Source organism: Montipora capricornis, chromosome 9, assembly GCF_036669925.1.
Source record: "Montipora capricornis isolate CH-2021 chromosome 9, ASM3666992v2, whole genome shotgun sequence".
NCBI classification, from domain to species: Eukaryota; Metazoa; Cnidaria; class Anthozoa; order Scleractinia; family Acroporidae; genus Montipora; species Montipora capricornis.
In genome coordinates, this window is record NC_090891.1 from 24,971,868 (window position 1) to 25,041,162 (window position 69,295).

Here is a 69,295-nt window from a genome sequence, read left to right on the forward strand (position 1 = left end):
AGACATTGTGATGGTGCCATACGAAACAGCAGATGCACTCATTACTGTGACGTAACAGGTTACCACGGCAACAAAATAGCCATCTTTGTCTTTGAACGCTTATACCTCAAGAACGACCTCGGTTGGCCTCAATTTTTCTCTCTAGCTGGAAAGTGATAAGCAGGCTAAGATAAAGCTCTCTGCAAAATTAAAGTAACTCGAATTCAGATTGTTTTTCACTCCGTTATTTTCTTTTGTTCCTCAGCTTTATTTGTACGAGGCTGTTGCACGGCTCATGGCTGGAGCTAACCCCACGGAGACACACCACCTGCTTCAAAGAAGCACACTACGGCAACGAGTAGTGACGTCGTGCCACAACAAAGGACATCAACAAGAAGATGCAGGTACGCATTGAAGGGGAAAATATAGGCGTTAATCCGACCTCTTATTGGGCAGTCATGATTGATTCCCTTAGGTTCAAGGTGCCTTTTAAGTTAAAAGAAGGACTTTTGGCGATCATGTCGGAGTACTGGTTTCGTGATGAAGATAACAGGGTTAGCGTTTAAAATATTAAAGCGTTAGCATTGAATCGACTTCACTGTTTAGTTTCATGCCACCGAGTGTCCGGTCGTCATATTGTATTTCTGAAGGAGTGATTATAGTGGGAGAGAGGAAGAACGGAGAATCAAGGGAGTGGGGATAGTTGGCTAGGGAGATGAGTGGTGGGGTGGGGATCTTCCCCCCAGTTTTCGTCCTCCTCCTATATAACATGGCAGCTGTGTGAAATTTAGGGCTAGAAAGAACCCCGGGGTGGGGGGGAGGGGGGACTCCCATATGAAACAGACGGGATGCTCATCGTCTCGTGACCCGTAAATCTAAGTTAATGCTTCAGCTGCTGAACATGCAAGTTGTGTAACGCTTTCGAATGGTGTACCATGGAATATCCCTCGAGTTACTTTTAATTTCTTGGTCAGTGTGCACACGAGCCTTAGTGCGAGTCTGTATACCAGGAAACACAAATGACGCGTGGGATATTCCATGGTATACCCCGAGAAAGTGTGGCATGCATGTATTATTTTATACCATGCTATCGAAAAACAATGGCCAACACAATCAACGAGGCGCGTGATGGGAATTGCATTCTGAATACGCCATTTCCGAGTTCATACCTGCCTCCTCTTCAAAGCGAGTCTAAGTGCGAAGTTTTTGTGATGGTAATTGGTTCTAATTTACATATGAATGAAAACTAATTTTCATAAGAAAAACTTCGCACTTAGACTCGCTTTGAAGAGGAGGCAGGTATGAACTCGGAAATGGCCTATTGCATTCTTGCATTCTGATTGGCTGTATTTCCTTTGCTGGTAAGCGAGTGCGACTTCCTGTTTGCTTCAACCGAACTCAATCTCTGCTTTATCTTCGCAGGGGATGAGTCGGAGAGCAGTTGCGTGACAGGAGAGCGCGAAAAAGCTGCAGCTTTGATAATGGCGTGTCGCCATCTGCCGTTACCCTTCCTGTCTGGACCCTGCCAGCGAAAGAAAATGTTGGTCGAGGCTGCAACCTCGCTGGAGAAAATCGGAGATAAGCGAGCTCTGCAAGAATGTCAACAGCTTTTGCTTCAGTTGAATTCTGTGACTGCTGTTGAATAACACGTACAATGTTGTGGTGCGGTTTTCTTTTGTGTCATGCTTCGTTGGTCGATGGAAGGTTTTAATTTATTTATAACATTTTATTTGTGTACGCGATTGCCGTTAAGAAAACCCTGCGAGAAAGCACGTCCAAAGTGCATGCTGAAATCTGTCTCATTCTTCAAAAGCTTTTCAGCTATTTACACTTAACTGGCTTGTTTGCTCTGAGCTGACTTTGGACTGCAAAACAAATTAGCAATTTTCCATATTTTCTTTGTAAACTTTAAATCTTAGGGATTTTCTCGACTTGGCTAAATTAACAGTTTTTCCATCAGCACAAATTGAACTGTTACGTCACTCCTTGAACAAGCGTTATTGGATGAAAAGTTGCTAAGCAACACGATGTTTTTGTATATGCGTTCAAATTTGTGTGAGACCAGTTGAGGGAAATCTTAAATCATTACCAAAATTATTTGCAAGGAGTCTTTTTAACGATAGTATTTACGGAAGCAAATCAAGAAAAAGCTTTGAAAAAGCAGAAAGGAGTTAATTTAATTTGTAGTCTTAAGGCCTGGCCAAACGCTCGCAACATTTCAACGCAGCACCACAGTTTCTCTAGAAACTACTCCCTTCATTCACCTTGCAACATTGTTGGGCACAACATGTTGAGACGTTTAGCCACCCTATTGCGATATGTTGCAACATGTTGGATGATGTTGGATCAAAATTGAAAGCGGTCAAATTTTTCGTGCAACATTTTAGATGTTGCACGATGTTGTACTCGTTTGGCCGCGTTCACGCAACGTCGTTGCACTTGGGCATGGGCGCCAGGTCCACTTGTCGCGCGCCGGGGGCCTGGTGCACATAAACATGTTGCGTTGAAAATGTTGAGAATGTTGCGTGCGTTGAAATGTTGCGAGCGTTTGGCCAGGCCCTTAAGGAGGCTCGAAAGGGTTTCAACACTTAGAAGACACCATCTTTAGATCGAATGACGCTACAACACTTTATCACGTAACAGCAATGTTATGGTACCATATGAAACACCAATTATTTCCAAACAGGATGTGATCATTATTGTGATGTAATAAGTTACCTTGGCAACTGGAAGGCCCAGCAAAAACACCCTATATTTTGGATTGAGTTGCTCATATCCCAAAAACGAACTCGGTGATCCTCCTTTTTTATTGGTGAAAACTGATTAGAAGGCAACGATCAAACTTGAGGCAAAGTTTTAAAAAATTCTGTCCCGCAGATTCAGAGCCACCTTAAAAAAATCACAAAATTAAGGTGGCTCTAACTCCACGGGACAGAATTTTTTAAAACTTTGCAGAAAGTTTCATCTTACCCTTCTGATTACTTTTCAGAAATAAGAAATGGGAGTCACCGAGTTTGTTTTTAAGATATAAGCAACTAAAGACAAAGTGAAGGGTGTTTTTACAGGGCTTGCCCGTTGCCACGGTGACATATTACGTCACAATGATGACTTCATCTTGTTCAGCAAACATCCGTGTTTCATTTGGCACCACAATATTGTTAATAAATGATACATTGTTGTAATGCCGATCCTTCTAATAAGAGCGTTACCTGGAAGCGTTGAAACTGATTCGAACCACCTTAATTAAGAGGTAGTGGTGATCCCATGCCTTTTTATGTATGTTCTCTTCTTTGTGTCTGCACACAAACATCTTAAAGAGTGATTTTTTTTGTTTGATTTTCAACATAGGAAACGATTTAAGTCGTTGGTTTGTAATGTATTAAATAAACGATTAAAAAAAATAAACTGCTACATTCCTAGTGAGCAATCCCAATTTGTCGACGAGGACTACGACAAACACTGTCCACCACTATGGTACGTTTATAACTACTGTCACCTCCACAGTGGGACGTCTGTACGAGGGGCAACATTTTTCCAAATTATCCAAGAAATGATGTTGCATACGTCACCTAAGTCCAGAATTAGATGCACACCCAATTTTGCTTGAGCATTTCCTTCCAATTTCCAGCAATAAGGTTAGGGTAAGGGTTAGTGCTATTTGGAGGTCATATTAAACCTTACTTGGGGGACACTTTGTGAAGTTAAGGCCCAGTTCTAACGTCGAACGTTTCATGTACTCAAATGTAACGAACCTACTTCTTTCAATAAAGTACATGAAAAGATCGACGTTTGAAGTGGGCCTAATTGTCGGCATGTACTAAGACAAGGAACAACGGAACACCCTGGAAGTAACCAAAAACCCTCTATTTGGCTAACCCTAGGCCTAGCTAGGCCGCAAGTTGGTTTTTAGGCCTAGGGTTAGCCAAATTGAAGGTTTTGGGTTACTTCCAGGGTGTTCCGGTGTTCGTGATTTTTGTACATGCCCTAATTGTCCGTATTCCGAAACACGAGTGATGTTGAAGTTGGGGAAAAGAGCAAGGGGACACTTCGTGACGCTTATTGAAAGCAGCATGTAACTTGTAGGCAATCTCTGAGTTCATGTCCGCCTCCTCTTCAAAGCGAGTCAAAGTGCGAAGTTTTTGTGATGGTAATTAGTTCTACTTTACGTATGATTGAAAACTAGCATGAACTCAGTAATGGACTATCAAAAAATTACTTACTTTTCCCGCCAGATTTTAAAAGCGTACAAGCTTAACACCAGCGTTGCAAAATTTTGAGCTTTGATTTTTATTTTCACTTTAAGTTATGGATTTCACTGTTTCGCCATTACTCACGTTGAAAACTGACCGATTGGACCTCGGAGGGTTGGATCTAGCGAAAGTGACATCATTTTCTCAAAACACCAGTTTAGAAGTCTGAAAGCCCGAAACTCCCGTGCTGCAATCAACACGCATCACATTCTCAATCTTTTGAGTCTTTGACGTCATTTTCTTCTCGATCCAGCTCTCTCAAGATTTCAAAGTTCGTAATATTCCAGTTTGAATTAACAGGTGTCTTTATGAAATCAGAGCTTAAAACTTTGGTCACTTAGTGCTTACACTTTACATAGTTTTGAAATCCCAAGGAAAATAAGAAATGAATTTTTTTGGTCATACTAGCACGTCAAATTTCTACTGGCTCTTTTCGTGCTCGTTGCTGGCAGCTGTGGTCAATAATTCCTTTGTAATTACACATTTTGTCAACATGACTGCCATTTTAGTCATACAAAAACCCCTCTTGTACTTTCAACTAACACTGCAATACCACTTGCTATAATTGTACTGATGTGATGAAAACAAATTTGAATTCCCCTTTTTGGAAACTTTTTGTGTTTCGCTCAACTTGAATTTGCCAGGGGAGAGAAAAAATACGGAAACGGGACGTTTCCATGGCATCGGCCAGAGGAGAGGGGCGGAGAAAAGCCCTGGGAACGAGGTTGTGGACCGTACTGTAAAATTCCGACCGAAAACCAGCCAATTAGAGTGCTCCATTTATCCTGAGAATTGCTTGCCATAGTAATAAGGTCCTTACTGTTCCGCTCAAAAATAGCAGTGACATCTAATTAAGATCAAAGACTGGAGATCGTCTAGAACGCAACCAAACAATAATGTTTCTTGAATAGAGAACAGTGGTTTGGACGTTCGGTTTGTTGTCATACGTTTCTTTCCAATCCTCTCGTTAAGTTTGCAATAGTGCTTTTCGCGCATTCTGATTGGTTAGCTCGAAGGTACAAGTACTATTCACCTCTGAGCAAATGGAGAGAAACATAAAGGGCTTCCCGTTTCGCGTGGGTTATGGAGGAGCAAATTTTGTCGATAAACGAGGCGACTGATTATTTAAGTTGCGTGGTATGTTATTCTCTTCAGAGTCGGTGAAAGCGGTGGATATTTACCTCCACTTCGGTAAATAATTGGTAACTATGCGAACTATATTAATTGTTAATTCACGAATAGCAGTGGCAGGATTGGTGTAAAAAGTTTTAAATAATATTAAACTTATTTAAAACTTTTTTCATGTTACGTAGCAAATTTGCAGAGGATTGGAAAGAAACGTATGCCAACAAACCGCACGTCCAAACCACTGTTCTCTATTTCAAGAAATGTTACAGTTTGATTGCGTTCTAGACGATCTCCAGTCTTGGATCTTAAGGTCCATGGTGAGATCTATTTCTTTTATAATGCAAAAGTAAAACTCTAAAACCCTCTACGCACAACTGAGCCAGTAATGACTATCCGCAATTAATGTCAAAATTACCCGATTAGAAATTCAGTAAGTGTCTCCCTGAAAGACTCTTTTCAAAGTCATCACAATAAACCTTTTCAATATTATTATTGCTTATGCGACAAGTCCAATTTGATCGACTAATTACAATAAACATCTTCAAATCTTTCCTGTACAGTCGAGTGGGCCAGCCAGATGCTGGGATGTAATCACAAGCAGAGAAGTGTCCATTGATGAGTCGGGCGTGGGCTGGTACAGAGAAAGACAATCACGAATGAGCAGCTTTCAAAACACACTTCAAGCCTCGAGTGATAAGAGCGCATGGAGTGATACTTTGAATGAATTCTGGATCGAGACTTTCCTTTAAGCCTCTGACAGTTGACCCGTCAGTGGACAAAGAAAAATAACAGTGAATGCTTTTTGCTTAGAGCAAAAGTGCACTCAGCTATCATCACCCCACAGGCACCCCATTTAAATAATTATATTCTGAAAGTAACAAATCAAACGGTCGAATACATAAACGAATGAAGGGGGTAGTTTCTAAAGAAACTGTGGTCCTGCGTCGGTGGGGAAGTAGTATACAAAAATTTGGTTTTATCAACGGAGTTGATAATGTGAATTGGCCACCGTACAGAGATTCTAAAAGCTGACGTTTCGAGGGTTAGCCCTTCGTCAGAGCGAATCGAGGAATTGTGGATTACGTGTAGTTTTTATAGTAGAGTAGGAGCTACGCTATTGGTGGTAACACGGTAACGTGAAAAATAGGAAATATCAGTTAAATGAAAAGCGTTCGTTAATACCGTGAGGATTAAGGGTGCCGATTTGGAAGATGAATTTTTGTTCCAGATTCTTGCGACTTTCCGTCGTACCTAGATGTAGGGAAAGGCCACAGATAGCCAACGTGCTATGTACCAGTGTGCACTACAAACCTACAGATTCTCACAGTTATTTGTTGTATTCATCGTCACACCCATCACATGTGTAGAACTCCATTCCTTATTCTCAATTTCTTAGACTTCGACGTCTATGTAGTGGTGACTCCGATTATTCCAGCAAATCAGAGGGGATGTGCCAGTTCTTCGAAAAACGTGGCTATTCTGTCTCTGTGGTCAAAGCCCAACAATTTGATCCACAGTCAGCACTACAAACGTCACAAAAAGATAGGAATGACAGAATTCCATTCACCCTCACTTTCCATCCTCATAATCACGCAGTCAAAAGTATCATTCTTAATAATTTTAAAGGACTCCAAAATGATCCAGAGACTGGTAGAATCTTTTCGCAACCTCCACTTATTTCATTCAAACGCGACAAAAACGTAGGCAACTTTTTTAGTTAGTAGTGCGCTCAAAACTAACGAGCAACCCGGCACTTTCAAATGTGCGCGCTCACGATGCAAAACTTTTTTTTCATTGTTAACACTAGCAAGATATCGGAACCTAAGCGATCTGTTAAGATCACCGATTGTTTCACATGTACCTCCGCAAATGTCATTTATTGCATAACCTGTACGTTATGCAATAAATTATACATTGGCGAGACAGATAGACGACTAGGCGACCGATTCCGCAAACACCTTCGCGATGTTCAGAAGAATGACAAGGATGCATCTAAGCCAGTCGCTCGTCATTTTAATCTCCCTAACCACTCCATGGCTATCTGCGGTCTTTCCCTACATCTAGGTACGACGGAAAGCCGCAAGAATCTGGAACAAAAATTCATCTTCCAAACCGGCACCCTTAATCCTCACGGTATTAACGAACGCTGTTCATTTAACTAATATATTCCTATTTTTCACGTTGCCATGTTACCACTAATAGCGTAGCTCCTACTCCACTATAAAAACTACACGTAACCCACAATTCCTCGATTCGCTCTGACGAAGGGCTAACGCTCGAAACGTCAGCTCTTAGAATCTCTGTACGGTGGCCAATTCACATTATCAACTCCGTTGATAATGATACATTGTTGTAATGCCGATCCTTCTAATAAGAGCGTTACCTGGAAGCGTTGAAACTGATTCGAACCACCTTAATTAAGAGGTAGTGGTGATCCCATGCCTTTTTATGTATGTTCTCTTCTTTGTGTCTGCACACAAACATCTTAAAGAGTGATTTTTTTTGTTTGATTTTCAACATAGGAAACGATTTAAGTCGTTGGTTTGTAATGTATTAAATAAACGATTAAAAAAAATAAACTGCTACATTCCTATAGTAAGCAATCCCAATTTGTCGACGAGGACTACGACAAACACTGTCCACCACTATGGTACGTTTATAACTACTGTCACCTCCACAGTGGGACGTCTGTACGAGGGGCAACATTTTTCCAAATTATCCAAGAAATGATGTTGCATACGTCACCTATGTCCAGAATTAGATGCACACCCAATTTTGCTTGAGCATTTCCTTCCAATTTCCAGCAATAAGGTTAGGGTAAGGGTTAGTGCTATTTGGAGGTCATATTAAACCTTACTTGGGGGACACTTTGTGAAGTTAAGGCCCAGTTCTAACGTCGAACGTTTCATGTACTCAAATGTAACGAACCTACTTCTTTCAATAAAGTACATGAAAAGATCGACGTTTGAAGTGGGCCTAATTGTCGGCATGTACTAAGACAAGGAACAACGGAACACCCTGGAAGTAACCAAAAACCCTCTATTTGGCTAACCCTAGGCCTAGCTAGGCCGCAAGTTGGTTTTTAGGCCTAGGGTTAGCCAAATTGAAGGTTTTGGGTTACTTCCAGGGTGTTCCGGTGTTCGTGATTTTTGTACATGCCCTAATTGTCCGTATTCCGAAACACGAGTGATGTTGAAGTTGGGGAAAAGAGCAAGGGGACACTTCGTGACGCTTATTGAAAGCAGCATGTAACTTGTAGGCAATCTCTGAGTTCATGTCCGCCTCCTCTTCAAAGCGAGTCAAAGTGCGAAGTTTTTGTGATGGTAATTAGTTCTACTTTACGTATGATTGAAAACTAGCATGAACTCAGTAATGGACTATCAAAAAATTACTTACTTTTCCCGCCAGATTTTAAAAGCGTACAAGCTTAACACCAGCGTTGCAAAATTTTGAGCTTTGATTTTTATTTTCACTTTAAGTTATGGATTTCACTGTTTCGCCATTACTCACGTTGAAAACTGACCGATTGGACCTCGGAGGGTTGGATCTAGCGAAAGTGACATCATTTTCTCAAAACACCAGTTTAGAAGTCTGAAAGCCCGAAACTCCCGTGCTGCAATCAACACGCATCACATTCTCAATCTTTTGAGTCTTTGACGTCATTTTCTTCTCGATCCAGCTCTCTCAAGATTTCAAAGTTCGTAATATTCCAGTTTGAATTAACAGGTGTCTTTATGAAATCAGAGCTTAAAACTTTGGTCACTTAGTGCTTACACTTTACATAGTTTTGAAATCCCAAGGAAAATAAGAAATGAATTTTTTTGGTCATACTAGCACGTCAAATTTCTACTGGCTCTTTTCGTGCTCGTTGCTGGCAGCTGTGGTCAATAATTCCTTTGTAATTACACATTTTGTCAACATGACTGCCATTTTAGTCATACAAAAACCCCTCTTGTACTTTCAACTAACACTGCAATACCACTTGCTATAATTGTACTGATGTGATGAAAACAAATTTGAATTCCCCTTTTTGGAAACTTTTTGTGTTTCGCTCAACTTGAATTTGCCAGGGGAGAGAAAAAATACGGAAACGGGACGTTTCCATGGCATCGGCCAGAGGAGAGGGGCGGAGAAAAGCCCTGGGAACGAGGTTGTGGACCGTACTGTAAAATTCCGACCGAAAACCAGCCAATTAGAGTGCTCCATTTATCCTGAGAATTGCTTGCCATAGTAATAAGGTCCTTACTGTTCCGCTCAAAAATAGCAGTGACATCTAATTAAGATCAAAGACTGGAGATCGTCTAGAACGCAACCAAACAATAATGTTTCTTGAATAGAGAACAGTGGTTTGGACGTTCGGTTTGTTGTCATACGTTTCTTTCCAATCCTCTCGTTAAGTTTGCAATAGTGCTTTTCGCGCATTCTGATTGGTTAGCTCGAAGGTACAAGTACTATTCACCTCTGAGCAAATGGAGAGAAACATAAAGGGCTTCCCGTTTCGCGTGGGTTATGGAGGAGCAAATTTTGTCGATAAACGAGGCGACTGATTATTTAAGTTGCGTGGTATGTTATTCTCTTCAGAGTCGGTGAAAGCGGTGGATATTTACCTCCACTTCGGTAAATAATTGGTAACTATGCGAACTATATTAATTGTTAATTCACGAATAGCAGTGGCAGGATTGGTGTAAAAAGTTTTAAATAATATTAAACTTATTTAAAACTTTTTTCATGTTACGTAGCAAATTTGCAGAGGATTGGAAAGAAACGTATGCCAACAAACCGCACGTCCAAACCACTGTTCTCTATTTCAAGAAATGTTACAGTTTGATTGCGTTCTAGACGATCTCCAGTCTTGGATCTTAAGGTCCATGGTGAGATCTATTTCTTTTATAATGCAAAAGTAAAACTCTAAAACCCTCTACGCACAACTGAGCCAGTAATGACTATCCGCAATTAATGTCAAAATTACCCGATTAGAAATTCAGTAAGTGTCTCCCTGAAAGACTCTTTTCAAAGTCATCACAATAAACCTTTTCAATATTATTATTGCTTATGCGACAAGTCCAATTTGATCGACTAATTACAATAAACATCTTCAAATCTTTCCTGTACAGTCGAGTGGGCCAGCCAGATGCTGGGATGTAATCACAAGCAGAGAAGTGTCCATTGATGAGTCGGGCGTGGGCTGGTACAGAGAAAGACAATCACGAATGAGCAGCTTTCAAAACACACTTCAAGCCTCGAGTGATAAGAGCGCATGGAGTGATACTTTGAATGAATTCTGGATCGACACTTTCCTTTAAGCCTCTGACAGTTGACCCGTCAGTGGACAAAGAAAAATAACAGTGAATGCTTTTTGCTTAGAGCAAAAGTGCACTCAGCTATCATCACCCCACAGGCACCCCATTTAAATAATTATATTCTGAAAGTAACAAATCAAACGGTCGAATACATAAACGAATGAAGGGGGTAGTTTCTAAAGAAACTGTGGTCCTGCGTCGGTGGGGAAGTAGTATACAAAAATTTGGTTTTATCAACGGAGTTGATAATGTGAATTGGCCACCGTACAGAGATTCTAAAAGCTGACGTTTCGAGGGTTAGCCCTTCGTCAGAGCGAATCGAGGAATTGTGGATTACGTGTAGTTTTTATAGTAGAGTAGGAGCTACGCTATTGGTGGTAACACGGTAACGTGAAAAATAGGAAATATCAGTTAAATGAAAAGCGTTCGTTAATACCGTGAGGATTAAGGGTGCCGATTTGGAAGATGAATTTTTGTTCCAGATTCTTGCGACTTTCCGTCGTACCTAGATGTAGGGAAAGGCCACAGATAGCCAACGTGCTATGTACCAGTGTGCACTACAAACCTACAGATTCTCACAGTTATTTGTTGTATTCATCGTCACACCCATCACATGTGTAGAACTCCATTCCTTATTCTCAATTTCTTAGACTTCGACGTCTATGTAGTGGTGACTCCGATTATTCCAGCAAATCAGAGGGGATGTGCCAGTTCTTCGAAAAACGTGGCTATTCTGTCTCTGTGGTCAAAGCCCAACAATTTGATCCACAGTCAGCACTACAAACGTCACAAAAAGATAGGAATGACAGAATTCCATTCACCCTCACTTTCCATCCTCATAATCACGCAGTCAAAAGTATCATTCTTAATAATTTTAAAGGACTCCAAAATGATCCAGAGACTGGTAGAATCTTTTCGCAACCTCCACTTATTTCATTCAAACGCGACAAAAACGTAGGCAACTTTTTTAGTTAGTAGTGCGCTCAAAACTAACGAGCAACCCGGCACTTTCAAATGTGCGCGCTCACGATGCAAAACTTTTTTTTCATTGTTAACACTAGCAAGATATCGGAACCTAAGCGATCTGTTAAGATCACCGATTGTTTCACATGTACCTCCGCAAATGTCATTTATTGCATAACCTGTACGTTATGCAATAAATTATACATTGGCGAGACAGATAGACGACTAGGCGACCGATTCCGCGAACACCTTCGCGATGTTGAGAAGAATGACAAGGATGCATCTAGGACAGTCGCTCGTCATTTTAATCTCCCTAACCACTCCATGGCTATCTGCGGCCTTTCCCTACAACTAGGTATGACGGAAAGCCACAACAATCTGGAACAAAAATTCATCTTCCAAACCGGCACCCTTAATCCTCACGGTATTAACGAACGCTTTTCATGTAACTAATATATTCCTATTTTTCACGTTGCCATGTTACCACCAATAGCGTAGCTCCTACTCCACTATAAAAACTACACGTAACCCACAATTCCTCGATTCGCTCTGACGAAGGGCTAACGCTCGAAACGTCAGCTTTTAGAATCTCTGTACGGTGGCCAATTTACATTATCAACTCCGTTGATAATGATACATTGTTGTAATGCCGATCCTTCTAATAAGAGCGTTACCTGGAAGCGTTGAAACTGATTCGAACCACCTTAATTAAGAGGTAGTGGTGATCCCATGCCTTTTTATGTATGTTCTCTTCTTTGTGTCTGCACACAAACATCTTAAAGAGTGATTTTTTTTGTTTGATTTTCAACATAGGAAACGATTTAAGTCGTTGGTTTGTAATGTATTAAATAAACGATTAAAAAAAATAAACTGCTACATTCCTAGTGAGCAATCCCAATTTGTCGACGAGGACTACGACAAACACTGTCCACCACTATGGTACGTTTATAACTACTGTCACCTCCACAGTGGGACGTCTGTACGAGGGGCAACATTTTTCCAAATTATCCAAGAAATGATGTTGCATACGTCACCTATGTCCAGAATTAGATGCACACCCAATTTTGCTTGAGCATTTCCTTCCAATTTCCAGCAATAAGGTTAGGGTAAGGGTTAGTGCTATTTGGAGGTCATATTAAACCTTACTTGGGGGACACTTTGTGAAGTTAAGGCCCAGTTCTAACGTCGAACGTTTCATGTACTCAAATGTAACGAACCTACTTCTTTCAATAAAGTACATGAAAAGATCGACGTTTGAAGTGGGCCTAATTGTCGGCATGTACTAAGACAAGGAACAACGGAACACCCTGGAAGTAACCAAAAACCCTCTATTTGGCTAACCCTAGGCCTAGCTAGGCCGCAAGTTGGTTTTTAGGCCTAGGGTTAGCCAAATTGAAGGTTTTGGGTTACTTCCAGGGTGTTCCGGTGTTCGTGATTTTTGTACATGCCCTAATTGTCCGTATTCCGAAACACGAGTGATGTTGAAGTTGGGGAAAAGAGCAAGGGGACACTTCGTGACGCTTATTGAAAGCAGCATGTAACTTGTAGGCAATCTCTGAGTTCATGTCCGCCTCCTCTTCAAAGCGAGTCAAAGTGCGAAGTTTTTGTGATGGTAATTAGTTCTACTTTACGTATGATTGAAAACTAGCATGAACTCAGTAATGGACTATCAAAAAATTACTTACTTTTCCCGCCAGATTTTAAAAGCGTACAAGCTTAACACCAGCGTTGCAAAATTTTGAGCTTTGATTTTTATTTTCACTTTAAGTTATGGATTTCACTGTTTCGCCATTACTCACGTTGAAAACTGACCGATTGGACCTCGGAGGGTTGGATCTAGCGAAAGTGATATCATTTTCTCAAAACACCAGTTTAGAAGTCTGAAAGCCCGAAACTCCCGTGCTGCAATCAACACGCATCACATTCTCAATCTTTTGAGTCTTTGACGTCATTTTCTTCTCGATCCAGCTCTCTCAAGATTTCAAAGTTCGTAATATTCCAGTTTGAATTAACAGGTGTCTTTATGAAATCAGAGCTTAAAACTTTGGTCACTTAGTGCTTACACTTTACATAGTTTTGAAATCCCAAGGAAAATAAGAAATGAATTTTTTTGGTCATACTAGCACGTCAAATTTCTACTGGCTCTTTTCGTGCTCGTTGCTGGCAGCTGTGGTCAATAATTCCTTTGTAATTACACATTTTGTCAACATGACTGCCATTTTAGTCATACAAAAACCCCTCTTGTACTTTCAACTAACACTGCAATACCACTTGCTATAATTGTACTGATGTGATGAAAACAAATTTGAATTCCCCTTTTTGGAAACTTTTTGTGTTTCGCTCAACTTGAATTTGCCAGGGGAGAGAAAAAATACGGAAACGGGACGTTTCCATGGCATCGGCCAGAGGAGAGGGGCGGAGAAAAGCCCTGGGAACGAGGTTGTGGACCGTACTGTAAAATTCCGACCGAAAACCAGCCAATTAGAGTGCTCCATTTATCCTGAGAATTGCTTGCCATAGTAATAAGGTCCTTACTGTTCCGCTCAAAAATAGCAGTGACATCTAATTAAGATCAAAGACTGGAGATCGTCTAGAACGCAACCAAACAATAATGTTTCTTGAATAGAGAACAGTGGTTTGGACGTTCGGTTTGTTGTCATACGTTTCTTTCCAATCCTCTCGTTAAGTTTGCAATAGTGCTTTTCGCGCATTCTGATTGGTTAGCTCGAAGGTACAAGTACTATTCACCTCTGAGCAAATGGAGAGAAACATAAAGGGCTTCCCGTTTCGCGTGGGTTATGGAGGAGCAAATTTTGTCGATAAACGAGGCGACTGATTATTTAAGTTGCGTGGTATGTTATTCTCTTCAGAGTCGGTGAAAGCGGTGGATATTTACCTCCACTTCGGTAAATAATTGGTAACTATGCGAACTATATTAATTGTTAATTCACGAATAGCAGTGGCAGGATTGGTGTAAAAAGTTTTAAATAATATTAAACTTATTTAAAACTTTTTTCATGTTACGTAGCAAATTTGCAGAGGATTGGAAAGAAACGTATGCCAACAAACCGCACGTCCAAACCACTGTTCTCTATTTCAAGAAATGTTACAGTTTGATTGCGCTCTAGACGATCTCCAGTCTTGGATCTTAAGGTCCATGGTGAGATCTATTTCTTTTATAATGCAAAAGTAAAACTCTAAAACCCTCTACGCACAACTGAGCCAGTAATGACTATCCGCAATTAATGTCAAAATTACCCGATTAGAAATTCAGTAAGTGTCTCCCTGAAAGACTCTTTTCAAAGTCATCACAATAAACCTTTTCAATATTATTATTGCTTATGCGACAAGTCCAATTTGATCGACTAATTACAATAAACATCTTCAAATCTTTCCTGTACAGTCGAGTGGGCCAGCCAGATGCTGGGATGTAATCACAAGCAGAGAAGTGTCCATTGATGAGTCGGGCGTGGGCTGGTACAGAGAAAGACAATCACGAATGAGCAGCTTTCAAAACACACTTCAAGCCTCGAGTGATAAGAGCGCATGGAGTGATACTTTGAATGAATTCTGGATCGACACTTTCCTTTAAGCCTCTGACAGTTGACCCGTCAGTGGACAAAGAAAAATAACAGTGAATGCTTTTTGCTTAGAGCAAAAGTGCACTCAGCTATCATCACCCCACAGGCACCCCATTTAAATAATTATATTCTGAAAGTAACAAATCAAACGGTCGAATACATAAACGAATGAAGGGGGTAGTTTCTAAAGAAACTGTGGTCCTGCGTCGGTGGGGAAGTAGTATACAAAAATTTGGTTTTATCAACGGAGTTGATAATGTGAATTGGCCACCGTACAGAGATTCTAAAAGCTGACGTTTCGAGGGTTAGCCCTTCGTCAGAGCGAATCGAGGAATTGTGGATTACGTGTAGTTTTTATAGTAGAGTAGGAGCTACGCTATTGGTGGTAACACGGTAACGTGAAAAATAGGAAATATCAGTTAAATGAAAAGCGTTCGTTAATACCGTGAGGATTAAGGGTGCCGATTTGGAAGATGAATTTTTGTTCCAGATTCTTGCGACTTTCCGTCGTACCTAGATGTAGGGAAAGGCCACAGATAGCCAACGTGCTATGTACCAGTGTGCACTACAAACCTACAGATTCTCACAGTTATTTGTTGTATTCATCGTCACACCCATCACATGTGTAGAACTCCATTCCTTATTCTCAATTTCTTAGACTTCGACGTCTATGTAGTGGTGACTCCGATTATTCCAGCAAATCAGAGGGGATGTGCCAGTTCTTCGAAAAACGTGGCTATTCTGTCTCTGTGGTCAAAGCCCAACAATTTGATCCACAGTCAGCACTACAAACGTCACAAAAAGATAGGAATGACAGAATTCCATTCACCCTCACTTTCCATCCTCATAATCACGCAGTCAAAAGTATCATTCTTAATAATTTTAAAGGACTCCAAAATGATCCAGAGACTGGTAGAATCTTTTCGCAACCTCCACTTATTTCATTCAAACGCGACAAAAACGTAGGCAACTTTTTTAGTTAGTAGTGCGCTCAAAACTAACGAGCAACCCGGCACTTTCAAATGTGCGCGCTCACGATGCAAAACTTTTTTTTCACTGTTAACACTAGCAAGATATCGGAACCTAAGCGATCTGTTAAGATCACCGATTGTTTCACATGTACCTCCGCAAATGTCATTTATTGCATAACCTGTACGTTATGCAATAAATTATACATTGGCGAGACAGATAGACGACTAGGCGACCGATTCCGCAAACACCTTCGCGATGTTCAGAAGAATGACAAGGATGCATCTAAGCCAGTCGCTCGTCATTTTAATCTCCCTAACCACTCCAAAAAACACATGGCTATCCGCGGCCTTCCCCTACATCTCGGCACGACGGAAAGTCGCAAGAATCTGGAACAAAAATTCATCTTCCAAATCGGCACCCTTAATCCTCACGGTATTAACGAACGCTTTTCATTTAACTAATATATTCCTATTTTTGACGTTGCCATGTTACCACCAATAGCGTAGCTCCTACTCTGCTATAAAAACTACACGTAACCCACAATTCCTCGATTCGTTCTGGCGAAGGGCTAACGCTCGAAACGTCAGCTTTTAGAATCTCTGTACGGTGGCCAATTCACATTATCAACTCCGTTGATAAAACCAAATTTTTGTATACTATCAGTCCCCACCGACGCAGCACCACAGTTTCTTTAGAAACTACCCCCTTCATTCATTTGTTGAGATTGTTAGTTCTCTACTCTGCTCAGAGAGGGTTTTTCTCCTGGTGCTCCGGTTTTCCAATCTCCTCAAACACAGATGTTCCATTTGACGGCCACAGGGCGATCAGTTGTAAAACTGTTACGTGCTAGCCTCTTGAAACTGCTCTGAACCGTTACCAACCACTACTATGTGCACCATAAAAACGACTTATGGACGAATTCAACAGAACGGTGAAATATCGACAGAGCTTCAGATTTTGGCACAAGTCAGAGTCTTCCCAGCCTGCAACATTGCCGCTGACCAGACAGACCAATAGCAATACTCACCGTTACGTCACCTATTGGGGACTTTAGATAGGAAAACGAGTACGAATACGAGTTTTCCGTACTGAGCATGCGCATACGGTTTGGAGGCCAACATTTTTCGAAGTGCGCGTGCTCAGAACGGAAAACACGCATCGTAGATGTCATCGTTCGCCGATCTAAAGGTCCCTATTGTCATTTATGTGCCAACCTGAGATCTATTGGCTGTTGAAACAGAGGTAGTTCTTTTCTATTATTGGCAAAATTTAAATATAAAAAAACCCTGATGATGGCAAACAGCCGAAAACGTTTTGTTTTAACATTTTAATTTCACAAAAATTACTTTGTAAATAGCATATATATATATATATATTTAAAAAAATGTTTATAAACAGTAAATATCGCTATAACAACACGTTTCAACTCCTATTGCACGTTGTTTGTCCAGGAGGCTGGAATATATTGTTGGATAAATTAGAAGTAAAGTAAATAGACGAACTGTTAAAGGAAGGAAGTCAAAGAAATACAACAACAAGAACAACATTTGTTTGTAACCATATTTTTACATTGCTTTTTTTTTTTTTATAATAGTAAGAAAACTTATAAGAATAATAAGGGGCGCTGGTCCCCTGAAATAACTAGAAAACTAAAAGTGCCAAGGAGCTAATACGTATTATTAAAAACTGGATCATTGGATAATGCAATTCGAGAGTTTTGATTGGCTAAGCCATCATGGGTTGTGAGCCATTATACCATGATCTACAAACACGGCAAGCATATGCGTGATTTTTTGGGCCTTTTTATTTTTATTGTAGTCTAGTTTACTATATTTTGTGGGCGTTTTTAATAAAACAATTATTCCACTCGCGCTTGTTGGATATGAGATGATTATAACCAACTCTATCATCTCGTATCCAACGCGCGCTCATGGAATAATTGTTAAATATACAGTTGTATAAAGCAAATTAAATATTTGATTGGCAACTAGAAAATCAAAATAGTGTCATTCTTCTCTTAAACCACATGGAAGTCCACTCGAAACCAAACAAAACACTCCCCATTGGGACCAAGATGATGAATTGTAAACATTATAATAAACTGTCACATCTTATTGTGCGACCACTTTTACCTCACAAGATCAAATCCACCAGAAAGCAAACTTGCCCACACATTGTCAATTTGTGTGGTCACGCATCGAATTCGAAAGGCAACGTTTTAACCAGCTGCATTGGGAAAAAAGGACTTCATAATTTGAAGTCGTTGATACTCTACTAGTCGAAACAGCCATCACTGAACAGCTTTCATCCATAAAGGTAAGCCAGACTTTCAGTTGTTGTAATATCGCCGAGCCAGCAAATTTAATTAACTTAGGCGATCAGAATACCGAAAAAAGATAAATTAGTTCTTCCCGACTTGCTCGTCTGCTTTCGTGAGCCAGTTCTTAGGTGTTAAAATCGTAACCTGTTCTTGCTTTTTGAAAATTGTCGACGACTGACATCACATATCCAGCGAACCGCAACAAAGACTTACAAGTCACTAAAAGCATTCTTGTATGGCTCACACTTGTGGGCTTCTTGCTTTCAAATAAAAATCATCATGCTTTTGTGTTTTATCGAAAGTTCCAATCGTTTTGATGAGGTCTTTGAAATGTACATATGTTTCATATTCCATTGTTGTTTAATACAGCTCTCTTTTTGACCATTTTATCCGCATTTCTCACGGTATTTTTGTTTGACAGTACGAAGGATGTTATTTTTTTTCAGTTAAGTTAAATGGTAAAGGTAAAGTCACTTTTTTCAACGTCGGTGGTTCCTTCAGTTGCGCCCTTTACCCCCTCCCTCTGTGAAAGCTCCGTTTCACGGATATTGAAAGCTATAGCTACACGGATCAGAGGAAAGTCGCAACAGACGTTGACGTCACAGAGAATCGAACCGGGGACCTCTCGCTCCGAAAGCCGCGCACTAACCGTCAACTGAGTACGCCTGCTCCTTCAAAAGGTTTCTTTCACATGAATGATGAAACCAGACAATTGTTCATTACATTAGTCAAGATCCCAAGGCGGCCCGGCAATCAAGTCTTCTGGGAGCCGGTGTCAGTACTCGAGAACTAGTAGTTCCTTTGACTCCCGGCACGATCTAAAATTATTTCTTCTAACTACTTCCATAGATTTCTTCATTGGCTAGTAAAGAGACTTTCAGTGATCCATTAGGAGGATAATAATCTTCATTCTCAGTACTAACTTGTTTACTTGACAATGGGGTCGTTTATAAGAGAGAAAATAAGCCGCGGCTTACATAAGACGCAAACACCCTGTATAAATGGAATAAAATCTGCGTTCACGGCTTTCTCAAGCCGCGGCTGGCCTGGCCTGGGAGTTTATACTCGTATAAATATTTCCTTTCGCGTATTATGTACGCCGCGGCCAGAGTAAGCCAATGCATTGAAATTGAGAGGTGAATTTACATACTGATCAATCCCAGCTGGCTTTCCCTTTGGGTAATTTTTAGAGCACTTCGTGGCAAACTCTCTTGTATCTGTTGACTTTAGTCGTATTACAGTTTAGAAATAACTGGGGAAAGAAACGTTTCAGTTTCTGAAAAATAGATGGAATGCTGACAACCAAGAGCCCATCCTGCCAGGATCGAAAAATTATTACTAATTCAACTTTGAAAGATTTTTTTCTCAGTTCTGGGTAATTTTAGAACAAGATAAGAGCGGAGCCTAGAGAGATGAAATTTCTGCATTCATGTCATGAAGGTCCATTTGCCAAAGGGAATACACTGGAAAGCTGTGGTCGCAAGGAGAAGTTCTATGTGTTGTGGCAAATAGCTGAGTTGTCACATTATACTCGACGCACACCATCTAGGGCATATGAAAAATTTGGAATCCGAAAACAAGAAACCGGAATCCGCGGAACCGAAATCCAGAATACTCAAGTTCCTTTATCAGAGTTTTTCAATCGTCAAATTATATAAACAAGTTGTACTGTTCATAAAAATATGCGCAGCATGTCTTTTTCATCAAGTATCTTGATAAAACTACAGTATCATCTTTTATAAACAGTACTTCGGCGGCTACTCACGAAAAAAAGATTAAGCTCATTTCTGTTCGGGTTAAGTATATATGGTATTAGAAAAATTACTAGTCAGAAAGCTCCTATTGTGTTCGAACTATAAAAGTAAATTTAATTCGTCCCTAAAAAGAAGCCGAGTATTTTCAGGAGATACAGTAACAAGTTCATTCAAACTTACTCTGAAAGCACTTAATTATAAGAGCTACTACCCGTAGCCTTCTTTTCAATTCAATTTAGTTGGATTCAATTTCATTTTTTCATAATCCAGAACTGAAAAGAGCAATACCAGTTACAGGGTTTTCGACAGTTTTGTAAAGTAGCGGACATATTTCTGAAAGTACCGAACGTAATATTTTTGCGAGGTGAGAAGGCGCGAGCTACCAAGGGGGATCAGGGGGTATGCCCCCCCCCCCCCCCCCCCAGGAAATTTAAAAAATAGAACACTCAGAAAAGCTGTTTCCAGTGTTTCTGGGACCCAAGAATCAGTTTTCCAGGCAAGGCTGGAGTTCACTCAAACTCTCTTTAAAACATAAGTTTAAATTAAAACATTTTTAAATTAAAAAATAAAACAAACCCCTCAAATATTGGCATCAAAGTACCGAACATGAAATGGGAAACCACCGGCCTCAAACGAAAGCCCTGAAGTATTATACATCGATTAAATATATCAATGTCATAGAAAAAAATAAAAGTAAAAAGGCGAGCTAATGAACAGAAGAAATAAGAGAAAGAAGTAATTTACAGAGTGTAAAGCAAATTAAATATTTGATTAGAAACTAGAAAATCAAAATAGTTTCCATCTATGTCCACGCTAAATCAAACAAAACCCTCCCCATTTTGACCAACATGATTAATTGTAAACATATCATAATCGACTTTCATATCCCATTGTATAACTACGGCGTTTTAAATACAAGAAAGCAAACATGGTTGGAGCATGGTTCATATAAGTATTGCGTATTACTTGTATGTCCGTGTTGCCAGGTGTTGTTAGGAAACTTATAAATAAGCAACATTGCATTTTTGGAGTCGAGAAAAAGTCGTCGAGACTGTACTAAATGAAACAGTATTAAGGTAAGCTTCAATTGTAGGCTTGTGGTGGATACAATATTATAATAACGACGAGCCAGCAAACTAAACCAGGAAATCAGAATACTAAAAGAAAGACATTGAAACTTCCTGACATGTTCGTTTTCGCCGAAGGCAGGTCTTTGTCCCGGATATCAGTTAAGACTCCTTTATCTTGCATTCGATATCTTCGTGATATGTAAGTTGGAAGGATTTAAATTGAAAATGATCCAGTTGATCCTGTAGTCGGTTATATGCGCGAATGCGCAAATTAAGATGCGCGGTAAGATCTTACACATATAAAATGTTACAGAGCCTCTTAAGCTTTTCTTTTGCGTTCGCTGGGCTGACGCAAGGCAAAAGGAAAAGAGATCATTGCTAGCAGGGAATTAGAACAGAAGCTTGCAGCCTGCTCTGTATTTTAGTCTTCTGGTTCATTCTCGCTTCTTTAATTGGTGCTCCTTTTATCCGTTTATATAAACTTCATCGCAGATTCGTGAAATAAAAATTATAGGTAAAGCTGTCAGGCTGAACTCAATATAGGGCTGAATGGTCAAGATTCCGTTATATGTGAGTATTACGATGGAAAAAAAGGCATTTGGCGTCTACGAGAGCATCCAACATGTCGTATATCTCCATGGTCTCAAAACCAGATACCAATCCTGCCCAACAGAGCTTATCTTCTGTGAACTTTCTGTGATGCTTTGTGAAAGCACCTCAAAGGACGAGCAATGAATTAAGCGGTTAGTTTATATTGACCACTGTCATGCAGAATTTGGTGATTCCCAAGTTAAGTCGTTCTTTGATGTATAATTAGTCCCACGAAAAGTGGAATAATCACAGCACTACGCGCTTCAACTTGCTGTGAAAAACTGAGACGTTGAAGTGAACTCGGAAATGATCATCATGCTCGATGCCAATATTAATCTATTCCCATTTATTTCCTTCATTCTTTCTGGGTTTCGTATTTTACCAGTAACCACATGTCCTCTCTGGGGACTAGTTTACGTTGTGTTGTTTGCTCAGAAACGATGCGCAGTTGTTCAGTTTTACCTCAACTTACCTTTTTAAATCAAACAAGGATCAAACTTACTTGCGATTGGGAGTCTACACAAGGGAAAAGTGTATGGTTTCAATCAATCAACCCCATGAATCATAGTGCTCGGCGCTTATTCATTAAGACCATCTCAAGAGGTACATGCTCGTATCCTCTAACTCCGGTTTTCTTTCTCAGTTTTCTCGAGTGGGGTCCAGGATGGGGTGTAGTTTGGGGGTCCACGTTTTGTGAGACTTACTACAATCTCCCTTCAATTCCACGTACGAACCGTCGTTAAATTCCCTCAAGCATAATTGAACATATCTCCCTCCCCCTCGGCAGCATTTATACCATTTAGGTAAACTAGTTTAGCAAATAAACCCCATCGGGTGGCTGGTATGTCGGCTGATAATGTCCGCGGCTTAAATAAATAAATAAATAAATAAATAAATAAATAAATATTTAAATAAATAAATAAATAAAAGCCCTTAACACAGCGAAGAGGTGACCTTTGATAGATGGTCCAATAATCAGTAGTGCTGACTGCAGCCATAGCTAGAAGAGGACTAGTTATGGAACTCGGCAAACTTCAAAAATGCATGCCTTTGTTTTGGTTTTTTGCTTGGTCACGTGACTCTTTAACCTCTTCAAGCACTCATAACCAGTCCTCCTCTATTAACTATGGTTTGCGCGTGCCGTTACGAGGAAGGGTTAAAACCATCACGGGGATTAAAAAGTGATCCGGAGTACGAAGCATTTCCTTGTTCACGTAAGCATCAGAAAGTCATGTGTGTCCGAAAACACAACTCCTTGGGAGTCATTTAAAACCATTTTCCGTTGTATGATTGTCTTTTTGACACGTTTCCTCTCGGCATCACGTTATTTTTGTTGGACTTTGAAGCGAATGGTTCGCATCGATGAAACAGAAAAAAATACTCCTCTCCCCTTCATCTCAACGCCAAGGTACCGGTAGACAAGTTGAACAAACTGAATTATTATTTGTTATGGTCTTTCGTTTTGACGAATTGCAAAGACTATGCCGGAAACTCTTATATAAAAAAATGGCGCCAAAATTAATTGTACTTGTTCTCCTGAAATTCAATCAAAATAATGAAATTCTTCTCGATCTATGTTTTTTTTTTGTTTCGTAGTGTCGAATGAAAAATGTACGTTTAGTGGAGTTTGAATTTTACAAAGTACCGATCCGCAAACGAATGTATGCGTAGTTCGCTGTATTTGACAGGGTTTCGTCAGTTTGATGGAGCTTCTTTTCTATGTGTTCCTTTTATTCTACGTGGGCTCAGAAAGTAAGCTTGTTTATCACTTTATGCGAGGTTTCTGTTTCACGCTGGTTTTAACCGGGACGAACTGACAGCAAATCCCCACTTAAGTTTCGTAAGGAGCAACAGGGCTCCGGAAATGGGTGTCATTTTCCATGCAAAGGCGTTTATCCGTCTCGAATGACCTTACACACCCACATTTTTTTTAGGCAAGTTATTGCGAAACTTGGACAGAATTCCAGGTCATTCGCACGAAAAACGACTGAACTCTGTGAACTCGCTTGATCGATGTAACAATTTCACCAATGAAATAAAAAACGCAGTGATGGGCTCAGCAAATATCGTCGATTAAAATTGCCCTGGCTTTCATACCTCAGTGTCAGAAAAACGACAAAACGACAAAACGACAAAATTTATTGAAAATTAGAAATAAATAATTACATTTGTTTCCCCCCGCAAATAGCTTATAAACTAATCGAGGCGGGGAGAACTGAGGACATACTACAAGTACAAGGTTATCTATAGATGGACTAAATAACAGTAAAGACATTACAATACAGTTACACAGTAAATAGAATGAACTAACCTAAAACAAAACAAGTACATTAAGATTATGACAAGAGGCTAACTTAAAGTATTAAATAGCTTAATAAGACGGGAGACTTCGACATAATCATCTTCTGACCGCAAGAAACTTAGTAATAATTCCTTTATCTTTTTACGAAAGAACGAGCGTTTAAGTAGTTTAATCGAATAAGGAATAGAGTTCCAAATTTGGGCACCAATTCTCGAGAAAAAGGAATACATTTTATTAGTTCTAGAGAACTTAAAATAAAGCGAGTCGCTAGAGACAGATCTAGTTCTGTAATTGTGAATCTGACTTGTTTAAACAAACTGATTGAGTATACTAGCTGGTGCTGACTGTCTGTTTATATCATACAGTAAATAGCTACAATCTCTAAAAAATAGGCTAGGTAGGGGAATTTGAGAAAGAAGGGTACGGTGTGTTCTTTAGACTTACAGAAGTAAATAAGACGTAAGACCCGTTTTTGTAAAGTTACAATCTTTCTTTGAAATGTCAAGGGACAATTACCCCAAGCACAAATACCATAAGTTAAGTTAAGCCTCACGTCAAACATTTTCATTTATAAAATTTGCTACGAAGGTGGCATTGTGCGCCTATTTATATTATTCACAAGTTAAGCCAAGATTTGAAGCATTTATGGAAGACGAATGTGTATGTGTGAGGTGAGAATAATTACTTCCGTTTTAGGTTCTGCGCAGAGGAAAACCTCAAAGTTGTCGATTCTTGGTACACCTGCTGTTCTACGGGAAACGGTTTTAAAGTTGTGAAGTTTGCGTGGAACACGCAGCCTTCAGCAGCTTTTCGCAAACGCAAAAATATCCGATTATGTAAAGAATCTGCTCGAATTCCGCTTCTCGCCCCACGTGCATGTGGAGCTCTTCCGAAAGAGTCCTCTGCAATGACAATAAATGAATATGAAGATTTTGGAATGTCGTAACTTGTGAACCTCCTTATTCATTATTATCAAATTCACTACCATAAAATATCAAGGAAATAATAATTAAATGAGTGAGAATCCTATCGTTACATAGATCTACATAAAAATAAAGAATATAATGAAAATACTAAGAGTGAAAAGTACAAGAAAGATAAATCTGATTCTTATGTACAATACTTGAAAGCTGAGAGGTAGTACATTATGATAATAAAAAATGATCGATTCCCATAAATGATTTCTTTACGCAATGATGATGATATTCATGATTATACGACGTAACTCAGTGACACGAAAACAACCGCGGGATTACCATTAGAGAGGTTTTTTGGAAAAACAACAGGCAATGTTGTTTCTCTCTTAAACGAATTTAGCAGGATTCAAAAATGTTGTCCATGTATGACATGTATACCAAGAGCACTGAGGGGTGGCCTAGATCTGGGGGCCTTTTTCTGGAGTCTAGAGACTCTCGTCTCCCTTACTGTAAGGAAGCGATGTTTCAATGTTTCGCTTTCCAGTTTTCGTGTTTTCTATTGATCTCTATTGCGTGCTGCAATTGCGTTTAGCTGGGTAAGCTCTTCGGAAGTAGTTCAGTGGTCTATGATTCATCTTGAAATGTTGCATTGGTCTGCAAAAAATGAAAGCACATCCTCTCTCTGTTGCAGCCGGAAACTATAACGTTAGGTTTCAAATAACTGAAAATTGCTCTGCGCGATATTTTAATGTGCAGACTTCCTTTCCAAAAATAACAAAATATGATATGGGCGATTTCAAATCAAATCTGCCTGTTATGGAGATGACAGATCCTTCTATACTGCAGATTACGGAATCATCCCAGAACGACTATGTAGATTCTAAATTATTTTCTGTTGTAAAGAAATAAAAATATAGCAAAACTACTTGAAAATAAATCTCTGATGGCCGCCAAACAAACTGAATGAATTTTGGGTCAGCTGTTGTCGCCGGAAACACCGTAGATGAATATTATGATCTCCATATGCAGGATTGCATATGGAGAGAAGGCCTGGTGGCCGAAAAAACCACTACGGCAATGAAAATAGAACCTTATTCGGTGTTATTAGAACTTATAAATCCTCGGGTGCTGCAAATCGACAAAGGTCGTGATATGAAAAAGGGAAACACGACTGAATTTGGCAGAAACTTCTCCGGTTTTCCGGCAGAGGTGTGGTGGGATAATTACATGCCAAGGACGAAAACGAGTGTTCGTCATTGGCCAGACAATATTGTGATGACATTTCCGGATCGTTTTTCTCATTGACAGATGAAAACATCTCTTATAAAAGTGCTCACGCAGCGAGTGAAGGTTTTGATTATGATCTTTGTAAGAGCGAGGTAAAAGAGATTGACGACGTAAAACCCAAACGAAATTATAACGAAAGATTTTTCTACTTTGAAGCGTCGAACAGGGCAAAGTAAGTGTCTCTAGTTTTGGTGGACTGTAATGGTATAAAATTCTTAATTTTTTGACGTAGAAGATGCAATGGATAAAGCAACAATCATCTTTAAACTTTTATTGTTTCGTTTGTTTCAACAGTCGTGAGTGCGAACATTGAATCGAAAGATATGCGAACGATGGAGCGCAATCAGACCTTTGCCCTACGAGAGCTTCTCGTAGGGCATACGCGAGCATCTGCAAGTCAGAAATAGTTGTTGAAATATGGGCAGTTTGCCCGAGTGTTTCCAACGAAAGAAATTCGTTCATTTTCTTGAAATAATTCTTAAATCGTATCAAAGGCTTTCGGTCAACCTACCGCATAAATTTCTGCCTGGGACTGCCGTCTTCTACATACACGGTTTTCTTACCTCCTCACGAGACCAATATCTGACGTAGTTTTTTACGACCGCTCTATAATCTTGATAACTGGTATGTATGGTAGTCGCGTATATCGCATGGGCGCAACTGCAGAATACCAACTACCTTTGTCAGCATTGAAAGTAAAATTCATTCTTCATTTATTTCGAGAAATACCCTTGGGAATAATTTACCTAAGTACTATACAAAAATATTCAATTTGCATGTTTTGGATCACCTTGCACGCTGGGTACATCCCGAACAATTATATTTACTGTTTAAATCGCCTTCGCGGCTAATTTGAATATGAATTACAAACATTGCAACACGTTATTTCGAAAACGGCAACTATTTTCTAGTCACCTTGGTCACAGCATATCAGAGCAAAGGCACTTGAAATACGCGCCTATCGCCGTTGAACTATTCGTATATTTGCTTTGGAAGACACAAAGTGTATCACATTTCAAAAGATTTTGTGTTGTGGCCAAGTTATAGGAATATTTGAATTTGCTTTTTAACTCGCCAATTTTTCTTTTATTTTCGGAACATTTTAAGGGAAGACTCAACAACGAAAGGAAGTGACCGGAGAAATATAAAAGACAACTGCAAAGAGCTGAGCGATGTTTTTCTTGTATCTTACTGCCCTGCTTCTAGTAACCGGTAAGATTTTGATGCATATTTTATTTTTGTGGTTCTTTCATCTCCCTTCCCTTTTGCCTCTTCATGTGCAGACAAAGGCCTCCTCAAGAGCAAAATAAGCCTCCTGTGGGCCCTTTCTCGAGAATGCTAGTTTTTTTTTCTTTACCGTGAGTTTTCTCTTCAGAGACTCGATTCGATTGATGTTGTATGCAGCATCTTTCTCCTGGTTTACAGCAGGTGTTGTCTTTGTTGTTATTTCGCTTGGTCTTTTCATATAACTAACCTTAAGCACTATGACAATTTCCTGGGATTTTAAAGTTTTCAAATATTTTGTTTTTATCTCTTTTGTACGCTCTAATGACCTGTGGTATGCTTCAATTCAATTGTCTGTGCACTCAAACCATTCAAAAGGAGAGTCATACGCTTTCCATAGCTCCGACCTCTCCTACAAGGAGATACTTCGAAATCTTAACTTACTACTCAACTATTGGCTAGACTATGTAGACTTGTTATTTCTTCCTAAATTTAATTCTTAATTAGTTAATATACAGTCCTTCAATGTAGACCATGTTACAGTTGTAGCTTAGTTACCTGGCCTAAGAATGGAAGTGAGGCTGCCTGTGACCCTGTTTGCATTATTAGTATCAGTACAAGGTCACTGGCAGCCTTGCAGCCATTCATAGGCTAGGTACCTGATCAAACAACTGTAAAACGGCCTATTTGTCATGGGCATTGCTTACCAGCATGAATATTCTGGGGTGGGTAGGGTTGAGGGGGTAGGGGGTAGGGGTGGGGTGGGGGTAGGGGGAGGGGCTGGGGGGTAGGGGGTAGGGGTGAGGGGGTGAATGGTACCATTGCTGAAACAACCCTAACCTTTACAAAAATGCTAATCTTAGGCCTAAACACTAGTTTGTCTATTTTTTAGCACAAATAACTTTTGTCTAATAACAGTAGAGTAGCACATCACAGTTATTCAAGATGGCAGCCCTTGGGGAAACTTGAAAAAAACTGAGAGATTATTTAAAAGCGTTTCAAGCACATATTATTATAAAAGTTATTTCCTGCTGTTTAAAGTTTTTATTTTGTTGGAGGGGAATGGAATGGGTTTTTGTTGGGTCACACTGTGTTGGCTTGTGATGTGCTTTAGGTTCAAATCAAATCAACTAACTTTATTTATCCATGGTATTCTCATCAGTTGCATTGGGTACTACTTATAAAAGTTCGTAGTATAAACTATCTAAAACTATAATAAATTACGTGAGCTGCTTTACACAAGAGCCGTGTTTAAATAGATAAATTACATTAAAAGTAGCTGCTGCAACCAGCGTAAAAAGATGCTAGAGATCCTGCTCACCACAATGAGTTGGTAAACTGTTCCATAACACTGCACCAGTTCATTGTTGACAATGATAAGTAAATTATATTACTTTCTTTATTTTTAGGTGGAATTCACAGTGGTCCTGTTGCACCTAATTTCGACTTCGAGGTTGATTCCCAGAAAATAGAAGTGATGACAGCCTATTTGGGCAAGTCTGCTGTTATCAACTGCACCACCAATGATCCTCAGGCAGATGTACGGTTACAGAAAGTTCCTATTGGTAGCCATCCTATTTTCTTAAACGAGGGTGACAAGTTAACCAGAAATGGTGCAATATTTACAATTCATCATGTTGATAGGCATGATGGAGCAAGATACAAGTGTGTTGCGGAAAAAAATGGTCAAGTTATCTCCAGGGAAATAAGACTAGTGGTCATGGATCCAAGTATGTGATATCATTTTTAACAATCATTTTCCAGGGCCTTTGTTTCTTGAAATCATTTCCTTTTACCCCCGATATGTGTTTAATGTGTTGTCAGCAATACAGAGCCTCATGGCAGCTCCAAAATACAGCTGTGGGTCCTGGATGTGTCTCCCATCATTGTTATTTAATGTTGTTAATTCAATTTAAGGCCTAGAAATAACTGTTACCTTTTGCTGGTGAGAAGTGAGGACTCATACTAAGTACTTAAACTCAACTGGTTTAATGACCAAACTATAAAGTTACAAGCTGGCATATCCAAGACCAGAGACAATAGCAAGCTAAATCGAGCACATGTAAATAGAAAGATCTGATTGGCTCTTACTAACAATGCAAATTATATCGTCACAGCTGGGACAAGGAAAAACAAGCTAAAAAAAAAATTGGGGAGTTGGTGGAAAAATGATTAATATGTTTTTTTACTTATAAATTTAATGTTTTTCATCACTAGGTAAAGTTAATGTTGTGATTTCCCCAAGCTTGCTAAAGAAAGCACTTTTGGGATCAAAGGCATTTTTTACCTGTGAAGGTTCTCATGGTGGTACCGTGCACTGGTACAGTCGTACAGGAGATCATTCTCTGTTACTACCATCAGCAAGGCTGCCAGGAGTCAGTGTCGTACCATACAGTCAAAATGAATTTGGCAGGAAAGACTTAGTTTTTACCAATGTTCACAGATCACATACTGGAATATACAGTTGCAGGCTATCAGTACATGGAATTCACAGGGAGGCTACTGTATATCTTCAAGCTTCTGGTAAATGTTGATTACATGTATTTAATTTGTAAATTAACAATGACCTTTCTTGTGATGGGTGGCAGTGGTTTAGATATAACTAGCTGCAGACAGTACTGTTTAGCCCTTCTGGCCCTCATCATTGCAATGCTGACGTCTAAGAAAGCATCAGCTACTTCTCTCAGAAAATTCGGATACTTTTTTCCCTACATTGAAGTATTATTCCTACATCGAAGTATCATTAAAGACAGATTCTTTCAAACGTAAGATTAATTAAACTTTATTTTGACAATGATAACAGCTGGTCACTCTACTGTAACCAGCTGCCAATTTCAAATTTTATTGCAAAGTAAAATTGGTAGTATTTCTTAAAAGGGGCCCCAGCTTATTTTACGTGACTAAAAGGGACCTTTTTTTATACCCAGAGGTTTTTCTTGAGCTGTGAGAGAGCCTGAAGTGGTGAAAAAAGAAAAAATTCTGATTACCTTGGACTTGAATCTCACTTTCATGCAGGTGCCAGGGTCAGGATCTGACCTGCAGGCTCGGATTGGTTGATATTTTTACAAACATGCAAATCACTATGTGGGAGGCACGGTGGCCTCATGGTCAGTGTGCTCGACTCTGGATCGAGTGGTCCAGGTTCGGGTCCTGGCTGGCGACATCCCATTGTGTTGTGTTTTTGGGCAAGACACTTTACTCTCACGGTGCCTCTCTCCACCCAGGTGTATAAATGGGTACCGGTGAATTTAATGCTGGGGGTAACCCTGTGATGGACTAGCATCCCATCCAGGGGGGAGTAGAAATACTCCTAGTCGCTTCATGCTACAGAACTGGAGATAAGCACAGGCCTGGTGGGCCATCTAGGCTCATGGCAGACTTTACCTTTTACCTAACCAAATCACAATGATTGGTTCGTTTGATTGGTATTGCCAAGGCAACACGTGATTGCTAAGTTGCTATTGGTCCCTTTTGTAATTAACAGCTTGACGTGTTAAGTTTGACAGCTGGCGTCTGCATGAAAGTGAGATTCAAGTCCAAGGTATCCAGAGGTTTTTCTCTTCTCGTTGCTTTGCAGCTCTCTTGTGGCTCAAGAAAAACCTCTGGCACCAGGATAACCTTTTAATGTTGAAAGTTTGAACAAAATGGGAAGAGGGTTTGGGTAGTATTTTTGACTTGAGATTCACAACTAACCAGTCACCTTTTTAGCTGGACCTTTTAATTGTGTGATCATCTTAGATAAGTTGATATTGGAGTTATCATTATTTTAGAGCTTTCCTTACAAACTAGCTCAGCTCAGGATTATCATAGAGCTGGCTGGAAGCAAACATGCCTGCCAGATGAGCTTTACTGTCCAACTGAACACCCTAAACTATTTTAGGAAAGTTATGTGTTGCAAACCAAAAGAGATCAATCTGGTGTGAGAAAACTTAATCACAAAGTGGCAGTTTTTGTTATAGGGTGTTACGCTTAAGTATTCTGAACTGGTTTTCTGAGGTGTTTACATTTTCTTGTGTTTGGATTCCACACAATTTTTATTGTAATTTGTAATTGTGTAATTTTTTCACCCACGGAACACGTTAAGAGGGCACGGGAAATCGTTCAACATTTGTCCGAGCATTCCGGATCGAATTGGAATTTGGCAGTGTTGGTTTTTGAGGAGAGGGGAAAACCGGAGTACCCGGAGAAAAACCTCTCAGAGCGAGGAGAGAACCAACAACAAACTCAACCCACATATGACACCATTGCGCCAACCCTGCTCCCCAACCTTTGTGTAATATTGTTGGGTTTTGACAGAAGCTCATGACCTTAAGGGTCATGATTTATGCCCTGATTTATGATTATACAGGAAAGGTAGATCTTAAAAAGTGTTACTGAAATCCAAAAAGAAAATTGTGGGTAACCACGCATTTTTCAAAGTTAATTCATGAACAGTATTTGTTAAAAGCTCCAAAATGCAAAGGAATGTATGGCGTTCTTTCTCAAATTGAAGCTTAATTATCTCTCAAAAATGCATAATTACCCCCAATTTTCTTTTTGGATACCAAGAGTACTTACGAAGATCTACTTTTTCTGCATAGTTTTAAACCGCGCAAAAATATCCCTGCATTAGTAAGCATCACCGATAGGAAACCCAAGTATCTGGAGATGCGCAGAAGGTATGCGCAATAACAATAGTAGGCAACGTCCTTAACTCTGGTTCAGAGCTTGGGTATTTTGAGTTTTAATATTTCCTTATTTGGATGTAACATAGCTCGTGCATTTCCCCTCGCGTGCAGCTTCAATCTCATTTTTGTCCATATTTGGCATATTTGTTCCAAGGAAAAGAGTTACTAGTTACACGCTTGAAGGTCGTGTGCCTCTGGTATTGACACTAGTATTCTGAGTTTGAGAGCGATACACTCTATTACAAAACTGAATCTGAAAGGAATTGTCAGGGGGAAGTTAGTCAGTGCTAGTCTTGGCTTTAATATTAATATAACAACGTAGCCAGACCTTCTTTGCACAAGTAATCTACTTTATAATGCTCAGATTAGGAAAATTAAACCTAAAAAAGAAACGTGATTGGACAGGATTAATTTTACAGCAAGGAACATTTCACGAAAGTTATGAAAGCCATACATATTTGAACTGCGGAGAGAATCAAGTTAAGATGCTGATCACCCGCAGTTGTCAATTAACGTTACTTGAGCATTAGCGAAAGGAAAGCCAGAAAAATTCAGCCTTGGACGGGATTCGAACCCATCCTGCGATGCCGGTGCAGTGCTCTGCCAGATGAGCTGTCAAGGCTGAAGCCATCCCGGAGCTGGGGACCGTTTCTCGAAAGTCCCGAAACTTTACGGGCCGTTTTCGGGTGCCACAATTCCCTTTGTATCTCAAGAATGAAGAGGATTTGAGTCGTCAAACTTCACAGTTATTTTGCTTTTTGTTGCCTTGAAAACATGTTAAAAGATCGGGATTCTAAAACAAGCAGTTGGCAGTTTCAAAAATGGCTTTTCGGGCCCGAAAAGTTTTCGGGACTTTCGAGAAGCGGGCCCCTGGTCGTTATGTGAACTCACATTAACTTTCGTCATATCTTGGTACTCTAAGAGCTCAATATGAACTCATATAATGACCAGCTCATCAACTGGTAGACTCGGCATAGCTGACGTCGTCATAAAAATCTTTTAATTCTTTATTATTTAAAATTATATAAAACAGTGTCTGTTCAGGGATAGATGGCAGATAACGGTAGGAACAAAAAAGTGGCATCCGAGGCGATAGTCGAGTGTGTCGCTAATGTTCTTACCACATTTTGACGTCTTGTGTAATCTGTTACTGAAAGACGCACGGCAAAATAGAATCAACTTGTTGGAGCGGTTTTCAATTGATTGTCGAAAATAATTAAGGAATTGCTTTGGTTTTGCATTACTTCACTTAGTGATTGGTTTAAAGTTCTCGCGCCACTTTCTCAACCAATCAGAAGCGAAACAAAAACCAATCGTGGCTCGCGCGTGCACATTTTCCCGCGCTTTGTGTCGGCTACGTGTAATTACTTCGAGTTTTGATTGGTTTACTGGATTGTCTCCGTCCTTTTTGATTGGCCAAAGCAATTACTTTGGTTTTGGTTTTACGACACTCGATTGAAACTCGCTCTAATTTTGCATTCTTCCCAAACCAATCTTGGCTGCTTGTTTTCCAGGTCCGATTCCAGTAAAAATTTCGCATCCTTCGAAAGACGAAACTATTGTCCTTGATCGTACATCCTCTTCGCTGGAGCTTAAATGTCTTGCTGATGGATTTCCGTCACCTGAAATTTCCTGGAAGAAAGATGGCAAACCCGTTATAACGTGCCTGTATGCCACTCAAGAGTGTCGATACATACTGGGAAATGATAGTCTGATTATTAGCGAATTCCGCGACCCCGAAGACATTGGAGTTTTCCAGTGTTTGGCACGGAATGAAAAAGGAAGTAAAGACGAAAGGAACTTTCAAGTCGTTTTTCCAGGTTTGTTTAAAAGACATTTAAACTAATATAACGTTGTCCAGTTTTCTCTGTAAGGCTGTGCTTTTTTCCCCACCGTTTCTCCGTCGCCCGACTGACTTTCATAGATGTTTTTGAGTTGAATAAAAGGAAAGGATTTGAGGAAGGTAACGACTTTATAAAACATTTTAAAAAACTTTTAGGGCAGTTTTGAAATGACTGTCAAACGTAATTACACGATTGCAATTGACCTCTTTAGCTTGTGAGTTTTGTTTTCCCATTTCAGACCACGTGATGTTCCTGTAGAGAGCAGTTTCTTTTATATGTCGTCTTATGCACGTGCAAATGTACGAAGAACTTATGAAGGAACAAAAGGAAAATTCCCTTGAAAACATCACGTGGTCTGAAATGGGAAAACAAAACGTACAAGCTAAAAGAGGTCAATTGCTACGCTTAGTGATTGGTTAAAAATCTCGCACCAGTTTATCAACCACTGAGAAGGAAAACCAAAACCAATCGCGACTTGCAGCACAATTTTTGCCTCGCTTTGATCAAGGTACATGGAATTGCTACGAATTTGGATTGGTTTATTACACTCTTTGCACCTGCTGTGATTGGTCGAAGTAATTGATTTGGTATAAGCGAGGTCAGAGTTTCAAAAAACGTGCGAGCGCCGGGATAAAAGCAAGCATATATTAAAAAAAAAAAAACAACACCAAGAGATTTCTAATGTAATTCTTGGCTTTGCACGTACAGATTTTCAGTTTCAATTTCAACCCCAGAATAAACGTGACACTCTTCCACAGAGGTTCTCTGTCCGCGTGGGTGAAAAAAAAAAAAATTAACTAATCTCACTAGCGACGCAATCACAAGCGTAAGCACAAGTCCATGCGAGCATAAGAGCGCTTATTTCACCGTGAAAAGGGGGTTGATGCAAGCACAAACACAAGGATCAATTTTTTCCTTTTCCTTGTGCTTGCGCAGTTATGCTTGCGTTCGCTTGCGTTGTGTGAAAACGAAACGTAGCATAATCACCAGGAAATTTGCTGCGTCTGGCCAATAGGCCATTTCCGAGTTCATGTCTGCCTCCTCCTCAAAGCGAGTCTAAGTGCGAAGTTTTTGTGATGGTAATCAGTTCTACTTTACATATGAATAAAAACTAATTTTCATAACAAAAACTTCGTACTTAGACTCACTTTGAAGATGAGGCAGGCCAGAACTCGGAAATGGCCTATTAAAGCACTCGTTCCAGATTCCCTGTGTCTGAGCATTTGAACAAAATGGTGGTTTGCCGTGGTTGATTTTGATGCTTATGTCGACGCCCGTTTTCACTAGCATAAGCTGCTTATGCTTGTGCTTGCTCTTGCACTCGCGTCGCTAGTCAAAACCAACTAGGTTTAACTCTTAACTCGCTTCTGCTTCCTGCTGCTCGACTCTTTGTGCAGCTGGAAACTGTTTTATTTCACATTGCTTCTGATTCCTTTTTGTTTGTTGTTGTTTTTTTACTCAGTCCAACCGATCCAAAATTAGGCCACGCATTCGATGGTAAACGCGCCCAGGATGGGGAATTCAGTTTTGAGTTCTCAACATTTTTCTTTCATATCTAATAGTTTCATTTCTCTTTATCGATTTGCTGTTTATTTCATAATGTAATGTAAAAATAAATGTTTTTTAGTACTATCAGCAGTGTTTTGTCGGGTTCAAGAACACGAGTTTTAGACCCGAGAAAACACGTGCTTCGAGTTTTTTTGAACTGCTTCAAAAACGTTACACAAAAAGCGTGTCCCTCGGGAGGTTCAAATTGTGAGAGGAAGATAGTGACATACAAAAAAAGAAAACAAGCCGGGCCTTATTGCTAATCTTTATAGGGAAGATATCTGTTTACAAACATTCAAATATGCCAACCACAGGAACAAAAGACCCTTTGTTAAGACAGCCAATGAGGCTCTGTTTCACCCATTTATAACAACAGGTGACGTCAACGATATCTTCCCTAGGTAAAGAATTCTAATTGGCATTGTTTTAAACCTAATTAGAGCTCATGCACGTGACCTTTTACCTTTCATCGATGTTTTGATTCGCCGTTAGGCTTATGAATTATTAATGAGTTTTTGACTGTTTGTAAACGTTATCGTTGGGTGCCCTGTTCCTTTGCAAAAGATGGTTTTCATGTAACGTCATCACTGACATGTTGGTGGACGAAAACAAAAGATCTCTCATTGGCTACTTTTGTTCGTCCACCAGCAATTGTACATTGCATCATTGTTATCTGTGTCTCTAGAGATTGGTTGCAAACCACCTATAAGCAATTATTGGATGAGGTTGAGCATGATAGCGAGAATTATCAAGGCCGAGGTTTGTGTTATCTGCCGAAGCCGAAGGCTGAGAAAGGATTTAAGCCTAAAACATCTGAAAACGTTTCAGGAAAAACTGAATCGAACTGAAACTTTTGAACAAAATTCTAAAGTTAAGTTGTACGGTCTTATGAAAAATGTTCCCGACATCGAGATGTAAACAAAACTTCATTGTCTTCAAAAACGCGTCATACCTACATGCATAAATGCCAGTGTCTGTAGATGTGACTCGATGACACAGCGCCATCTAGAATTAGCGGGGTGCTTTTAGCCAATCAAAATTGAGATAGCATCACCATTGTATAATAATAAATCTTCTTGATTTACTTTCAGAAAAGCCAGTTCTGAGGAGAGATGTCATCACAATATTCTCATGGCCCTTAGACCGTCCTTTTTCTTGTGAAGTTTTGGGTGGTTATCCAATGCCGACATTTCGTTGGTGGTTATGTGTTGGCCAGAAATGTGAGCATTGGACTGACGCCAAACGCAAACCATGGAGCTCTCTTTTTACCATTCATGATGACACCTCAAAAAGTACTTTGAAGATTCATAAAAACGTTAAATTTCCGTCAGGGCTTGTAAAGTTTAAATGCGAAGCGGAAAATGACTATGGCAAAGATACGGTGGAGTACAGCCTAGTTGTGTAGGGAAAAAGTTGAATAATAGTGTATTCAGCAGATCAGACCAGGTGGGCATTCTTCTGTATCAAAATTTACGTTTCATTCAGATTTGTCACGAGTAAATCTTTCAATAGTATCATCTCCTGGTCAAAATGCTTGAAATAAGTTCACTCTAAGACTCGCTTTAAAATTGCGACGATATTTGCATTTCACTGGTATCATCTAAGTCTCGATTAAGTGCTAATTGATCACAATAATTTGAAAGTGTGGGGAAAGGTTTTGTGGTAACCAATAATTTCGGATCTTATTGATATCCTCAAATATTTAACTCTCAGCTAATTCTCCGTGTGGTGGAAAGGTGGCCATTTTCGTAGTGCGCTCCTCCTATTATTCCACAAACAAGTAACGATGAAAACGTTTTAAGATCGAAAGTTAAGAAAAAATGCCCTTAAATAGTGTGTAGAATCGTACGAACACGAAAAAAACAGTAGCATCATGTATGGCCTGAGTCTGTACTGTGGGTGGGTCCACCCATACTTTCTCCCTCTTGCTTGTTCACTGGCCCATTGAAGTTTAAATAGAAATGCCATACTCGAAGGGTTCTTTTTCAAAAGCCTGGAATGCAAATTAAAGGAAATAACGTTTTGCTTTTTCAGTTATACCGAAATGCTGGTCTTTGAAATTGTTTTTGAAAAACAAAAGGAAAGCAAATTAAGAAGTTTCTTTGCTTTCAGAAAACATGTTCGGAGAAAGACACCCGCAATATGCCATGTAGATTCAGTAAGAGTTTCATAGCCTTTGCACTGTGAACAATGGCCATCCGTCAGGCCACAGAGCTTGCGCCAGCGGAAAAAAAATTGACCAATGAAAAACGGAATTTAAGACACGTGACTTGTATGTGAAGCCGCCTTGATCCGTCGTAGTTAGCAAGAATCGCCGATGTTTGATGAAATATGTCTGTCCATTTCGCTATTCAACGTTGTGTAAAGCAACACAAAATCGAGCGAAAATCTTCAACAGTTTAGCAGGGACTTGAGTTTAACAAAACTGATGTCTCTATTATTTAATTCACTCCTCCAAGATTTGAGTCATAAACAGTTTGTTCGTCGAATTTCATAGAAAACAAAGTACTTAAGTTCCGAGCCAAAATTTGTAACAATTTGCCTCCGAATATAATACAAACATATATCACATTGATACTAACTGTAAGGACTGCTTCCGAGTTTTCACTATGATACGCATTTCTCACTTGATTGGACATTTCCATTGAGATCAGTAATTGCTTTTTGCACTCTAATTTGACTCAGTTTTAAAGTGCCTATCACATTTCCTTTGTGTTGTTTTAGCTAAAACTCACTTATTGATTCGCTTTGAAAGACGGCAAAAGTGGTAATAGTTTGATCCATGACCGAGCAATGGAGGGAAATGGGTTCGATACCGCGCGCCGGGTTGACGTCACAAATTATTTCAAAGAAATATCACAATGCAAAACAGTCTGTGACGTCAATCCGATATGAAGTCCATTCTTCTTCCTTGGAGTGACTTTGAAGGACAGAGTTTAAGCGAACTAAAGAAATAGTGTTAGGCAAGTGGAGATAATATACCAATTTCGATATATTAAAAATTCAGTCCTGAACAAAAGGCATCATCTCGAGGCCCAGGGGAATAAATATAAGGATTTGTATGAGTTTATTTCCTAGAGCCTCGAGATGATGCCTTTTGTTTAGGACTGAATTTTAATATGTCGAAATTGGTTTATTGTTGAGCGGAAAGGTTTTTTTGGGTGATAGACACTTTAAACGTGGTGAGAACATTTTCAGTTGTCATTGTTTGATCTTTTTAACCATATAATTATTTCGTGTGTAATTTTTTATGGACTTATATGAAAGTTAACTGTAATATTAATCGTAATTTCCTTATACATGTATGCTATGTTGTACACGAAAGAACTTTAGCTTTATAGCGGAATTATTCAACCTGAATAAAGATCTCATTTACCCAGTGTGTTTCATTCTCTGTATTCATAAGGACCGAAATTTGGATTATGTTACTCAGTATTAATCTACTGGCACCTGTCATGGTTTGTTGAAAAAGAAAGAAAAATTTATTGTAGTTTCACTGTCGTGAATTTGACATCTTCAATTCCCACTACCTAACCACTCGGCCACCCTGGACCCCAAGGTTGCTTTAATGCTAATTACTAATCATATATCGATCATCTAAGTAGTTTAAGTGTAATGGAAAACAGCAATAGAATTGTAGCAAAGCGAAGAGGTGTATGGATGGACCAAGTCATTGCTCCATTTGTAGAATATGTCCGATTAATCTTACCTTCTCCTTCTTTCTTGCTAACTGACGAGCTCTGTTTTCTCTTAAAAACGCTATACTCGAGTGTATCACGTTCTTTGCAAACGTCAAATGACTGTTATTATTTAGCCTACATTTTTCAGAATTTTTATGTCTTTGCAGTCGATGGACTTGATGACAAACTCGTCCCACTAGCACGTTTGTTTAACTCTTTTGCTTGGCTAGCGGAGTACACAGTAGCTGTTCTTCGGGACTTATGTCTGCGCATGACTCGGACTTCTCTCTTCCTTTGTCTGCGCATGTCTTCTCTAACCCAGTCATGCGCAAAACAGAATAGCTCTGGTGACGAGATTTGAGTTTTGCGTAGAGCTCATTAGACAAGACTCGTTTATTTGATAGGGGTGACTATCGGATCACTTACGGTATTTATTGCAACCAGTTGCCCCCTTTTCGTTTATAAGAAACCTCCTTTCGGTGATGACAACAAATAGATGCCACGCTGTTATTAACAGGCTTTATTTTAATTCGCCTGATCGGTATAGCTTCGTAATCACCAAAGGAATTAGCTCTTAATTTTTGGAAATGCTAAAAGTATATGTTGCATCTATTACTTCTTTATTTTCTATTATAAATTTTCTGTATGCTGCCATATTGGCTTTGGTACACCACGAACAGTCCATTTTTCGTTTTGTTCGTCAAGCCAGCAAAGCCAAACTAAAAGGGCGCGAAATCTGGTGGCGTCCAAATTTCGTGCGACTAAGACTATAGACTATTGCTTTTTCGTGGTCCATGCAAAAAAGGGACTGCTAGAAGTGTCTGTTATTTTAGTACTCTTACGAGGAAATTCACGGAGAAATCCACGGAGAAATTTGTCGAGAACGTCTTTGTAAGTGATGCAATACTAAGCTTGTTCCATCATCACGCCTTTGGCGTGAAAACTCCGAGATATCTTCTTGACTAGGCCTTGTTGCTTGCGTTGATCCACATCTCGAGAGGTGTAACCTGCGCAAAAGCGGTTTTCCTCTGTAAAAGCAACGGGACTTACAAATCAAGGTTTTTAAGGCATTTCGATAGTTTGTGCTGAAGGAGAAGAGAATGATAGGATTAATGGCCGTGCTTAGAGATGGAAAAACGTAAAAAAACAAAGCTACCATTGTCTGACAGTGGTCTTGAAGAAATAAATGTGGTTTGAAGAGTTTTAAAAACAAATAAACGCAGAGTGGAGTCCAACATACGAAGAAGGCGATCACCATGAGAACTCCTATCTTCGTGATTTTTTGGCGTTGCCTTTCTCTTTTCTCTTTCATTAGGTCCAAAATTGCCCTTCCCTTCCGCAAGGTTTTCACGATGCGACTGTAAAGTATAATCATTGAAATAAGAGGAGTACAGTAAAATACAACAAAGCCGGCAAGGTTGAAAATCGTGTTGAAAAGTGTGTTCCACAAGGTTCTACAAAAGTTGTAACCATCCACTTCAACAATACCAGTGTAGATGAAGTACGGAATTCCCGTAAGAAGCGGTATAATCCATGTCAGAAGAAGCAAAGTTATGCGGGCTCGCTTTCCGTTGAAAAGCGTTGCTTTCAAGGGAAACACGATGGCAAAATATCTGTCGACCGCGATCAACACCAAACTCAAAACAGAAACCACTTGTGATACACCTCTAAAGTACATTCCGAGCTTACAAGCCACGACTGCTGAAGGTCCCGCGATGAATTGCTTCCTGGTTAGCATTCCTTCTGTCGCATAGAGTGGCCAATTGAAACACCAACACACAAGATCGGAGGTTGTCATGTTCACTATATAGTAGTTTGTGCTTGTTCTTAAACTTGAAGTCTTGAGAAAAGCAGCTGTGACAAGAAAGTTGCCCACGATAGCCGCGACGCTTATAACGGACATTAGTGATATAAATAAAGTCGACACCGCACGAGAACAATTCTGCCCATGGCTGTTTGTGACACTTGAATTGTTCATGGTCAACTTTTCATGTATGAAGGATACTCTTCTGTCAGGCTTGCAATGGACACTTCCTTCGATGATGTTTTACCAACAGGAACAATTAAAGGAAACCCCACGGTCCTGTAAACGTGACCACATGTTACATAACCAATTTCTGGATAAATTATCTTTTTAGAAGAATGATGCAAAATCGAAAACAGGAAAATATAACACAGGTGAAATGTTTCTCGTTGTTTAGTGTTAGGAAAAAGCAGTGGAGACGAGTTTTATTTTGTAAAACAGATTATAGAAGGATATACATGGTGTAAACATGAAATATTTATTAAATTGTATGAAACCGACAGCGGGAAGAGCAGTGCAGCGCAGATCTCAGTATGGTGATGGGTTCAAATCTCAATTTTCGGGCTTAGTTGCTAAGGTCTCGGTAAAGGGAAAATGAGGTGTCCGCGGAAAAATGAAATTGTCGCGCCGCTTTTTTTTGTAGAGGGTCAAACTATATATCACATTTAAGCTAATAGATTGAATTATTTGAATACAGTTTTAGTTTTTTGGTAATTAATATTGCCTTTTACTTTTGATGCCTCAAACTCAGACCCGTGACGACCGAGTCTGCTGCAGAAGCTCCTGCCCCTTCACTTTATTGAGAAAATAACCGCACTTTGTTGCATCTTTATAGTCACAGGTGAATGCACTCCAATACTATGTGAGGAGTTTTAATATGTTAAGGGTTGAAAGAGATATCACGCACCAAAGTCGAAACTCTCATCTCAAACTTAATTTGGCCAAACAAAAAGCCGTAAAATCAGTATCCGAAGACAAACGAAAAATTCCTCACGTAGTATTTGGAAGCGATATCTTAAAACCCGTGGGAACAGGAGGTCCGAGAAGTTGTAATTTTGGCGTCAAAATAAACCCCTAGAAAAAAGAAATTTCAAGATTTCGCGTGCAGTTCACAGAAACAAGGGACCTTAAGATCTACGACGGCGACGTCAACGAAAACATCACCTCAAAATAAAACTTTGCTCTATTATAAGTCTTTCGGGATTATTCCATCTCGTTCACGTCCTACAATATGGGCGAAGTATCCTAAAAATAAATCGGTACGAACGGTTTCAGAGTGAAATAGAGAATGAAGGATTCTCTGTTGCATGCTCACGTTGTCGTCAAAACCTAAAATTTGGTGATTTCACGTCGTCGTCATGCCGAGAACCGCAAAAATATGAGCGATAATCCGTGCGGCACGTGCAGCACGATTACTTATGCTCTTTTAACCAATGATATCACTATTTTGCGGCGTTGTCGTTGACGTCGTCGTCGTAGATTTTAAGCTCTGTCTGCTGAATAACTCCGCCCCCTACTTGAAAGCCAATTATGCTGAGCCAATCAGTGTTCGGTCACGTGCTAAGGTAGCAAATCGCGCTTGAAGGCTGTCAATTGACACAGAATATGGCGGGGAAGAAAGAAAAGCGGCTTTAAAATTAATTTTTCAGAATTATTTTTTCGGGAAAATTTGCTTCACAGCCCACCTATTCAAGATTTGCAAAAACAAAAAAAAAACAAAAAAAAAAAAAAAAAAAAAAATGAGCGAGACGTTCAAATTTATCTTTACCGAGACCTTAAGTTGTTTATCTAACTGTGATAATCTTTCTAATTTTCATTTTATATCCATTCTGCAGTTTAAATATATTTCAATAGAACTTTATTATGAAAATCACGATAAAAGCACATTTAACATTTGCACAAAAATACGTGACAAGCGAGCGGGATGTGTGGTTTCGGATTTGCTTCGGAACACTGCTCGCAGTTCTTCAAAAACCAAAGCGATTGCGCGTTACGTTTTGCTAACACACACGTAAATCACATAAATGGTAGCTAATTCAATAAATTGGCTTAACGAAAATTAAAAGTTCTAGTTATAGCTAAGAAACGAAACTCAGAACCTATCTTTGCGTGCCCAAGTCCACCACAAACCTTGAATTTGGACAATTTACTTCAATGTATGTTTCCTGTTTCCTTTGGCAATTAAGGCTCTGTTGGAAAACAACATAGAAACAAAGAACTGAGCTTGTGTAAAAATAATCTATATGGTTTTATCTTGTATGGTTTTTAAGACACATTTTTTCATGAAAGTTAGACATCAGTTTCTTTTAAAACCGTCATATCGTTTTCTGTTTACTGTATTTGCAAAATCACTTGTTAGATAAACAATTTTTGATACATTACTTTGAGAGTGCGCGGTCGGGAAAAAACAAAAACAAATATTGAAAATAAAGGAAGATGAAATCTCGAATTCATAAATAATGTTTTCGGGAAATTTTCACTTTCCTAGTTTTATTCGTGAAGTTTAAATGTATCATCAATACTGACGCGAGCAGGCATTTTGCCTGAAAAGTTGCACGTATTTTTGCTTCAGTTGATCAAACATCTCCTGTTTTATCATTTTCATTGAAACTAATTTACTTCCGTTGTGTTCAAGTTTCCCTGAGTAAATCTTTCCACCGGTTAATCAGAATCACTCACTACGGTACATGTACTGTTTAAAAAGGTTGCCTTTAATTAAGGAGTCGAGAAAATCTAACGTTTTGGTTCGAGAAGCTTTTACTTTGTCCCTTCGATATTAAGGCAGGCCTGTCTCTCCTCATTTGCATAGACATATTAGCAAGAAAGGTATGAAACTGCCATGATTCAACAAACGAGAGAAATAGGATAGGCTAAAAAGGATGTTAAACATTTAATGTCGCGTTTTCACCTCTCATAGTTGAACTTACTTGGAAATTCCTTTCCAACAATTTCATTTTGGTAACTGAATTAATTGCAAAATAATTATTAGGTTCGTTTGAAAGAGGTCTCGTCCACTATTTGATTGAAGTTTATCTCGATCACCCTTATATTGAACAAGCGGCAAGAAATCAAACAAGCAAAACAGAACACGTGTGCATTGCTTGAAGTTGGCTCAAACATTGTCAAATCAGTGTTGTTGCACGACCAGTTCGGTATGAAGATAAAATACACGCCGCATCGCAGCTACGAGAGATTGACTTCGGTTACGATAACCTTACCTCTAAAGTGTGTCCATAATCACGATACTTGCTTTTACTTATACTGTATAAAAAACTTAGGAGACCCAAAAACGTCAAAACCAAAGCTTCTGGTGTCGTATGATATTGGCGTAAACAGGTCAGTGAATAATGATATAAATATGTGCACCACCCGTCGAATAGCGTGATGGAGGCGGAAAGCTAAGGACACAAAGAATTGTTTGTGAGTGTTTAATTGGGCGTTCAGATTGTTGTGTCGCCTTTTTCCAGTGGCCAATTAAATTTTGCCCTGAGGGTCGATGCTGCTTGCGTGTTAAAATCCAAAGTGAGTAAGATCAAAAGACAAAGCGTTCGATATTTGAAAAGGGCAAATGCACAAGTATTTCAGTCTGTGTTCTCTGGCATGCGTTAAATTATTGTCTTTACTTCTTTCTTCAATAACTGGATGATTCGGGGTTTCATATGTGTTAAAATTAATTAGACACAATTAGTTAAAACTATACTAAGTCCGGGTAAAATATTAGGCTCAGTTATTTGATTATAGTTAGCATGTAATTCTTACAAGAATGTGCATATATTTTTATTTTATATTATTTATTTGTTTATAGTTATATATTTTATCTCGGAGATATTAGCGCTTATGTGGAGCTACCCCTTAATCCGAAATAGAAATAGAAATTTAATCTGAAATAGAGTTTACTACTACTACTACTACTACTACTAGTACTACTACTACTACTACTACTACTACTACTACTACTACTACTACTACTACTACTACTACTACTACTACTACTACTACTACTACTACTACTACTACTACTACTACTACTACTACTACTACTACTACTACTACTACCACTAGATGGAAACCCATGATATCACCGGCACGAGTAATTTTACACGTTCCCCTAATTTTCTTGAATTGAGCACGAGGCTCAGTGCGGAGTAAGTCCAATCCATTCTCTACTTCTGAATTAACGATTATCGTGGATTCCTAATTTGTTCTGAATTCACTATTAAAGTTAATTTAAAAGACTAAAAGTTTGACCCTGACGCTTCCACTGCTCCCATAATAGCTTCCTTGGTTACATAACAGTGACAGAAGAAGACTCCATGACGCACTGGTAGTGCTTTCCAAAAATTATGAAAAAAAGATCGCAAAAGAGTTTTGCTGAGCAATATTAAAGTTTGAAACTTTGAGAGCAAAGTGTGAACAATTTTTTTCGAAATTGCGGGAACACTTGCTAATTAGGCCGGTCTTACCGTTTGTTACTTCCCTGTTTCCTTCCAAGCTTGCTTGTCTTTATTCCATTTATGCAGATTGACTATCTCCGGGGATGAAAATTTAACATGCTCTCCTTTTGCTCCACTTAACTGTTACAAATTTAGTGTAAGAAATGCCTTCATGAATCTGGAGGCGTTTTCTGTAAACCTGAATTCATTGTCGTTTTTAAAATTGAAATGACAGAATTAACTATCGGAGAGTAACAGTTGTGGAGCCAGAAATTTCGGGAAATCGCTCTGAGTCTTTGCCTCTACAAAATCGTGCCCCCGCAAGGAAAAAAGCGAACTCTGTACCCTTTTGGGATAGGTGAGTTTGAAATGATTCGACAACGAACAACAAACTAGGATTCGAATCAGTGAAGTGAAAGCAAATTTATCAGACGCTTGCACGCTGGACCATGGAATCGTTCCCCCTGTGCCAAAAACTAGCATAATCGGGAAGGGTTTTACCGCCCTCCCGAAAAAACATTCTCTGTTTAACGTACTGGAAACATAATACCAAAATAAAACAATGAATTTAGTAATTGATGTTTTTGCGGCCATTGTTCCGATACTAGCATTCCTGTTTAACGAAGGAGCCTCATAAGGATGACACGCGCCTTCGTATTCAACTGGCTTATTTCGCGCGTTTACAAAAAAAAAAACAGATTTTTGAAACAGATTTTAATCAAATCCCTAAATGGATCAGCTCGGAAAGACACCCTGAATATTATCCTTTAAGATTGGAGAAATGGAAAATCTCAGGTAAGCGATAACAACTTAGAAAGAACACTCATATTTTTTAACAAGCCTTGCTCAAAATTTCTGCTATTGAGTTGCGTGGATCAAGGATAGAAGGACTTGCGTAGCAGGATTTTCCTGTCTTGAATCTGCCTTTGTTTTTTTACCAGGTAACCCTATGCTATTTTGCAATATTGTGTTGACTTGCCATAAAGAAGAGTTCTCAGTTAGGGCCATCCCTGCGCCTACATTGTAGGCGCCATGGTCAGCAGTGTAAAATGACCATTCATTCGTTGTAATTACAATAGATAGCCTGGACTCTTAAATGACGAACACAAAACGAAGAATAATCATAAATGTAGCCCCCCAGGGACACAGAAAAACACAATTACCGGTTTTAAAAAAACTACCGAACGCCGTAATAGCATTTCACAAAACTCAATGAGAGCCATGTTTATAGTTTGCGGGGAATAAACACCGAATGCCAAAATACCCGCCAGTAAATTAAATTTTTATCTTTGTTAGCCTGACTAGCCTCGTTTTACAGCCAAGGTTTTTTTCAATTTTACACCTGCTAACCAGGCAAGTAAGGCCATTTAATACAAATACAAAAGAATTATTTGTTGGCGGCCATTTTTGCATTCGGTCAATAAGGCCAATCAATAGACTATTTCCCACATCTCATAACGTAATACGTTTTGGGGCTTCTTTACACGGAACTACATGTATCATGCTTCAGTGAAGTGGATATCCATTGTTTTAATGCAAATGACCCCAAAAATGAACTGTATTATGGGATTGGTGAAAATAGCAAATGACAGTTTAATTTTGCAGTGCTGTGAAATCCCTAATGAAAACTATGCGACCCCGGTGAGTGGTTCTGGTGTGGAAATAGACTGATATTAGGGAAGAAAATCGAAAAGCTGTGTTAGTTAATTAAGTCTGTAGAGCAGTGGTGATCTAATGTAAAAGTAGAAAGCTGAAAAGGTCCCAAGCTAGTCAGGTCAGAGATTTTAATGTTTCATGGTGCGGGCCATTTCATACTCGGGCAAACATTCAGATTTAATTTTTTTCATTGGGATTTCTTGGCTGAACCACATTACTCTTAATTAGTTTATTCTATTCATAGTTCATGTTACGAGGCCTTCTCACCATTTTATTGCGTTAACAAAGCAATGATCAGCACTTTTTAAACCAAAGCACCCGCCGCCGAACAGTTGCTTCTGATGGTTAAGCATCAGCCGCTACTGTGCGGGAGGTTTCGGGTTCGAATGGCAGCCCGGGACCAGTCACCAGCATTCACGGACTTAAAATAACAGTGCTGCACCATTGTTAATTAACTCTTGGAGAACGCACTCGCAATTTGCAAAGTGTAGGGCTCGGAGGTCCCGGTGTTGTGTGCTGTTCGAAAAAGGCAAACTGTCACTTGGCTCGGAGCGTTCAGGACGGGTTAGTTGCTAGACGAATGCTTAGCGCTAACCAGTGTTAAATACCATGGAAACCTATAGGTTTTGATACTTCTTAACCAACAGTTAGCGCAAACCAGTCTTCGATCAACCGGCCCCAGGTTGGTGAAACTCAATTAAACCCAGACAATGCTAAGCTTTTATTTATTGGCGTGGTGACACAACGAAGGAGATATTTTGTTTTGATCGACTCATAATTCAAAAGGTAAACGTTTCGATTCTTTTGTCTAGTGGCTTTATCACTGACGGGAGATCCAAAAGTATTACAAGAGTCCTTTTGTTCGCTTACCGTTTTGCTGGAAAGGAACTAAGAATCGCTCATGAAATTGCACCTGTTATCTTTATTCCTACGTGATGGGCTCATTCAGTGGGTTCTACAAGATCAACGCTCGAGAAAGGTCAATTAGAAAACTAGAACAGTTCAAGGAGGAGTTGACAACCTCACGCCATCTGTTACTCGATAAAGGGTGACCCGTTGTCGCCGTTGCCTACTAAGTGTACTTAAATCCTCAAACACTCGCAAGGAAACTGTCCTGCCTACAAACTACTTAAATGTAACATTCCGCGCGGGCCTAAGTAGCAAGCCAATCAGATTGAAGGATTCGTTAGAGTATATAGGTTGGAAGTTTTATATCAGTAAGTAACAGATGGCGTGAGGTTGTCATCTCCTACTCTACTATAGCAAAATCGCTAGTTTTCTAGTTGACCATTTTCACATTTCCCTCAGTGGAACACTGCATATTCCCAAGAGCATTTGAAAACAATGGTTTATGCAAAATTTAGGGGGCAAACAAAGTGTATTATGGGAAATGTGAAAATGGTTAATAAGATGCGTGGTATGGTATGCTGTAATTGACTCAGAAAGCTTGAACTCGCAGTACCATTTCTTGGATTACCTATTATGTTTAGCCAGGCCCTAAATCGAACAGTATGTTCAATGTGTTTCGAGTGTGTGACACATAATATTAAATCTTTTATTGAAGTTTTCGAGAAATTTCATTCTTGCATAACAGTCAATGTATATGTTTTTGCATGTATATTCATCACGACATTTTTAAAGAAAGACTTATTTCAAATTTCAATAACTCGGCCAAAGGCATCATATTTTTGACTTGCTCGCTTGCTCGGCGCTATTATGGCCCATATGAATGTTTGCGTCTGTTGTGACTGGCCATAGCACTTTTCTTTTGAAATGCAGTGAACGTTAATTTCATAGTTCACATCATTTCTCATTGACCGTCATGTAAATGATGAATGACGCTGATTAGGAATTAACAGCACGCCTTCCACTTACTGAAAGAAATCGGAAGTAACGTGGGCAACGCTTCTCGAAACCGAGAACTCAATGAAAACAAAATAACTGGATTCATTACTGTACTGAGCGACGGAAATACAGTGTAACTAAGACCTTCTATCCAGTGGCAATGATCTTTGAGAACAAGTTCAGGTGCGAACATTTCTACAACTGATGTTACGTAGGGCGTTAGCCAACAAACGAAGAATGCAGCAACGATCACGATGAACAAGTACATCGTCTTTTTGCAAGTCTTGTTCCTCCAGTATCCAGGGTTGATTCCTGGCGGGCTGGTTTCCTGGAAGGGGTTCTGCTTTAACACTCGCATGATAAGTTGATACAAAATGATAATTGCACCGAGTGGTACAAAAGTCGCGAAACTCGTTCCAACGAGGCTAGATATGACGGCTTTTTCACCACCCCACCAATATCTACAATATGACTTTTGACCGTCATTGTATTCACTGGAAAAAAGGAAAATGGGACAACACGAAGACAGCGAGAGAAGCCATGTTGCTGAAATCAAAGTCACTCTGAGTTTTCTTGAGAGCAAGTAAACCTTGAAAGGATACACAATTCCAACGAATCTGTCGACGGCGATCAATACCAAGGAGCAAACTGAAACTAAATATGATGCTAGCCTCAGATATAATGACGTTTTGCAGGCATAGGTGGCTAGAGGACCTTCGATGACGCTTCCTTTGCTGATAAATATCTTTCCAGTCAAGAAAAATGGCCAAGCCATGAGACAAAATATAATATCAGACACCGCCATATTAACGTAATAATAATTTGTACTTGTTCTCAGGACTGGCTTTCTGTACACTGCAGAAATGACAAAGATGTTGCCGATAATAGACGCCAAACTTATCAAAGACAACGTCGTAATGAAAAATGCTGAAGCATTGAATAGGCACACAGGCTCATCGCTATAATTTCCTTGCGAGGAACCGTTCATGATCGCGTAGAGATTAAGTTCTCGAATTTTCACCTGTTGACGAAAAGCGACAAAAAAGTGCTTCAATAAGTGAAGTTTTCTTTAGAAAAATTTGTCACATGGATAACCTGTAGAATCCAGACCAAATTGTTGTTGGTGGTAGTGAAATCCATATAAATGCATGAAAAATATGAAATAACCCTAAATTGATTTCCAAAAACTGTTTGGTTCGTATTAACATAACATAACATAACATAACATAACATAACATGACATAACGTAACGTAACGTAACGTAACATAACATGACATAATATAGCATAACATATAACACTTTATTCAGAAGATGTTTAAAATTAACAAATATAAAGCACCTACTGAAAGGGTAAATCGTTACTGGTCATCCCTATATGAAACAACATCTCCAAATAAAAAGATCGGAATCTAATAGCAAATATTCATGTTTACATATAAAACTTTTTCAAATCTATATAAAATCATTTCAATCAGTTAATGGTAATGTGAATATTTAGTCTCTTACGAAAAACTGAGTTAATAAGCCAGCGTGTACAACGTCTTCAGGCAAGTCATTCCGCCTGTTAACAATTCGTTCAAAGAAAGAGTACTTGTAGCGATTCTTTGTTGCTACTTTTACATAATTTAAAGTTTGTAGTCGTGATTGGCTCTAGTTCTTCCCAAGGTAAGGCGTAAATACGCACATATAAAGTTAATGAAACAAAATTTTACCGGGATTATGGTATTCAGTGTCCTTCTGGTTCTCAAAATGTCGAATTTTAGCTCTGATTTGACGGCGTATGTAAACGCCGAATACAAAACACTTGAACTCTCACGACATTTCGTGCTGGTCAACCGAATAGGCAGAATGCACGTTTACGAGTCGCGCTTCAAGGCAAATAAAAATGGTCTGCCCAATTTTAGTGAGATAATACTTTTTTTTTACTTATTTCGAACTTTAAATGCGTTTACCTGCCAATATAACGTTTTTGAAAAATTGTGATATGTGCATGATTCGACCACCTTTCAACAGACCCTAACTTACATGCAAAAAAAAAAAAACGTGGAATTTTTACGCTTGACGAGCTTAAATGAGCTTTCTTTTGTTATTGTAAACTCCACTTGAATATCATATACATAAGCATTTCAACGATCTTCGTGAGTCATCATTCCATTTTTTGCAATTGTGTCTTCGAAATTATGGTCTTCTCTGAAACTTGGATTACATCTTATTGATGGTTTTCTATCAATGATTACCGGCGATCTTACCTTCACAAAAAAAATCAATAAGCTTGCGAAAGAGGAAATAGAAGAGCATCTGTCATCTAAAACTCCTTTACTTTCGCTTGGTTTTTGTTAACGGTATTCCGTCTGAATTTTACAGATTATTTCGGCGTTCTTCAACTAAGGCTCTGCAATATTAGGCTCTTATCCCTTTCTTATTCATATGAAGCGGCCTCTTTGGTTGACGATCCCTCTCCGCTTACTGCTTCTGAGTAATTCAGCCCACGAGCCTTGCTCTCTCGTTGCTTTTTGAATTCTTACTGATGCGTTAATAAACAAACCCTGAATTTAAGTAATATTAAGTTTTGCAACCAAGACAAAAGCTTAACTGCAATTCACATTCGTCAATCGTATTAGCAGGCCAGCACTTGAAGCAATCATCAAGCATTAAATATTCAGGCAGGACGGATTAATCGATTGACAGCAATCTTTCATGGCGCGATCACCTTGGATGCTTAACGTTGTTGATAAAAGTTATAGTAAACTGTGACATTAAGTGCACCGGCGAGAGTAAGGCTTTATCTTAGGTTTCTTCTTTTCAATTAGTCAATACCGTGTAGCCCATAGTTTATCGCTTTCTTTAATTACTTATGGTTTCATACCGTGGGACTTCAGGAGTCAACTCTTATATTACAAATAGTGCCGGAAACTTCAAAACAAGGCAATTAGAATGATATGATGTTTAATAATGTTCTGCTTCGTGATCACAGATCAACACACCTCTAACGTTTTCCTGACATTCTAATACACGCCAGTTCTTCATACGAACAAATTTGTGATTACAAACCTTCGGATTTTGAAGTTAGTTTAGTATCTGAGCAGTATAATGAACGCGAAAAGTAGTGAGCTTCATTTGTTGAGCCTTGACCCAATCAGAATAAATGTATTGAAGTTATACCCAATTGTGATCCAGCTATACGTTTGCATTTATCAGAAAAACAGTGGACAAAGCAACATTTTGGAAAAAAAAAAAAGAAACGTTAGTATCATCGTGATTTTGCAGGTACAGAATTGTGTTGTATCTCCTTGATTCTATAAGCTTTCGATGTTTTGCTTTTCTTTGATATTTGTTATGGTGTTTACATGTTTTAGGAAGTTTGTGAAGTAGAATTGATATAACCTGATAAAGGCTAGTTAGATTCCCGTTATATTAGCTATATTTTGACACATGTTTTTAGAGGAGATAACTTGAATTTTCCTGTTGTCACCAGTGATAGCGTAGAAAGTACTACCAGCTGCCGTCAACTGCCGTTCATGTTTTAAAAACATGTTTTAGTCGGTATCATTGAATCCTTTGAATAAGAAGCGGTTTTCACGTTTGGAAACCAGTCGAACCAGCTTAAATAGAATTGTCCAATATTGGAGCTAGAAAAGTGTGGACTCTGTGAAAACCCATGGACTGGCCAATATCAGGCTGCATCTAATTAGTAGTACTTTGAATTCTATCCACGTTTTCAATTTCAACCTTTACGGATGACGGGTTCAGTGTAGTTAAACTTACACCAACGCCGTAAAACAATGATCATGTGCACTGGTTTAAAGAGGAAGAATATCATTCTTCTCGTGCGGCAAGCAGATTAGTACACTTGTCAATTTGGCGTACTCTACAGAAAAAAAAAACATCGAATAAACAAGTTCAGGGACCTTAACAAATTAATGGCTCTTACCGGTGATGCACGTGCGTTTTACACTGTGATAGATTTCTGTGCGGTCGTCTTGACGATGTCAGTGAAACGGCCAAATTCATTAGTTGAGGTTATGTGGATAAAGTGGCCACACGTCACTTTTCTCATCGAATACCAATGTCTTCTATGCCAATTTAATTCCGTGACAGTTGGCACACACTGTTTGCAACCTAAACCAGTTGCAATAATCGGAAGATCAACAAAAAATGGTGAAATCATGTTTTCCGGTGACGTTCGCGCTTCCGCCGACCTTTTGGTTGCTTAAAAGGGAGTTTTAGCAAAGACGACGGCTACGGCAACGAAAACGTTAGTCCAAAATATAACTTGGCGCTATCGCAAGTATTTCGCGAATGAATCCGTCTTGTTCACCTTGTACAATACAGGCGAACTATCCTGGAACTGGTTGGGTACGAACGGTTTTAAAGTCAAAACAGAAAATGACTGTTTCATTGTTATATGCTCACGTTGTCGTCAAAACCTAAAATTGGGTGATTTCACGTTGTTGTTTTGTGGAGTACGGCAGAGAAATGCAGGGAAATTCGTGTTGCACGTGCAGCACGAGCATTTTTCCTTTTTCAACCAATAATATTCTTGCTTTGTGGCGTTGCCGTAGCCGTAGCCGTCGTCTTTGCTAAAACTCCCTGAAACGACAACAGCTACGACAACGTCGCAAACCAATCGGGAGGCACGTGTTACACGCATTTTAGCCCATATTTTTGCGGTTGTTTGCATAACAACGTGAATTTCATTCTCTATTTTTTGCTAAAACTCTAGCACCAATTTTTGTTGGTTATTCGCCCCGGCTCATTGTCGCGGCGACGTCAATGAAATGGAATAATCGCGAAAGACTTACGACAGTGCAAAGTTGGGAAAGTAGGGCCGATTTACACGGTACGACTTTGTCGCATGCGACAATGGCTTACGACAGGCCCACGACATGATTTACGATTGTTGTGGACGTCAGAAAAAATGTCGTAGCAAAATCGTATCGTGTAAATCGGCCCTTAGATCTTAAGTCCCCAATAACGTTGTAACGGCAACACGAGCCAGGCAATCTAGTGTTCGTTCTCCATCCCTACGGATCCTGTTAATTTAAAGAAAACTTCGCCCATATTGTTGAAAGTGAACTTGTTTGAACATTCACCCTAAGTTAAAGACTTGCCGATGATTGCTTGACCCTTTGATTAACAGCTAGTTTGCAACCAATCTCTTATATTAAGACCGAGGTGACAAAGGTGTAGTGTACAAATTATAGTGGGCCAACAATAGAAGGAAATGAGAACTCACCGTGGCAGCGATGATGTAACCTGAAAACCAGGATTTCCTCCTGTTCAGCAAGCTGTTAGATTTATGGGTGCATGGAGTTTGAGACTATCTGAAGAATTCCTTGTAGCATTGTGAAAAAAACAGAAGGGATCAGAGCTACCCGGATCCCACGGGATGACAAAGTAAGGCGTAAATAATTTCTACAAGTACCTCACAGCTCAGAACTAGTGGGCTAATGGAACATTGACGTGCACCGGAACATTAAAACGGAAATAAAAAGCCAAAAATTTGATGGACTGCTATGACTAAGAAAATGAACAATGCCAGAAATTTGACATTGAAAAAAAGCTGTATTGGCCCAACAAATTTGTTTTCATCAACTTTTTTTTTTTGGTTCGAGGTTAAACGGATGGCTTACTGATTCAAGAATAAGAAATAACTTGGCACTTACGGATCACTTTAAGTTGGCTGGAGATTTGTTCTCTATTAAGCAGTGTGTTTAGCAACAACAAATTGATGTTGGACGAAAAGGATCATAATCTCTTTTCAGACATGAAGCTGATAACAGCGTGTTTCGTTTAGTTCTATCTGGTTGCTATGGCAACGTCAGTGGAAGCTAAAGGATGACACCCAAATCAGATATATCTATAATTTTAAATTTAATTTAGAGCACGCCATTTCATTCATGAATTTCTCTTTTGGTGAGTGTCATCTGTAGTAAATAACACTGATAATTTTGACGAGTAACACACTAACTTTTTGAGCAATTCTTGTAGGTCCTTTAGTTCATTTAGCAGCTTGTCCTTTGCAAAACATGATCTCGTTTATTCTTGTCGACTGTTTTAATTAAATTCATGAGCAAAATGTGCTCCATTTGTATCCAAGATTGACATTAAAGAATAAATGTTTGGAGAGCGAAACATCCGTCGACATCGGCGTTCGAAGACTCAGCCGCAAATTTCGATTAAGTTAGCTCAGTTCTACAACCATTGACTTTAGTTAGGCTTTTTAAAGAAACACAGATTGAAATTTTAAAGCATGCAGTTTTCTGTAAGCTATATTACTTTGTGAAAGCTCGTCGCCTTCACCATGTTTGGCCATAAATCCGGCTTCCAATTTTCCGAGCACGGTGCTGGAAAATTCTTTTTTATGATATCCGGCACAAGTCGATATCTGATTGTTAATGTGAGAAAAAAGGTTGTTCGGTAAAGAGATAAGAATTGCAATAAGGTTTTGGACGAGGCATGCAGAGCTGAATGATAGGCCATCAATTAATGAAGTTTTTCGAATATCCATACGTCATCATGGATCGAGACGGCTAGCGCGTTGACTCAATAATCTCAATAATCTGCGAATGTTGAAATTTAAAAGGATACAAGGAAATAGATCCCTCTCTCTAATACGGCCGAAAAATTCTCCAAACAAACTTTTTAAAGGGCATTTACCTTGATCGATGTTTCAGGAGAGGAATCCTGAGCTCCAACTTCAACTTATGTACTGTGCAAATAATGTTCGTAATATTATCCACAAGAAAATGATAAAGATTCGTGGACAACAGAAAACTTATCGATTGTTATATGATGAACGTGATGGTGTTTTTTTTGTTTGTTTGTTTTTAATTGTTTCTTAGGAAGCTAATCTATCTGTGTTAGAATAAACGTGTTTTTTAAAGGACCCAAAATTGGAAGATAGTTTGGACATGTCAACCTGCCATGGGATTTGGCAAATATGACAATTAAAACTGACACCAGATTGTCACACCCCTTTTTTCCCCGAATATATGAGTGATATAGAGTTAAAATTAAAAAAAACTCAAGGACATTTATTTCTTTTTGACCCGTTTTTAAACTAAAGAAATAACACCGGAGAAGAGAATTTCTTTGTGGAGATTGTTATTTCAATTGCATCGCCATTTCTCTAACCCTTGCCGTAAGTTAAAAAAAAAGGCTTTTCTTGAAGATTTTAAGGATAGGTAAATATAATGCAAATCAATATTGAGGCAAATGTTTTGTGCTCAACTGTCATTCGACGCACGATCGAAATTAGATTTCCGGCCTTTTTCCCATTTAGTAACAGTAAACAAAATATATACATTCATCCTAATGCGTTTGCTATGGTGTTTTAGTTATTGCAATTCTCGACGTTTTCTCTAGGACAACCCAGCACTACAGAACATGTTGTTGTAAGGATAACTGACCATCACCACATTGAACTGAACTCTTTTCACGTTTTTGAGAGCCTAATCTGCATATTGGTTTAGTTGAGCACTTAGCTACCACAGCTATAAGCACAATAAGAAGCTAATTTGCAGATCTGATAAAAGGCCGAGGTGAAAGAAAGATTTTCAAATCCGGATGGCGGAAATTTTGTTTATATTTTTTAGCTGTAGAATGTCCTGACATAGTGGTTCTTTTTTAGTAGACAAAGTTGTCGTTACCTTGGTTTAGGGCCACCTGGGCTATTTGGAAAGGTGGGAAAAGAACTACCTTCTGAAGATTGCAAAAGGCAGGTACTCTTTCTCGTTTCATGTTCCCTTTTCTTCGAGGCACCATATGATTTTCGCTTCTTTTGCCCTTTTTTTTGACCAACCGGTGTACAAAAAGTACTAAAGTTATCATTACTGATGCCTTTCGTTATTATAATAGTTATCTTTGTTTACCATTTTACTCATATCTCCCTAGGAAACCCAAAGTTCTTGCTAGAATCCTCCGGATATCGCATCATGAACAACTCATCTAACATCAGAGATCGTGGGCACGTGACCTGCATCTATTTTTCAGCGTTTATCACCACAACTATGGGCATCATAAGCATTGCGGCGTTTATCGGCAATACTCTGGTGATAACAGCAGTGTACAGGACTCCGAGACTCAGAACAAGCACTAACTATTATTACGTCAATATGGCGGTCTCCGATTTGATATGCAGTATAACCACCTGGCCCTTGTACCTCACAGATGAGATAATAACAAGTACAGGAAGTGTCATACAAGGTCCTCTGGCAACCATCGGGTGTCAAATTGGAGTTTATAGCCGAATGGTCTCACAGTCAGTCTCCATTCTAAGCTTAGTGGCAATTTCTATCAGTAGATTCATAGCTATTGTATTACCTTTAACAGCAAATCTGCTGACTTCAAAATTAAGGGTTGTTTTGGTGGCTGCAATATGGGTGTTGTCATTAGCATATTGTGTTTCTGATATTCTCTTTTCAAGAGTTGAAAAAGTAGGTCATGTAACATCTTGCATATTCACTTGGGTAGGATTGGGTGTGTTAATCTACGACTTGATAAGTATCGTCATTTTTCATGTTGCACCAGTTGTAACGATAATCGTGATTTATTTTCGTGTCATGCGTGTTTTACTTAGCAGAATGAAACCGGAGTACGTGAGAAAAGCTAGCAATTTCGAAAACAAAAGAAACGAACAAAACAAAAACATTATGAAAACTTTTATTTCGATTGTTCTCGTGCTTGTAATTTGCTTTTTATTTTATAGTTTGTATTTCGCTTTACAGGCACCACTCCAGAATTTTCTTCTTAAAGATAAATGTAAAATAACTTTAGCTTTTTGATACTTTGTGTTTCCCTTTTTTAGCACAATGACAAATCCTTTAATTTTGTTTGCATTCAGCTCTAACTTCCGCAATGCCATGTTGAAGGTGTCGCCCTTTTCTGTTGGTTGCAGAATCAAAAGGTTTTCTGTAAGAGATCGTTCTTATGAATTATCACAACATGCAAATTCATATACAACCAACTATTTGTAATTTTATGGACTCCAAAGGCAATCTTATCCTTTGTAAATAGCAGAATTTGAACGGCTCGCGAATTCGATAGACCAGCCGATTCCTCGTTGGCCTTTATAAGGAGTTTAGGTAACTTCAACGACGGCAATGGGAAAGGCATAAAACAAGAGATATAATTAGCAAACATAATCGTGCTACACATGCAGTGTACAAATTTTCAACATTTCTTTGGGATACTGCACGACGTCGTGAACCGGATGGAATGATTGGAAGGGAAATGCTTTAGGTTTTCGATGACTTCGTCGCTGCCGATACGTAAACTACTTCTCACTATTTTATGTATAAACAATTCAATAATTCACTATACATGAATATAAATGTCATATACTAACGGTCGCCGAACTGAAATGTTCATTTTTTTAATGTTATGTTTGTTACGGTCCCCGTCGTGGAGTCGTCGAAGAAACTTCACTGAAACGTAAAACCGATGAAGTCATCACAGTTGGTAAAGGAATAGAAAAAAGACAAATATTAATTTAGTAAAATCAAAGCTTTGTCCATTTGTTCTCATTTCGCCTTCTAATGTTTGCAGAGATATCTCTTGGAGGTAGCGATGCTTTTTGTCTCATAGAAAGTAAAAATATAAGACTATAACCATTTTCTGTGTCTGTCTGGACCTCCAAATCACCCAAGTTACTCTACTTTTTGTAAAACAGAATTTTGGCTTAAAATCTACATCTTTTAATGGTGCAAAAGTGTGGCATTCCTTACCGGATCAATTACGTTCAACGACAATCTTCAAGGAATTTAAGATGCTCTTTATTTAAGAGAGACAATTAACAGCGCTTAGTTCATGTTTAAACATACACTGCGCTGGATGTTAACAGTGGATCACACTAACTTTCGTTCTTAATTGTTGATTCTTACAATTGCGCATGGATCACAATTACACCATTTGGCATTTCCCATTCTCGTTTCCAGAGTCCTGGTTTCTTTTACCCTTCTCCGACGCTTCCCGAGAGAGAAACCACTGCGAACCATTTGATTTTCTATCAAGCTGAGTGTGGGAAGTACGTCACACTCTACGCGATGCATTTGATATCACTTTGTCTTATTTCGCAGTGAAAATGTGGAATCAGTACACACGCAACAGGCTCACCCAAACGCAGCAGTTACGTAGCTAAACCCACGCGCAAGCGCCAAAACAAGTCTACTAACTCGTTTTACCGTTTCAAATTTAAGTCATTCTTCCTCGGCGCTGGGCGGCGGCTCACTCAAAGAAACTGGGTAGACTTTCGTATACCGGACAAAATTGGCGGAGGACAAGAGAACCATTGTTATTCCGAAGTTATGTTCGCCTTGTTCTTTTGTTTTGTGGACATTAATTATTTCGGATCCGGTATATGAATGACCAGCCAAGAAACTAACGGTTGCTCGCAGTGGTTTCCATCTCGGGAGGCGTAGGAGAAACCAACTGCTTGAAAAGGTACGTTTTTTTTTGGTTCATTGGGAAGAGATGTTTTCCTCATACCCCGAGTGATCTCGCACTACCCCACTTTGCATTGATTAAACTATTCACGAGGCACTATGTGAAGAAATTTAGAATATATAAAGTGTAAATTGAACAGCGCTCAGCTGGCTTGATGACTGCATGGATTTATCTCAGGCTTCCACTTACCAGTAACCATCTCCGAGTTGGTTTGATAACTCAGTTGGTAGAGTAATAGCATTTTTCGTAGTTGATAAAAATAGATTACTGCAAAGCATTATGGGATTGAAATGCCGACAAACATTTCTAAAATGTCTTTGTCTTTGTCCGCATATTAATCCCACAATGCTTCGTGACGTCAAGATCGTGCTATTGCAGCACAATCGATCGGCCATGGGTTAGCATCTCGTTCAAGCCTGCTCTTTCTCAGTTTTACTTGGAGCTTCTTAAGCCGCAAGGCTAACTGCTATGATCTCCCATTTTTCATTTCATGCACTACATGAGCATAAGCGTTGTATAGTGACATAAGCTGAGTTTATTTATATTATTGATTTTGAGTCTGCCCTAAGTAAACGAGTAGATGAAATCGTCGGGAAGAAATTCACTTCGGGTGAAACGGATTAAGTATGGAACAGAAAGAAAAAACTTTCGAATCAGTAGAGAAAAATTGAAGTTACCGATTCAAAAATATCCTAAAAGATTAAAAGGCATGTAGTGAAAGAGATCACTTGGGCAGCATTTACAAGAACCCTGTTTCACATCGACATGGTTACACGCCTTCAAAATCAATGGGTTTGGAAGTGTTTACACGAAACCGTTTTGAGAGTATTTAGGTCATACCGATTTCGTTCTCAGGCACTCATCACACAGACATATGCAATGCCAATTTCGTACTGAAATTGTGACCGGATTCAAACCTATGCGGTTTCGCCGTTTGCACGACAGTGAACCCCTATCGTTTTCACACTCTCCACTTCTGGTAGCGTTTTCAAATCGACCCGGTTTCGGATCGGTGCAACTGCTACTGTCGAAAACGATGCGGTTACAAATGTAACCGCATTCGCGTAAACGTCGCCTTATTCCAAAATTCCGAAAAGTTAAACAATTCGACAATTTCAATCCCAGCAGTATGCAACAAATTTGGGTGCGGTTTTTTGGGAAAATCCAAAAACGGATTTGTCATCTCCGATCAATAGATTCTTCAGTCTCAAAAAAGGGCACAATCCGAAAAAGGATTATTTGCGATGACAACAAAAACACACAAACAAACCCAGAGTTGCGTGCAATTAAAAAAGAAAATTAACGGTTAACTGGTTTGTTTTGGAGAAATTCTTCAATCATGATGCCACCAGAAAAAAAAAATTGAAAGAAATGCCGAAAAACAAGCGTGCTAAGGTACCAGTCGATTACAGAGGGTATTTTTGGAGTTTACATTTTAGCTGCAGGAAAGATGCTAACTATGGGTGCCCCGTAGGTTCATCTGGTGTCCCGAGGAGTTTCAACAAATCCAGACGTCGTTGCTATTCGCAGGATAAAACAAACATTTATTCCAGAGCTTGAGATAACAACTTAGTGCCGCTTAACGGCGGCTCGAACACTACATAGAACACATCACAAATGTAAAGCTTGAACAACAACATGGCGAAAAGCGCTGCTCCTAGCAGCGGTTACCTAGCTAATCGGCGAAACCCGCAGACACTTAATTTATTACTGCGGTACCGCAGTAACACTAACAATATTATTGCTGTTGAGAAATTCCTGGTGTGAAATTTGCAGGAAACTTAACTATTTTCGACCTATTCGTGTCTTCGATCGTATGGTAAAAATGGCGCGAGAAAAATATTTGGGCTAAACTGTCATGTATATACAGTGGCTGTTGTGTATGATTTTTGCATGGAAAACCGCGCGCTTGTCAAAAAGACTTTTTTCAAATACTTTCCCAAAAAAACGCTGAAGTGGTGAATTTAGATTTAATCCGAAGTATCCTCCTCGAGTGTGAATACTTTGGATTCATGATCCGTTTTTGGATTTCGCCAAAAAATCGGAAAATCCATTTTTGGATTCAAGAATCCGTTTTCCGATTTTCCCTAAAAGACGCACCCTAGAAAATATGCTAGATTGCTATGACAGATTATTTAGTTCGTTAATACTCTGTTTATCTGCTTCACTTGTATTCTACTAATGTCGTTCTGAAAGCTGTGACAGTCCTTCCGCAGTGTTAAATGTTATTATTCTGCAGGGGCACCCAACGACCAATTTGTTGTAAAATGTATTATTATACCCCAGTTAATGAAAAGAAATGTTATTAAGGCATTTTCAGGTGTTTTTCAGTGTTGCTGGGAAAATATTATCTGTTCCTTTTTCCCAGCAAGACACACAAGAAATTTCCCAGCCAGCTCGATAAAATTGGTTGTTTTCCCAGCCAGCTGATCAAATTTATTTCCCAGCCAGGAATTCCGCGCGCTTTCAAATCCCTCGATCCAAAACGACCGAACAAAAGCGACAAAACCGGGACAAAACAGGTTTTTTTCCGCAAGCGCTACAGCCAGCTCGGGTTGAAATGCTAGAAAAAGTCAGTAATTCCCACGCAAAACCTCTATCAATAACAAAATTTCCCAGCCAGCTCATCGAAACACCTGTATTTTTGCCAGCCAGCAAGATTCCTCCGGGGAACAGTTAATGTGAGGAACAGATTCGTTGGGTGCCCCTGATTCTGTTCTCATCAAATTCAAGCTTCTTAAAGGCTATGAGGCAAAGGATTTGTTGCCTTGCAGGTTTTTTAGTTTTTTTTTGGTTGAGGTGTTTTTGGGTGAATGATGCACGCTTGCGTACACAACTTCCCAGTCAATTAGCTCCCTAAGCAACGACGAGGGCACGTCACAAAAAAGCTCGGGATGACTCTAACCTTCAACTGTACAAAGTTGTGCCAGTCACCCAAAAATGCCGATGGTATGGATACGGTAAGGTGATGGTATGAGTTACAACTTGGAATCGAAAATATATTCTGCAATTTTTTCCAACAATTTGAACCTTAAAGGCCGACACACACGAGGTGTTTTAGTCTCAGGTTATGCCCCCACGAGTACCAACGATGTCGTGGGTATTATTTATCCACGGGAGCCGAATTTCCATCCCGCAAAATACTCCACGCCATTAATCCTGACCAATATTTGAGGGAAAATCCAAGTTAAAGACACGAGGATAAATCGTGATCGTCTAGTAATCAATATCGACTGAAAGGGTAGGACTATCGCAATATATCTGTCCACAACGATCAACAGTAAACTTTCAATAGAGACAGCTTGCGATATAACTCTGGAGAAAAATCCGATTTTACATACGAAGGTAGCTGTGGATCCTCCAATCACTAGCGTTCTTGAAAGTAAACCCTCAGTTGCCGCACTTTGCCCTCGATGGCAAAAACCTTCTGTTTATGAACATTAACATGGTCCTCATCATGGATATTTACTGACCTGTCAGTCATTTAAATGTCAATTTAATTCTTAAACAACCCGGTATTGCACCGGTTTTTTTTGGCATGCATGTAGGTTATTGGCAATTCACGTAAAAAGTCCAAAAAGCTATCTACCGCTAAGTTTGAATTTCGTCTTAAAGAGTTTTAAGTTACTACTTGTGGCTGTTTTATCTGGACTGAAATATAAATTCCGGCAAAATCTTTACTTTGGACAGTTGCTTGTGGCTGATTTAAGTGATTTGAGTACACAAATAAAATTTATACAGTTTTTTGTTTTGTTTTATGTCGATATTATCACGTGCACAAAAAGAAAAGAGAGAAACTGAAAAAGAAAAAGAGAAGCAAAAAAGGCCTAGCATGCTTTTTATATGCACAAGAAAACGGGAATTTACTTGGCGCTCTCTGTCTTTGCCCACAAATTAAAGCGATCAATTCTCTTCTTAAAAGAGGGTCTCAATGGGGTTAAGCGTGTGGCGTGAAACGTTCAAAAAATTAACCGTGTGTCGTGAAAAAGGGAAAAAATTAACCGTGTGTCCTGAATTATTTTGTCCAGATGACCGTGTTGTTTGTAGCTTTTCCTAAGCTCTGAACAATTATTTGATGTAAAAATTAAGCGTGCACCCTGAAATCGCGAAATTTTTAACCGTGTACCGTGTTTGCTACATTCTCATTCAGACCCTCTTAAAACTGTAATAACGGTTAGAAAACTCACTACTTTTCAGTCTTTCAGCTGTTTATAGCCCAAGCAACTACAATATTCCGGCTTTCTCTTTTTTCCCTGTCAATGTTAATATTACGACTGAAAAAACGTTAAGTGCTGCGTTGATTCAATTTTCTGAGCAACAAGCAGGAAGTCGGAGCCAAGTTAATTGTTATTTGAATCGAATTGTTTAGCATGGTTGGATTTTAGTGGTTTTAAATTTCCGACGATGACCTTTCCAGGAACACACGAAAATTCAACAGAAACGCAAGTTGCCTGACAAATTTCTAAATTACCAACGCTTACTTTACAATATTCCAATTAGGTCATTACTGCCTATAGCCTTCTACGCAACTGAAGGATAAAGGAAAACATCATCCAGAATAACTCAGTAATTTATTTCAAACCAGGCTGGTTTTTTTCTTAAAAAGGATTGTTTATTTTTGAAATTTAAAATAAATAGCAACAAAATTGCGTTTAAACGTTCCACTTCACATTAAAATATTAGACGTTGCAAAAAGCTTTATCAGTGTTCTTACTTTTCTAGATTATAGGGCTATAGCAACACGGACTAGAGGTAAGCCGAGGTGAGATGTTGAAGTTTACTTATCCATCGAACGGAGAACGCCAGCAAAACACAAACACAGCTACTGTAGGCCTTTTGCATTTTACCAGTACAGGGAGCTTCCAACGTTTTCAAGTTTGAGAGGGAAAATACTTGAATTTGAAAATGGGCGAAAATGCCTCTATGATTTTATGTCTCGATTTCGTTCGTTCAGTTCGAGAGTAGCAAATTCATTAATAAAGAAAGCCAGGAAAATGCGCCTCGAAATAGCATTGTGAATCATGAGAAGGAACACTGACAATGTGATACTGATTGTCAGATGCATGGCCCAAATAATTTTCACCATAAATTGAAAATACGCGTAACTTACAGTTCTCATGGCCAGAGAAAACGAGGTTAACGGGATATTTATTATGTTTGTCGACAACTGAATCGAGCAGGAGAGTAAACAACGAAAGGGCCTTTTTGTGGAATGCTGCCGACTTAATTGACCAGTCATAGCTCGCGTACAATGCTAGGAATATTTTCAGTGACAGAGATTAAGCATGGTGTTTACGCAAATAGCAAACGTCGAACTGGAATCTGCGTTTTGCCAATTAGCTTGGTTTTGGTGATTTCTTTTATATTAATTTTACGAAAACTCATTGCGATTACGTGTTTACAACATAAAGGCAAACTTTTCCTGTCACTGTCGAGGCAGATCGAAAAACAGTTACAGTGTTGGCAAACGGAGTAAAAAAAAACTTGTTCGCTTGCATTTTAGAGCAAAACAAATAAACAAATAAACTATTTCGTTGTGTCCAAAAGGAGTACAGATGATTGTTACTTTTGAGAATAAAAATTCGAGTTTCATCCCTCAACAAAGGGAAAAAACGATTAAACCACCTTTTTTAAAAGAACGAATCCACTTGAAATAACGCATCCGTAAAAATAGCAAACAGTCTAGTGTCCAAGAAAAGAATTTGTGGAGTAACTGCTTCCAACAAGCTTGAGCTATTACTGGAATACTGTTTTGTCGTTCTCGTTCTCTTTCTCTTTTTTTTTTTTTTTTTCGTTTCTGTTCTTTTGTCATAGGTCGTCCAGGCATCACGCGACCTTATCAAAATGAAAATCCACTAAAGATATGCCAAAAGCAGCTCTAAACAAACTAAAAATAAACACGACGTAGTATGGCCGCGCAGCCGCGTCGTGCCGGGCCACAGAAAGCGGGCGAAAAATGTTTAGCAGTTAACTAAGCTTGAGCCTGCGAATAAATTGAAAACCAGTACCTGATCAGCGGTCAACTTTAAAAAAAAAAACAGCTGACGTCAATGAGTTCTAAACTTGAGCCCGCGATAGGGGCATGTGATACTGGTCAGTGGGCATGTGATACTTGTTTTGACAGGTGTCAATTGACCATAACATGAAGATGTACGCTGTAAACTAGCTGGAGTTTAGCCTCGATATGCTACGGTGATACTGGTCAAATTGGCATACATGGAGGGGTGGAAGGACTTACAGTCGTACGGTCATATCACTAGCTTGTGTTTTTAGAACTTTGTTTCAAGCAAAGGTCTTGTTTGAATCGAAGTTCGTCCTTTCTTGGTTGCCGTATTTTGCCGAATCTTGTTCCAAGCAAAGCAAGGGGTGTTCCAACGAAATACATCAGAATGTGAATGATCCCGTGGAATAAAGTATATCAATAAAACTCTTTTTTGACCTTGAAATGACAGAATTTCCTAAAGCCGATCTGTCACATCACGAGCTAGTACGTCTGTGATTTCTAATTTTAGCGTGATTCCTATCGCTGGCAGTCGCTGGCTTTTGCAGCGTTTGACAGTTGAGGATTTGCTTGTTTTGTTTTCTTTTCAAACTCATGCGATACTAGTTGGGCAATGAATTTTTCTAAAGAAGAAAGCGAAGAAAGTGAAGAAAGTGATTTAAGCAGTAACCAGAAACACGAAAACGCGGACAGTTCAAAAACCTTTTATTTCCACTAACCCTAAAGCCAGTAAGAAAAAAAACAACTCGGGAGCTCCACTTTTAGGCTTGGGTAAATGTATATAGTATGGTAAATTGACCACCGCAGAGAAATTTGAAAGTTGACATTTCGAGCGTCACCCAGCGAGCAGAGCCTCTCTAAAACTCACCAGAGGGCGAGCAAGCGGGACTCTGCAGAAATCGTATCAGGACTATACTTACCTGAACGATCATACTTTACTTAGTTATGAAAATCAATATGGCGTCTAGGAATGCGATCGAGACTTGGCCTGAGTTTGAAACTGTCTCCAAGCAACGGCTTGCGCATATTCAATAAAGACTTGACACGATTTCTGTAGAGTCCTTTCTTTTTCGTCGTGTTAAGAAAGGCTCTGATGGCAGGGTGTTCGAGCGTTAGGCCTTCGTCGGAGCGAAGGGCTAATTTTTGTGGCTTCGCAACCAACACAGCACTTTCTCCTTTCTCTGTAGGGGCTGTTTCTCGAAGTTTCGAAGTCTTGTTTTGTTAAGCTGGTCCATCAACATATTTTCGACATAACAAAAAGCAAAATGAATGTGTAGTTAAATACCTAGTCGTTTGCAAGATGCAGAGGAATTTCCGATACCCGAAATAGGCCTGGAAAGTTGAGGGACCGTTCGATCACTGCACATCTAAATCAACGTACATATTACAGGTTGACTTAAAATCCATGTTACTTTTAATTTCAACCTTGGTTGACTTTTTCAACCTAGGTTAATTTTTTCAACCTAGGTAAAAAAAAAGGGTTTCCCCTTTTTTGGGGATGTAATTAAAATTGGGGCCTGGATTTTTAGGGGGGATAAAAAAGAAAATTAAAAAAACAGCCTCCTCCACCTTTCCCTGGCGTACCAACGAACTGTGCCACCGACCTTGATCTTCCCCAACATTCAATGCCACTCTTAGGTTTCGAACCCTCACACCAATGGACGTTGGAGATTACTTCGCCTCTGTAAATATTAACCGCTAAGCCATCGAATCAGCAACTGAAACCGGCTACATATTTTTTCTACCAATGAGTTTAAGCTATTTCCAGGCCTTCACAACAACCACCATTTCGCACATGCGTAAATAACATAAATTGAGACTTCATAAAATTTCAGCTCATCCACACAGTTATATTATATGGCCGCCGATGGAACTTTATGAAGATGTTAAAGGGTGGCTAAATTAAGTGAAGAAGAATGAAAATGCTTTAGTGAGTTTCCAGCGCAACAAAAGCAAAAATTGTTTGCCAGAGGTGGGCTCTTGATTCTGAAGGACAAATCGTCAAATATTGCAAAGTTTATTTCCGTCGCTATGCAAAATACACCAGGAACAAGGCATCTTTTCTAGTCATGATAAAAAACCGATTTTCGCCGCAAACACAACGTTCGCTCTGTGAAAAAATTTGGGATGGTAACACGGGAAAATAGAGCAACCTTTGCAGTTTAATCAAAGAAAATAACTCGTGACCAAACCACTGGTGTCATCATCTTGGAGAAACCGCTTGTAAAAAAACATTACCAATCGTAGCCTGGCATAATTGCCACTTTGCCTTATGAAGTGGTTTTCGGAATCTCTCGTGGGAAAAGAAATCAAAAAGCCACAAATGAGTGGACAAGTCACAGCTACATCAAATACAGAGCAGGAGAATGGTCAATAATTTGAAAAGGTGGATGAGCAAGACATTGAAGGAGAACGGTGTCTGACACTTGCAAACTGCAGACCGCGGACTGCAGACTAACCCTAAATCACAGTTATTGAAAGCTAACCGCTCTAAAATGGGTGCTCAGACTTAAATACTGTTTATCAGCACTGACTATTTGAAATGGGCTGATTAGACTTTAAATACTGCTTATCAGCGCTGTTTGTAGACAGCCAGTAGTCTGCCTTCTGCAGTTATCATACACCAGAAAGGGAAGATTATGTGCCAATGAAAATTAATAAAATGGGAAAGGAAACCCCCTTCATCCAAATGTGCTACTTGCGCCAATTGTAGAACTTGAACGGGACTGTGCCAAAATGATAACAAAGTCTGGATTTATCACTACAAACAGACAAAATTTAGAAAAAAACCACGAATTTTATTTGATAATTAAAAAAAAAAAACAATTACAAGAGCCTACTATATGGCTTCTGATCAATCAATTATGAAACCATTTTCCTAACTTTTCAAAGGTTTGTTTTACTTGCTTTTGATTATTACGAAATCGAAGTGAGAAGAAAATAGTGCAAATAGCTAGGCCGTTAAAATTAAAAATCAAGAATACATCACGTATGTCTCAGTTCTTTTATTCCTTAGATTATATAGATATATATATGTATGTGTTATTTGCCAGCTAAGAGGTCCTCATAGCGGAAAACTGTGACCGAGGTCTTGAAATGCTGCCCGAGGCCGCAGGCCGAGGGCAACTTTTTCAAAAGGGCAGCTTTCTCAAAATTCCAACCTCGTCGTGAACTTGCTTTTTCGGGGTAAGCGGCTGCGTGCATTTGCTTCGAGATGTGATTGGCTCTTTTAAATTTCTGCCTCTCTTGTGATTGGTCAAAGAAGCTACATAAGGCTTTGCAACGTTTTCATAGCTACAACTTGCATAGGGCCGTCACGTGATTGATAAGGTGACGAATTCCGGGCCCTACAGCGTGGTTTGCATGAAATTGGCAGTAAAGTGCATGCGGGTAATGCATCACGAAACCTAGAACTTAATGAAAACAAAATAATTGGATTCATAACTGCGCTTAGCGCTGGAAACACAGTAAAAGCAAAACCGTCAATCCAGTGGCAGTGATCCTTGAGAAACAGTTCAGGTGAAAAGATTTCCAAAACTAATATTACGTAAGGCCATATCCAACAAACGAAAAACACGGCAACGATCAGGATGAACAAATACATGGTCTTTTTGCGAGTCTTGTTCCTCCATTGTACTGGGTTGCTGCCCTGCGCGCTGGATTCTTGGATAGGCTTCCTTTGTAATACTCGCATGATACGTTGATACAAAATGATAATTGTACAAATAGGTG

General features: G+C 39.2%; 5 protein-coding genes across 23 annotated transcripts in view; 3 read left to right on the top strand and 2 right to left on the bottom strand.

Annotated features, from left to right (window-relative positions):
- The window catches only part of LOC138016766 (sterol regulatory element-binding protein 1-like), a 17,231-nt gene extending 13,841 nt beyond the window's left edge, over positions 1–3,390 (top strand). For both annotated transcript variants that reach the window (XM_068863952.1, XM_068863953.1), the window contains exons 14-15: positions 245–383; positions 1,402–3,390. In XM_068863952.1, coding sequence (XP_068720053.1) covers positions 245–383; positions 1,402–1,625 — 363 coding nt within the window. In that variant the 3' untranslated portion in view covers positions 1,626–3,390. The remainder of the gene's footprint in view (positions 1–244; positions 384–1,401) is intronic.
- Positions 3,391–18,372: 14,982 nt separating this feature from the next.
- LOC138015180 (lachesin-like) lies at positions 18,373–39,077 on the top strand. Of its 3 annotated transcripts, none has more exons than XM_068862117.1 (6): positions 18,373–18,489; positions 27,522–27,626; positions 29,048–29,368; positions 29,856–30,161; positions 33,820–34,125; positions 36,789–39,077. In XM_068862117.1, exons 2-6 carry the CDS (start codon positions 27,587–27,589, stop codon positions 37,100–37,102), a joined length of 1,287 nt encoding a protein of 428 aa, XP_068718218.1. In that variant the 5' UTR covers positions 18,373–18,489; positions 27,522–27,586; the 3' UTR covers positions 37,103–39,077. The 3 variants fall into 3 exon arrangements, with proteins under 3 accessions (XP_068718218.1, XP_068718219.1, XP_068718217.1); XM_068862118.1 differs by lacking the exon at positions 18,373–18,489 and adding an exon at positions 23,109–23,316; XM_068862116.1 differs by lacking the exon at positions 18,373–18,489 and adding an exon at positions 26,429–26,586.
- An 805-nt stretch (positions 39,078–39,882) lies between these two features.
- On the bottom strand, positions 39,883–55,867 carry LOC138015181 (galanin receptor 2a-like). Of its 11 annotated transcripts, XM_068862122.1 has the most exons (6): positions 55,708–55,835; positions 55,396–55,504; positions 54,353–54,451; positions 53,048–53,235; positions 43,312–43,370; positions 39,883–41,460 (listed from the first exon to the last, which is right to left on the bottom strand). In XM_068862122.1, exon 6 carries the CDS (start codon positions 41,353–41,355, stop codon positions 40,228–40,230), a length of 1,128 nt encoding a protein of 375 aa, XP_068718223.1. In that variant the 5' UTR covers positions 41,356–41,460; positions 43,312–43,370; positions 53,048–53,235; positions 54,353–54,451; positions 55,396–55,504; positions 55,708–55,835; the 3' UTR covers positions 39,883–40,227. The 11 variants fall into 11 exon arrangements, with proteins under 11 accessions (XP_068718223.1, XP_068718221.1, XP_068718224.1 ...); XM_068862120.1 differs by lacking the exon at positions 55,396–55,504 and having other exon boundaries at positions 55,777–55,867; XM_068862123.1 differs by lacking the exons at positions 55,396–55,504; positions 55,708–55,835 and adding an exon at positions 54,783–55,298.
- LOC138015182 (tachykinin-like peptides receptor 86C) lies at positions 54,489–58,049 on the top strand. 5 transcript variants are annotated; one of them, XM_068862132.1, is made up of 3 exons: positions 54,489–54,513; positions 56,750–56,836; positions 57,013–58,049. In XM_068862132.1, the coding sequence occupies exon 3, from the start codon at positions 57,054–57,056 to the stop codon at positions 57,900–57,902; it is 849 nt and encodes a 282-aa protein (XP_068718233.1). In that variant the 5' UTR covers positions 54,489–54,513; positions 56,750–56,836; positions 57,013–57,053; the 3' UTR covers positions 57,903–58,049. The 5 variants fall into 5 exon arrangements, with proteins under 5 accessions (XP_068718233.1, XP_068718234.1, XP_068718231.1 ...); XM_068862133.1 differs by lacking the exon at positions 54,489–54,513 and adding an exon at positions 56,429–56,660 and having other exon boundaries at positions 56,750–56,840; XM_068862130.1 differs by lacking the exon at positions 54,489–54,513 and adding an exon at positions 56,429–56,660.
- A 10,310-nt stretch (positions 58,050–68,359) lies between these two features.
- The window catches only part of LOC138015942 (prokineticin receptor 2-like), a 6,664-nt gene continuing 5,728 nt past the window's right edge, over positions 68,360–69,295 (bottom strand). For both annotated transcript variants that reach the window (XM_068863068.1, XM_068863069.1), the window contains exon 2: positions 68,360–69,295. This exon is cut by the window's right edge and continues 627 nt beyond it. In XM_068863068.1, coding sequence (XP_068719169.1) covers positions 68,829–69,295 — 467 coding nt within the window. In that variant the 3' untranslated portion in view covers positions 68,360–68,828.

Coding starts and splice junctions, on each gene's coding strand:
- LOC138015180 (XM_068862117.1), top strand. CDS start 27,587: ATGTTTTTCTTGTATCTTACTGCCCTGCTTCTAGTAACCG. Junction 27,627..29,047: donor TGCCCTGCTTCTAGTAACCG/GTAAGATTTTGA, acceptor CTTTATTTTTAG/GTGGAATTCACAGTGGTCCT. Junction 30,162..33,819: donor TGTATATCTTCAAGCTTCTG/GTAAATGTTGAT, acceptor CTTGTTTTCCAG/GTCCGATTCCAGTAAAAATT.
- LOC138015181 (XM_068862121.1), bottom strand. CDS start 41,355: ATGAACAATTCAAGTGTCACAAACAGCCATGGGCAGAATTGTTCTCGT.
- LOC138015182 (XM_068862132.1), top strand. CDS start 57,054: ATGAACAACTCATCTAACATCAGAGATCGTGGGCACGTGACCTGCATC.